This window comes from Bidens hawaiensis, unplaced genomic scaffold, assembly GCF_021521415.1.
Source record: "Bidens hawaiensis isolate Kalapana, Puna unplaced genomic scaffold, B.hawaiensis_p1.1 tig00003058_1, whole genome shotgun sequence".
Classification (NCBI taxonomy): Eukaryota; Viridiplantae; Streptophyta; class Magnoliopsida; order Asterales; family Asteraceae; genus Bidens; species Bidens hawaiensis.
The window spans coordinates 2,670,383-2,742,471 of NW_027491165.1; the positions used below are offsets into that span (position 1 = coordinate 2,670,383).

Sequence of the window (72,089 nt, forward strand, 5' to 3'; positions counted from 1 at the left end):
CTCCCCTCGTTTTAGTAACACGACCTCTTCTTTTATCTCACTCGATTCAGACGATTTATCCGAGTTTGACGAGACAGAACTTGTGACATTAGAACTTGTTTGACTCGCTTCACTCTCATTAACTTTAGTTTCTTTAGCAGAGACTTTGATTGGAACTGTCTGACTAATTTCAACATTCACGGATTGCTGATTACTAGGATTATATGTATAGTTATTATTGTATGGTGGTGGGCCTTTTGAGAATCCAATTCCCCCTTTGTTAACCGGGAAACTTTGAACACTTATAATATGATCTAGCATCGCAGAAGAATTTCTAAATTGTTCAATTTTCCTATTCAGTTCCACCACTTTTACCTGGTAATCAGCTATCTGTTTATCCTTTTCAGCGATTAGTTTGGTCTTTTCTTCTAACACTTCATAGCTAAGATCAATCACTTGTATTTTTTCAGCTAGGGTGGCTTTAAGACTTCTGATATCTTTTTCACTAGCTTTTGTTTTTACCGAGTAGCTATTTTCTTTAGTTTTAGAATAGTGATTGTCTTCTTTTAAATTTTTAAATTCAGTGTCCAAACTAACGAACTGATCAGTTAATGCTTTCAATTGATCCGATAGTTTTTCACATTGTTCACAATGAGATTCTGAACATACCTCTGAGAGTTGATCGTTCACTTCTGCCATGTATGCTTGAGCTTCCACCGTCTCTTTGTCACATTTTCCAGTTTCGATATTTACCAGATTTGCTGGTTCGATCACCTCCTCAACTTGTATATTCCAGTTATACCCACCGTTCTGCTGAGATACCATAGCCTTGTTTTCACTTCCACTTCCATTATGTTGAGCATACCTGTTCTGACTTCGTTCGACTCTCTCATTTGTACACTCTTTAGCAAAGTGACCATTTTGTTGACAGTTATAACAACGAACCTTTGACTTGTCAAACCCCGGTCTTTCTCCAACAAACTTTCTACCAGTTTTCTTCATAAATCTCTTTACCCTTCTTACTATCATAGCCATCTGCCACTGCAGATCCATTTCTTCCGGATCATCAGCGTCTATCTGATCATAGTCCTCATCCAAGGTTGCAGGGTCGACTATTTTTTTTGATGTAATTCTCATAAGAGGCAATAAAAGAGGCATAGAGAACAAACTGTTGTTCAGCTGATTTCACAATCATAGGCATCTGTGAGTAGTTCTTGCTAGAAGCATTGGTTGAGAAATTACCAGCTGTGGTTTGAGGTTTTGAGGAACTACTACCTCCTGCTACAAAACATACATCACAATCTATATTGACCACCACATGACCATCTTGACTGGAGTTTGGTTCTTCCCCTAAGTAGTAGGCAGTCGATTCTGTTTTCGAACTTGAGCTTGGAGAGCCTTTAGCACCATACATTCCCGGATCCTGAACCTGATCAGTAGGCGTCTCTTTTCGAACCATAGACAGAGACCACCCTCTGGTACTTCTTTGCTTCATCCTTCCACGCAGGAATATAGAAAATCTTTTTACCATTAAGTACCTGCAAATCAGCTTGAGACAAGAAGAGACGATGATCCCAATGCATCGAAAGATGCAGGTGGTGAGTTGCCAAGAACTGAACAAAATCTTGGGACTTCCACATCTCAGGGGGAGTCTGCTGGTCCATCAGGCAGTACAGGTGGTGAGACTGTGGTGGTTGTAGACGATGAGGATGAGTTGGGCAATGATGAGGACGAGTTAGTGATGTGTTGACGGTGAGCGAGATTGAGAAAATCGGGGAACAGATAGAGATTGAAAGTGAGTTAGAGGAAGGAGAGATAGTTGATGATGATGTTGAGCATGAAATTCCAAGTGTTGATGAAGTGAAGTTGGGTCAAGATGATAATGTGACAGGTGAATCTAAGTGGGAAGAGCAGCCAAGATGGAAGGAAGGTTGTGCTCAATGGTTTTTCAAGACAAAGAAGCCAGTGGTACCGACAATGTTCAAGAAAAGTTACAACATCAAGGGTTACGCTGAGTCAGAGAAAGGTATCATTTGCTGGTTATATGATGAACAGTTGAAGTTGTTTGTGATAAAGCGTTATGATGGGGTTAAGTATTTTTAGAAGGCATTGAGATCCCTGAACACCTTGCCTGAGTGTGAGGTAAAATATTTAGCGCGTTTGAGATTGATAAACAGAAGTTATGATAATTTTGCAAGATGGGTTAGAAAGATTGTGTGGAAGGAAAGTGTGAAAGAGAAAAGGTTTGAGAAGTTGAAGCCTCAGAAAGGGAAGTTGGTCGAAGAAAAGGAACGAGGCATGAGGGCTGATGGTAAGCCCTGGATGGTGATGAAATACAAGCCGATTCGATGTTTGAAAGAGGTTCCGATGAAGCTGATGCCCAAGGACGTGTTGAAGGATCTCAAGTGGTGGTATGTTGACTGCCAGACTGCTGAAGCCGTGATGGAGAATGAGGATGAACAGGAGATCCTGAGAGTGTATGACCCAATGCACTTGGTTAATTTGTCTCAAGCTGATTTACAGGTACTTAATGATAAAAAGATTTTCTATATTCCTGCGTGGAAGGATGAAGCAAAGAAGTACCAGAGGGTGGTCTCTGTTTGTATGAGACAGGGCATTCATACTTGAAGACGGTGGGTACGTGATTCTTGGATTACCAGACACGAGAAAGAAGATAGAGATATGAAGCTACTGCCAAGGGGGAGTCTGTTGGTGCATAATGTCAGTAGTTCAGTATCTCGTGTTAATTTATGTCTGGAATCGTCTACATTGTTCATTTGGTGTTGAACTTGTTCTATTATGTTCGCTATGTGTTTAGGCGGACTTAGGTTGAGTGAAGTTAGGACAACTTCGCCTAGTATGTTAGGCGAAGTTGTCGAGTTATATAAACTCTAACTTCGGCTCCTTTTTATAGAACTTTGGACGGCTGTGTTTGAGTGATTCTCTGAGTCACGTGTTTGGTTTTGGTTATTACCCTTTGCAATATAACTAGTATTCTCTTATATACTTGTGTGTTGCGTGTGATTTACGTGTTCATCATCTTAGCACTCGTATCGTATACGTAGGGGATTCCGCACCCTCGTGTTACGAGATACTCCTATGTAAATCCGGCTGGGAACCTGCAATTTTTTTGAAGAGAAAACTAGTTATATTGCAAAGGGTAATAACCAAAACCAAACACGTGACTCAGAGAATCACTCAAACACAGCCGTCAAAAGTTCTATAAAAGGGAGCCGAAGTTAGAGTTTATATAACTCGACAACTTCGCCTAACATACTAGGCGAAGTTTCCCTAACTTCGCTCAACCTAACTTCGCCTAAACACATAGCGAACATAATAGAACAAGTTCAACACCAAATGAACAATGTAAACGATTAAAGACACAAATAAACAAGAGATACTGAACTACTGACATTATGCACCAACAAACCGTTTTGTTTTCTCTTCTGTTCCAGGTAGCTTAGCCAAAGAAGCGAAGTTTTCAACTACAAATAAAAAAGAATCAAGTTTAGATCAGTCATCACGGATCATATCTTTTTTAAGTATTGAGGATCCTGCCCTTTTTGGCCCATTCTAAATGCAAATCGGTCATACCGGATATGGAGTCACGCTTGACCAAGAAAAACTGATTCCTCCAAAAGGAATCATTCAAGGTGACTTTCAGAATTGGATGGGGTTGTCAAGGTTTGGATTTCAATATGAATCGGGCAGGACCGTAGGCAGTGAGGGTGTAAAGGTGAGACAACTCTTGAAGACCGAAGTCAACTTTCTCCTCTTCAATGATTCTTTCTATAGTGCCGAGGACTTTCCACACCATAGGCATAGCCTGGATGTAAGATATGCCAGTGGAATCGATGAAGCTTTGTGTGAAGGGGGGGGGGGGGAACGGATAACGATAGCAAATGAGAAAAGGGCAAGATGGAATACACACCCAAGTTTGAGAATAAAGGTCGCATTGAACGCCGGAATCGTACGGTCGGAACACGGTCTCCTGTGGAAATATTGAACAGAACTCATCGATTTAGGGATCTGTGAACTTACAGATTTCGATGGATGGATTGGCTATAAGGTTTTGAGGTTGCATCTCCGTTAATTCGGATTCTTCGGAGGAATGATCGGACAGATTAGAGGGATGTGAAGAAGATGAAGCGACTGACATTATTATCAAAGCAAAGAAAATAAAGAGAGAAGAAAGGATACCTAATGATCCACCTGGATATGTGGTTATAAAAGAAATATAGGGACTGCATATATAGGCGGTTATGATTAATATCAAGGGCTGGATGGTAGAAATCTCTTGCAAACCGTCTAATCACCCAGTTTTCGCAGAAGATTCAAATTTCAAAATGCCAGCTGTAAAGCATAAACACCTGCCATTTTGAGGGCAATTGTTAGGACTGATATTTTCGATACTGAGGATATGTTATCCTTGAAGATGTGTCTGGATCAGTTATCCTCCTGAAGAGTCCAAAGCCATGTCAAAGATCAAGGATCCTCAGAAGTTGATATTATTAACAATTGCTTCATGTGTGTAGGTTAATATTCAACGGAAGTAACAACTCTATGACTGAGTCTCCCTTAAAGTTCGCTACTGGAAGCTCCCAGCACGTGGTCAATGAACGCTGGAGGAGTTATGGAAGAGTGGCGGATAGTTAGGAATTATTGTTAGTTGTAATTTCCTTTATAAACATTGAGATAACGATCGATTAGATCTCACTTGTATTCTCACACACACTAGAGCAGATCTCATATTTCTCTTTACACACTAGCATTCATTGTAACATCGATCGTAATCTCTAAACAGTTGTAAACTTTTTTGTGATTAATAAATTGGTTATCGACGAGTTATCATCACCCGGGGTTTTTTTCCTTTGATCTGAACAAGATCAAGGGGTTTTTCCTCGCAACAAATCACGGTTTTCATCTCCATTTTGTTCATATATTCATTGTTATCGTTTTAGCAGTAAACCTCACATAACAGATTTGGATACATTATCCTTAGCAGATTTTTGTCCAAAACAAGAATCAACTCTTGATGCAAAACAGCATTTGATGATGTGTTACTTAATTGGTCCATTTTAAAGTCCAAATAACAGTCCAATATTCAAATTATAATTTATAAGTCCAATTAGCCAAGGCCCAAAATAACTAAGCCCAAATTCAGATTGAGAATCCCGAGAACCCAAGATCAGAGAACACAATAATTAAACCCGAGAATCCTTGAGCCGAGAACACTGGATTAAGCCCGAGAACCTATGAGCAGAAGACACTGTAGCCGAGAACACACAATAAGTCGCGAGAACCCTGTATATTAGCTGAAAACGTATAATAGTTGCTGAGAACAATTGAATATGTCTGAAAACCCTTGTTTATTTCCTGAGAACAATGATTTGTTGCTGAGATCAAACAATTATCCTAAGAACAATCAAATGTTGCCGAGAAAGATTAAACCTTTGACTTGGTAAACTTGGTAAATGTATCAAATCCCGAGAATTCAGGGATTTGAATTTAAACCAAAGATTAATTCAATTTTATCCCAAAAATAGCTCCAAATAACCCCATGAACACGATGAACACACAGATCTTAATTTCCGGAAAGCTTTCAAATAACATCAACCAAGAACACGATTTTGAATCCTTGATATCACCAACACCAAGCCTAGAATAGGTCTATAAGCTCTGATACCAATTTTAAGTCCCAAAGCAGGATCTTTCAATGTGATATCAATAAACCTGTTCTTAGGCGGAAACTAACAACGAACTGATTCAAGAAAAAGATGAACAAAAGCAAATTAACACATGAATGACTTCAAAACATACGTTATATTCAACGTCGGGTGCTTAAGCCCTTCTAAGGATTACAAGTGGATAATAATAATATGAGAGCAAGTAATCCTACACCCCACACCGTTCCAATAATAATCGACCCATTTAACGACCTAATACAAACACTATGTATAGTAGCAAACACGCTAAGCCTAAGCCCATATAAATGGCTAACCGAAATCAAGTGATTTCGGTGTCACATGTTAGCCAAAACCCAAGCCTTCCAAGATTAAGTATAAACCATAAAATGTAGCCCAACACTAAGGACCATGGATACTTTACCCTAGTAATCTATTGTCTTATTACAAAACAACACGATTCAAAAACAGAAAAACACATAAAAGTGTGGGCTCATTCCTAGTCTCAACATCCTTCATCGCCCACCTTAGCAGCTCCTTCTTCAGCTGCAACTCCACCTTCACCTTTAAATCCAATCCCTTCAGCTGGAGCCACAGTGCTCTCACCAGCTTCATCCTCACTCCCTCCAAGTGCGACCAGTGTCTACTTCCACTTGTCCACCTCCATGTTGATGTGTCAAAAGCATGATCATCAGCTTCAGTAACCATCTTGATCCTTTCCTGCAACATGGATTTGGCCGCCCACAACTTGGCTTCATCTGTGGCCTGCTTCACCCCAACCTGAATCTGAGCCTCCACCGCAAACAGTGGATCCTTCAGTTGTTTCTTTTCCTTCATAAGCTTGGATACAACTTTGTCTTTGGCAGTAGTCATGGCCCGCATCCCTAAGATATTATCCTCCATCTCCTTGACAACCTTCTCATGATAGCTTCTAGAAGATTTCATGGCCAGTATATAAAGATAGAGTGAGATGAAGTTAAAATATCTTTAGAGAACAAATGGATTCAAGGAAACTTACCGTAGTCAGCATTTCATGAAGCTCCTCAAGCTCTGAAGGCTTCTTTCTCTTGGAGGCTCCAACCTTGGCACGAATAGTCACAAATCATGGTTCAGGGAGTGAAATAACGTTGGAAGTTTCCTTCTTTACGATGAAGCAGTCAATATCCTCCAAGGAAAACTGGGATCCATACTTGCTTGACTTCTGAGCACCTATAGAACATATGATAAACGATAAGTCTTATTTTATTGCTTTTTACTTATTAAAAAATATTAAAACAACTTACTTGACATTTCTCTTGATTCCAATTCTTGAGTAGATTATCGGGAAGTATCTTGAGCTTTAGCCTTGAAAGTCCTAACAACAGGATCCAGAGGCAAGAAGGTAGTCACTCTTACCTTGACACCAGGGAGATGGGAGAGAAGAGCAAAATTGTCCACTTCAAAAAGAAAAGAAACATATAAGAATAAGGATAAGTTATAATCAACAACTTATCAAAAGATCCAGGATCCTACCATTCCTAATCCACTTGAAGGGTAAACTATACCCACCAGGGATTGAGTCTCTCCTCACACAAAAGAACTAGTTCTTCCAAAAGGAACCATTCTGGTTGGTTTTGTATATAGGGACTGGCTGACAAGGCTTGAATTTTAAGACAAAGTGGCAGGAACCATGGGTTAGCAAAGAATACAGATACACAAGCTCTGAGAGATCAAACTTGTTTTGGACAAAAATCTGCAAAGGATCAAGTATCCAAATCTGTTATGTGAGGTAAGGTGCTAACTCGATAATGAAAAGTGTATAAGCGTAATATTGGTGAACACAAAGGTTTAATCACGAGGGAAAAAGCCCTTAACCAAGATAGTCTTACTTCGGTCAAAACTTATCAAGATAATCTTTGGTAAAATAACTTTGGTCAAGGATTAATAAGATAATCTTTGGTCGAATTGCTTTAGTCAATGATCAGCAAGGTAACCTTTAGTCGATAAGTATGTGATTATCGTGGTCTCCGGCACAAAAAACCCCCGAACGGTGAAAACTATCACCGTCGATTATATTGATAATAAAAGGTGGTTACAAGTATTGTGGAGTAAATGATAGAGATTACAAAGTAAGCTAGTGTGTAGAGAGAATGCTTGTTTCTGCTCTTAGTGTGTGTGATTATACATTTGTTTTCCTACTCGATCATAGCTCGTTTAAATAAAAATATCACTAATAATATTCCCTAATTATCCGGAAGTCTCCCACCTAGCCGCTCCACGACCTTTGACCACGTGCCAATAGCCATTCAGTAGCGAGAAAAGCGGGAGAATGAGTCTTATTGCCGTTATTGATATTTGCATGTTCATCTTCACATGAGTTCGTCCACTAACAGCCACATTGAACTATGATCCTAGATCCATGCTCCAGCTAGAGAATGTTGTGTGAGGATAATTGGTACAAGTACGTCTTAAAGTTGCTACACTTGTCTAACACATCACCATACTAAACGCAATCATTAGTAAACAAGTAATATCGAGGATCATCGATCCTTTGTATCCTGATATATATTTCAAGGATAAACTATCCATAAGATAGTCAAGGATAAAGGATCCTCAGTATAAAATTCATGGCCTAACAATTGCCCCCAAAATGGCGGGTGACAGTGGAATACAGCTGTCATTTTGAAATTCATATTCCTGCAAACAGAAGGTGATTAGACGCGTGTCAGGCGGTTTAATATCTACAAACCATAATTACATGCCGCCTATATTGTGATAATTATAATCTTCTTATAATCACAAATCTAGGCGTCTCTCAGGTATCCTTCTTTCATTTTGTTCATCTTTCTTCGATATGTCGACTGTTTCTACGTCTTCTTCCTCTTCTTTTTCCATCATGATGACCTCTACTCACAAAATATCCTTCAATAACATTCTTTCGAAATCTGTAAATTCACAGATTCGGAAATCAATGAAATCCGATCATACTTTCCAGCCTATGTAGTTTTCCGACCCTTCGATTCCGCAGCTCGTAGTGACAGCATTTCAAAAAATTGGGTTTTCTTTCCGGTTCAACCGTTTCTCATAGGTTATAAGTATCCTTTCCCCAATTTTACTCAAAGGTTCTTCAATTTTGCGGGAATTTTTTATATCCAGGCCACGCCAATGTTGTGGAGAGTCCTTATACCATAGAAAGGATAACCGTAGTGGAGGGAGTCGAGTTTGGCCTAGCAGAATTAGCATATCTGTACAATCTTGTTACCCACGGTTCCAAACGCTTCGTCTTTAAATCGAAACCTCACCAAGAAAATCCCATTTTCAAAGTCACCCTTAATAGTACCCTCTGGAAAAACCAATTTTTCTTCGTAAGACGAGATTCCATTCCGGGTGGAACTAATCTTCCCAAAAAGTGGATACCAAAGGGTAGGATCCAGTATCCTTAGGTAACCTCGACAGGATATTCTATTCTTCTGCTAATAACTTTTATTACTTGTGTAGTCGAAAATTTCAATTTGCTGGCTAATCTTCCGGGAGTTGAAGACAGAGTGAAGAGGTTTTTGTCACTGGATCTTGCAATCAGGACTTTTCAAGCAAAGTTTATGAAGCTTTTCAAAGATATAACTCAGAATCAATCATGTCAAGTAAGAACAATAACTCTTAGTATTAAAAAGTGTTAAGAGTTGAAAACTAATCTGTCATTTATTGTTTACAGGTGCTCCGAAATCAGGAAAATCTGCTTCCAAATTCTCCCTAAAGGATATCGATTGCATGCTTACCAAGAAAACGACCCCGAAATCAACCCCTACGTCCGAGCCTCGCCCGATCACAACTCGAACAAAGTCCGGATCCAAGAGAAAGAAGAGTTCAGATACAGAGAATCTTTTTGATGCCGAAAAGCAGATCCCGGACATGCTTTCTACTGTAAGGATCCTTATCTTTGTCAATTTCTATTATTCCAAGCATTTTCCCAAGTTTATTCTGCTTTCGTTCATAGGCAATCAATTCTGCCCGACACCACTATGAGAAAACTGTCGCAGAGCATGAAAAGACCCTCGCTGCGCTAAGATCAACGGCTGCTGCTAAGGAGAAGGCCCTCTCGAAGATGACCAAATGCATGACGAAATCAACCGGGCTACCGAAGAGGCGAAGTTATGGGCAGCCAAATCGGTTCTCGAGGCAAGATTCATATTGGTTACCGAAGCCAATGATCCATCCTTTGATAAGTCTTCATGGGAAATCAAAGAATTGAAGCAAGCCTTGATCGACTTGGGTGGAGGCGAGGATGAGACTGAAGCTATGATGGTTGAAGCGAGCGAAGCAGGAACAAGCGGTGTGAAGGGTTTGGATGAAGCTAAAGGTGGGAACGAGGCAACGGTGGAGGCGGAAGCAAACATATGAACGGGCGATGAAGGATACAAAAGACAAGGCCCAAGCCCGTTTTTATTTTGCTATTATGGTGTTTTTATCAACAAGTACCATGGTCTGTAATTAAAAATAGTATTTAGGATAAAGGATCCATGATCCTTAAGACAATCTGCAGGGGTGACAAAGGTGGAGGGATCCTCTGTTTGTGGGGATGAAGCCATTGTTTCCCCTGTTTTTAACTTTCCTCCACTTATGAACCATTAGTAACTTTTACTTAACCCGGATGGATGGTCCATCTTTTCGTATGGTGAAGTCCGGGTTAAGAATTTTGGATAAGTCCTTGGGGCTTATTTTAATTAATATAAAAATCTTTTAACTAATTACTTGTTATTTGTTTTCAAAAACTTGTTAGATATAACTTTAGCATTATTGATAGTTTGACAAATAATTTTGAGTAAAAGATTTTTAGGATAAAAGACCCTTAAGAAAATAACTTAGGATAAGATATCCTTAAATAATAAATATTAAGAAAAAAAATCTTAATTAGTTGATAAGATTTATATAAGAAAAGTCCCCAAAAAGGGCAAATTTTTGGATAAAGTATCCTGAAAATAGCTAAAGATTTTAGTAATCAAATAACTTTAAGCGAATAGCCTTTTAAACTGGAATACCCAAATTTAATGCAACAAATATCAAACATAAGTTAATTAACAAAGATCATACCAGAAGATCTAATTAGACCTAAGTTACCAGAAGTATTGAACTCTTAATGATCCTTAAAGGAATAGCTTTAGGATTCGGGATCCTTAGCTTCTCGATCTTCAGAAAGAACTAAGGAATTCCGCTGCAAATAATTCATATTATTAACTAGGATCAAACCCATTAAACTGGGGACAAGCCCAATAAATATTCTAGGGACAAGCCCGTGCAACTGGGGACAAGCCCGTGTAATCTGGGGACAAGCCCGTGCAACTGGGGACAAGCCCAACAAACTAGCGACAAGCCCATAAAATAAACTGGGGACAAGCCCAACAAACCGGGGACAAGCCCAAACTGGGGACTGGCCCAAAGATACGGATGTTAACTGGGGACTCACCTAAACCGGGATTTAGCCCAAACGTGAGATAACGTGAAAACGTTATAATCCGGTGGTATGGTACGTCTACCATAAATCGTAGGATCCTCCATATAGCCGAAGACAACGAAATTGTCAGCCACTAAACGTGTACTGGTCCCGCTGCCCCGAACTATACGTCGAATAGCGTGCGCAACTGGCGATTGTGAGAAAGGTGAAAACCTTTAAACCGTAGGGGATATGACCATCGGGGGTCATATCCAAACGTGGGCTAGGCCAAGAGAATTAAGATAATACCTCAAATGTAAAGGAGAGGTGGCCAACCTCTTGAACATCAAGTGAATCATTATAATCCTACATTGTTACTCAAAACTTGGAAAAAAATAAAATGTTAAGAATATATTATCCTTAAATTAATAACAAGAATATGAAATGAATAAGTGATCAGGTAGATATTACCAATTTTTGGATCCTTGATCCTTCTGAGGATACTTGATCCTGATTAGAAAAAGTATTTCTTGAGATGAATAGCATTCCATGCTCTAGGTAACATGTTGCCTTCCATAGTCAGTAGGTGATATGGCCAATTTCCGGCTTCTGACTCGATCCAGTAGGGGACTTCCAACTTAGGTGCTAGCTTTCCATCTGCTGGATTAGTTGTGTTTTGGAAAGCTTTCTCAAAACTAGATCTCCTTCTTGAAATATTCTAATCCTGGTATTCTTGTTGTATGCCCCAGCTACCCTTTGTTGATATGCCATCATTCTGATCTTAGCTGGGTCTCTGAGCTCATCAACAATATCCAGATCTTGGAGAAGGATTTCGATTTTGACTTGAGGAACACGGATGCTTGTTCTGGCAGTAGGAACCACCATCTCCGTAGGGATTACAGCTTCTGAGCCAAACACCAATGAGAAGGGTATTTGACCTGTTGCATTCTTTGGTGTTTTTCTATCAGCCCAAAGAACATATGGTAGCTCTTCGGCCCACTTGCCTTTCTTGGATCCTAGTTTCTTCTTCAAGTTGTAGATAATAATCTTGTTACTTGATTCTACTTGACCATTAGCTTGAGGATGAATTGGTGTGGAGGTAATCATCTTAATGCCCCAACTGTCACAAAAGTTAGTGGTTCTTTTCCCGATAAACTGGGAACCATTGTCACAAATAATTTCTGAAGGGATACCAAATCTAGTAATAATATTTCTTTTAATGAAGGATATCACCTCTTTTTCACGGACTTAAACAAAAGCTTATGCTTCTATCCATTTTGAAAAGTAATCAGTCATTGTAAGCATGAATACACTTCCTCCTGGTGCCGTAGGTAGTTTGCCTACAATATCCATGCCCCATTTCATGAAAGACCATAATGAGGATATAGGATACATAGGTTCTGCTGGTTGATGTAGGATATTTGCATGCCTTTGACAAGCATAGCCATTCTTCGAGTATTCCATGGCATCTCTCTTCATTGTTGGCCATAAGTATCATGTTCTTAGAATCCTAGAAAACAGGGCTCTACCTGCGATGTGATTACCACAATCACCTTCATGAAAATCTTTGAGCACCTCTTGGATTTCAGGATCCTCGATCACCTCAAGTATGGACCTGCAAGAGATTTCCTGTACAACATATCATCTAATAAAATGTATTGTGAAACCTTGAGTTCGAAGGATTTGGGATTCTTGGTAGTTGGAATCTCTCCTGTTTGAATGTACTTCTTGATCGGAAGGATCCATGATTCTCGGTTATTTAAGGATAATGGATCCCAGAGTACAATTTCTTTGTCATTTGTTACCTCCCCAACTTCTTGTTCTCCTATTGCTGGTGAGAGAACATGAATGATTGGAACCTTCGTGTCTTCTGGAATTTTCAGAGATGAGGCTAAATTTGCTAGAGCATCTGCCCCTTTATTTTCTTCCCTTGGTACCTGTACAATACTAAACAGTTCAAAGGATTTTGCTAGTTCCTTCACAACATCTAGATATTTGATTAGTTTTTCTCCTTTAACAGCATATGAGTCATTAAAGTGGTTAGCAGTTAATAATAAATCTATATATACTTGAAGATACCTGATCCTCATGCACTTAGGTAATTGCAAACCTGTGATCAAAGCCTCATACTCTGCCTCATTGTTCGTTGCTTGGAACTCACAGGCTATAGACTGATGTAATATGTCCCCCTGTGGCGATTTCAGTAGGATCCCTAATCCAGTTCCTCTTACATTGGAAGCGCCATCAGTGAAGAGTATCTAAGGATCCTTAGTCTCTTCTAGTTGTTGGACCTCCAAGTCAGCTTCTTTCTGCAATTCACTACTGAAATCAGCCACAAAGTCCGCGAGTGCTTGTGACTTGATGGTTGTTCTTGGCTCATATTGAATATCATATGCACTCAGTTTCACAGCCCACTTGGCTATTCTACCTGACAACTCTGGCTTTCTAAGGACATTCTTAACATGATAATTAGTTCTCAAAATAATAGTATGAGTTTCAAAGTAATGTCTCAATTTAGTAGAAGCCATAATAAGTGTAAGAATTAACTTTTCTAAATGAGAATACCTGGCTTCTGCATCTAGAAGACTTTTACTTACATAATAGACGAGGTGTTGTTCACCTTCGTGATCCTTCACAAGGACGGCACTTATGGCATTTCCTGAAACGGCTAGTATAGATACAAGATTCTCCATCCACAGGCTTCATCAAAGCCAGTGCTGAGGATAAGTAATCCTTCAAGGCTGTAAGCGTAGCCTCATGCTTTTCCGTCCACTCAAACTTCTTATTCTTCCTAAGGATGTCATAGAAGTCCTTGCACTTCTCGGAGGATCTTGAGATAAACCTATTGAGAGCGGCTATTCTTCCTGTGAGCCTTTGGACATCCTTTGCGTTTGCAGGATATTTCAAATTGAGGATGGCTTCAATCTTTTCGGGGCTTGCTTCAATTCCTCTTTTAGTCACCATATATCCCATAAACTTTCCAGCCTTAACACCAAAGTGGCATTTTGACGGATTCAATTTCATGTTATATAGGTCAAGGATATTGAATGCTTCTTCAAGGACTCTAAGGTGATCCTCAGCTTTCTTCGACTTTACCACCATATCGTCTATGTATACTTCCATAGTCTTGCCCAACTGATCCTTGAACATCATGCTGACTAGTCTTTGGTATGGTGCCCCTGCATTTCTTAGTCCAAACGGCATAGCAGTATAACAGTATATGCCGGTAGGAGTCATGAATGCTGTATCCTCTTGATCAGATGGTTCCATCTGAATTTGTTGAAATCCAGAGGAATCATCCATAAAGGTAAGCATTTCATGTACTGCCGTTACATCCACCATGGAATCTATATGTGGTAATGGGAAAGGATCCTTGGGGCATGCCTATCGGTAAAATCGACACACACCCTCCACTTTCCATTCTTTTTTGAAATGACGACCACATTAGCTAGCCATCTAGGATACTGAACCTCTCTGATCATACCGGCCTTAAGAATTTTTTCAACTTTCTCTTGTATGATCTTGTTCCTCTCAGGAGCGAATTTCCTTCGCTTCTGATGGACGGGTTTAATAGATAAATCAAGGCCGAGTTTATGAGTGATTACCTCTTTTGAAATACCTGTCATGTCAAAGTATTTGAAGGCAAAAGTAGATCTTCTTCGCCCTAAGAAGGATATCATATCCTCCTCAATCTTACTAGGTATACTGGATCCTAGGAATACCTTTACCTCTGGAATCTCGGGGTTCAATGATACTTCTTTGAGGTCTTTCTCTCGAGCTTCCAGCACGTCTCAAGGATGTTGCTGTAGTTGCTATGCTATAGTTTGCTTGGCTGTTGGCTTCATTGACGATGAATAATAGTTCCTAGCCTCCGCTTGGTCACCCACTATCTTTACAACTCCCCAAGGAGTAGGTAGCTTGATGCATTGGTGATAAGTTGAGGCTAAAGCCTTCATTCCATGGAGCCAGGGCCTACCTAAAATAACATTACAATAGGAAAGGTTATCTATAACACAAAATTTTTGGTATGAATTTAACCATTCGATATAAATTGGGAGGTTAATGCCCCCCAATGTCTTGTTAGTCTCGCCACTGAAACCGACCAGCACCGACGTTCTAGGAATGATTTCCGAATCTGGGATGTTCATCTTCTTGAGGACATCATGTTGGATAATGTTGACTGAGCTGCCACCGTCCACTAGGATCCTGCGTACACAATGGTTAGAGATAAATAAAGTAATAATCAAACCGTCATGGTGAGGATCCTGAATGTTCATCTTGTCTTCCTCATCGAAGAAGATTCTCTTGTCTGTTGTTAATGTGGTTGATACTATTGGACGATCCCCGTTATCCATCTGGATCTCTTTGGCAAGTCTTTTTGCTGCGAAGAAAGAAGTTCCACATATGTCTGAACCTCCAGAGATGAAATTGATTGCTTGCACATCCAGCTTGTCCTGATGAGGATCCTAGATCCTTGACTTGAAAAATATTCTCTGATCAGTCACTCGAGTAGTGGGGATCAGCGGTATTCTCTCATTATCCAACTCGAATTCTTCCTCGGGCCTTTCTTCTATGGCACAAGAATCTCTGAATAATTCGTAGTCTCTGGAGACAAAGTTGATCACATGAGCATCTGGCGGTGGTGGTGTTGCTTTCTGTAGAAGATCTTCAGGATCCTGGATCTTGGATTTCTTCCTTCCCAAGAGTTCTTTAAAGTGACCCTTGCTCAGGAGGTATCCAATTTCCTTCCTTAAGCCGATGCACTCGTCTGGCGCGTGGCCAAAATCTTCGTGGAAGGCTCACCACTTATACTTGTCCTTGAAGCCGACAACCTTCTCATTCTTTCGGGGCCATCTTGCTTTTTCTCCCAAATCCTTCATGGCACAGATCAATCCATGAGTATCCACAGAGAAACAATAGTCGAAGATACAACGATAGTCTTCATCGTCATCTCCTTCTTCAACTGCCTGTACGTTCTGATTGTTGAACTTGGCGTACGGCTTCGAATTGTTGTTCCTATTCCAGGATCCTTTATTGTTTTCGGGAGTTCCTTGTTTCGTATGTCCCCCGAGATGATCCTGGATCTTTTTATCTTACTCTAATCGGATGTATCTTAATGCCATGTTTCTGACTTCATATAATGTCCTGCACGGAGTCATCACTAAATCATCATAAAAAGGAGAGCTCTTTTGAATTCCCATCTTGAATGCTTCAACAGCAGTAGTCATATCAAGGTTTGGGATTTCTAGAGCTTCCTTGCCGAACCTGGTAACGAAATCCCTAAGGGATTCATCCCTAGGTTGAACAACACGATATAAATCACTGGTTAACCTCTCAAATTTCCGACTACAGGAAAATTGAGTGTTAAACAAATTAACTAAATGAGAGAAAGATGTAACCGAGAAAGGAGGGAGACTTAGCAGCCATTTTAGTGCAGCTCCCGTTAGTGTGGCTCCAAATTCTTTGCAAAGGCAAGCCTCCTTGAGTCTTTCAGGAATAGGATTAATTTCCATCCTTTCCCTATATTGGGCAGCATGTTCCTTAGGATCGGTGCTCCCATCATACGTCTTCATGTTGGGAGTTTGGAACTGCTTCGGGATTTCAGCATCACAAATGGGCGGAACGAATCTGGATAATATGTGGCTTCCCTCCGGTATCTCAGGAATTGGACGTATCTCTCCCGGGACACTGGATATCATATCCTTTAGCTTCTGTAACTCCTTGGTCATGGCCTGGTTGATACCTGAATCCTGCATGGGAACATGGTTAGTATCTAAAGATATAGGATCGTACCAATTACCTCTCTGCTGGGTGGAATTTGGTATTCCAGACGAGTATCTAGGATAAGAGGAGTCAGCAATCGGAGTGGGTCCTCCAGAAGCTATGGTCTGCATGGGGATTATGTCCCCATCATGGACTTCGGAGGATCGTTGATGTTGGGATCCAAAGGATCCTTGATCCTGAAAGAAGGATCCTTGATAAGGAATCCCGAAGGACCCTGGCAAAAGTATCCTTGATCCCCTTTGGAACAACGAGGAACTTTGTGTTGGTTGACCCATCGACCCATGGTTGAAGCTAGATGGTCCTCGCTGGAAGTCCGAGTATCCTTGAATCTGAGGACCCATGGATCCTTGTTGAAGGATGGGTGATCCTGACTGAAATAGTGAGGATCCTTGAGCCTGCTGACCCATGGACCCCTATTGAAGGATGGATGATCCTGGCTGAAACAGTGAGGATCCTTGAGCCTGCTGACCCATGGACCCCTGTTGAAGGATGGATGATCCTGGCTGAAACAGTGAGGATCCTTGAGCCTGTTGACCCATGGACCCCTGTTGAAGGATGGATGATCCTGGCTGAAACAGTGAGGATCCTTGAGCCTGCTGACCCATGGACCCCTGCTGAAGGATTGATGATCCTTGCTGAAACTGTGAGGATCCTTGAGCCTGCTGACCCATGGACCCCTGTTGAAGGATTGATGATCCTTACAAAAGCTGAGCCATGGATCCTGGAGAGGTGAAATCCAGCATCCTGGGCATCAGGGGAGTGAGATCCTCTGCTGGCCTCTTAGTCTTCTTAAGATCTTCTATCTCACGAAGGATCCTTTGGTTGGTCTTGTTCTGCTGCTCCATGTATGATTTAACCTTCGAAAACAAAGATGAAACATAACTGTTAGTGTTAACCATCGGGGCAGCAGCATCGGTTTTTGAGCTCTGGAAGACTGGTAGTTGCGTCTTGCTTCTAGCAGCAGCAGTTCGTTGTGCTTCCGTGATTGGCGGAGGCATTGGTGGCAAGGTCCTTGATGAGAGAGAAATCGATGATGGCATGGTTGATGATGCAGAGGTGGATTGAGAGGCCATTGAAAGTGATATGGGTATGAAAAATTGTAAATTGATAGGAATAATTCGGATTATAGCACCAATTGCCCCACGGTGGGCGCCAAATTGTTTTGGACAAAAATCTGCTAAGGATCAAGTATCCAAATCTGTTATGTGAGGTAAGGTGCTAACTCAATAATGACAAGTGTATAAGCGTAATATTGGTGAACACAAAGGTTTGATCACGAGGGAAAAAGCTCTTAACCAAGATAGTCTTACTTCAGTCAAAACTTCAAGGTAATCTTTGGTAAAATAACTTCGGTCAAGGATTAATAAGATAATCTTTGGTCGAATTACTTTAGTCAATGATCAACAAGGTAACCTTTGGTCAAGTATGTGATTATTGTGGTCTCCGGCACAAAAAACCCCCAGATGGTGAAAACTATCACCGTCGATTATATTGATAATAAAAGGTGGTTACAAGTATTATGGAGTAAATGATCGAGATTACAAAGTAAGCTAGTGTGTAGAGAGAAGGCTTGTTTCTGCTCTTAGTGTGTGTGATTATACATGTGTTATCCTACTCGATCATAGCTTGTTTAAATAAAAATATCACTAACAATATTCCCTAATTATCCGGAAGTCTCCCACCTAGCCGCTCCACGACCTTTGACCACGTGCTAATAGCCATCCAGTAGCGAGAAAGCGGGAGAATGAGTCTTATAGCCGTATTGATATTTGCACGTTCATCTTCACATGAGTTCGTCCATTAACAGCCACATTGAACTAGGATCCTAGATCCATGCTTCAGCTAGAGAATGCTCTGTGAGGATAATTGGTACAAGTACGTCTTAAAGTTGCTACACCTGTCTAACACATCACCATACTAAACGCAATCATTAGTAAACAAGTAATACCGAGGATCGTCGATCCTTTGTATCCTGATATATATTTCAAGGATAAACTATCCACAAGATAGTCAAGGATAAAGGATCCTCAGTATAAAATTCATGGCCTAACAAAACTCAAGACCTTCCTTTTCAATGATCTCCTCTATAGTAGACAACACTCTCTATAACATCGTCATAACTTGAATATATAGCTTATGCCGGTCAAGGTGAAGAAACTTTGAGTAAAGTACGGGAAGGGATATGAGTATCCGATAAGGAACGGACAAGACAGAAAGCAAACCCATGTCCGGGAATGAAAATCGCTCCTCTGTGAGGAATCGAAGGGACGAAAGACAGTGCCAGATGGTAATAGGGGAGTTAAAGTGTTAATTTTTGGATCTGTGAGCTTACAGATCTTGGAAGATGGATGAGTAAGAAAGTTTTGTGAATGCTATTCATCAGATTCCGATTTCTCGGAGGAAGGAATGTGTATCTCCGACATATTATAAAATCAATAGAAAGAGAAAGAGAAAAAGAAAGAGAAGAAAGGATACTTGATTTTTGTTCCGCTGATTTATGAAGAAAGAGTAATAAGAAGCGTCAGATATATAGTTGGAAGTGGAGTTACCAAGAAAACCCTATAGATATATAATAATTATCTTTGGCATGCCAAATCTTGCCTATTTTGCAGGGTTTGAATTTAAAGGAAAAATGACGGCTGTGATCTTATCACAACCACCATTTCGGAGGCAATTGTTAGGGCTCAGAAATTTGATGTTGTTGATATATTATTCTGGCATATGTTCTGGATCAGTTATCCTTAGCATATGTTCGAGATTTTGTCAGGATCAAGGATCCTCAGTACATATTACTATTTACTAATGATTGTTCTCTTTATTATTGATATTATAGCAGGTAAAACGGCTAATGACCAATTCTACCCTATTATTTCGCTGTCCAAGTCATTTAGCAATGTAGTCAAAGCGTCTAACAACTACATGGGAGAAGTGAGCTTGAATAGAGGTGAAAAATTAGGAGTTTAGTTATTTGTATTTTATCAATTTATTGAAGCTCTGACACTAATATAGGACACACAACGAATACTCACTTGTAACACTCACACTTAGCTTTCTCTTGTAATCGTTGCCTGATCTTCCACATTGTAAATGTTTACTTTGATTATTATTAGAAGTGGTGATAGAAGATCGTCATCACCTGGGGGTTTTTATGCCGGTGATCACTTACTGATCAAGGGCTTTTCCTCGTAACAAAATCCTTGTGTTCATTCCCATTTTTACTCGCATAATCACCATTGTTGTTCAAGAAACCTACCTCACAAAACTGATTTGGTTACATCATCCTTGAATCCAATTTTTGACCAAAACAATTATATAAAAACAGACAACTAGTTTGATTTATTTGTTTTTGGATTTATTTGTAACAAGTTGAGGAGATGCGTAGTTTATTAAGTTTAAATAAATAAATTAGATATTGTCATATTTAAATTGTATGATAATACCTTGTCAGCTGTGAGAAATCAGTTCGCGTCCCAATATTTCCACCTTAGGTTGGGGTGCGACATTATCTATTCTTGCATCTGGAGGAGGAGATGTCGATCTTTTGGCGTGCTAGTTATCCTCTTGTATTTTGTCCCTTTTCTTCCCAAAAGACCCTTTAAGTATCCTTTGCTCAAAAGGTGGCTGATTTCCTTTCTTAATGCGATACAATTTTCAGTTGTATGGCCAAAGTCTTTTGGTAAGAACACCACTTGGATTGATATTTCTAAGATGAAACATTGTCATTATTTCTTGGTCATCGAGCCTTATCACCAAGATCCTTCATAGCAAACATTAGTCCAAACATATCAACAGAAAAACAAAAATCACTGATTCTTGGATATTCTTCTTCCTCATTGTCTTCATCCTGCAAAAAGTTAATTTTATGATTGTTAGGTCATGTGTAAGGTCTCGATTTTTATGATGGCTGAGATGAAGGCTCTGATTTTAGGTTGGGACAATCATAGCTATATGCTGGTGCATTGGTCCTTTCTTGGATCCTTTGATCTTCTTCTAGCATGATGAACCGTAGAGCCCGATTACTAACTCCGTCTAAGTTTTTATAAGGATTCATAACAAGATCCTCATAGAATGAAGAACTACTCCTCAATCCCATCTTGAAAGCTTGGACTGTTGTAGCCATGTCTATGTTTGGGATATCCAATGCTTCCCTGCTGAACATGCCAACATGATCTTTAAGATATTCTTCAAGTTTTTGAGTGATCGTGTATAAATCATTAATTAGCTTCTCAAATGACATGCTACAAGAAAACTGGTTATTAAATAAGTTACTAAATGTGTGAAAGAAGTAATTGAATTAGGAGGGACAATAAATAGCCATTTTAAGGCTACTCATGTAAGAGTTGATCCAAAGCCTTTTCATAAGTAGGCTTCTTTTAGCTACATTGAGATGGGTATGATCTTCATCCTTTATTTGTATTGAGCCACATGTTCTTCGGTATCTGTCGTTCCATCATAGAGCCTCATGTTGGGAGTTTGTAAGTGTTTCGGGATTTCAGCATCACATATTGTTGAGGCGAACCTCGAAACCTTCGTACTTGCACCAATCACTTCCGATATAGGTTGAATTATGTCGGGTATGCTAGAATCATGTTCTTCAACTTTTGTAACTCCCTAGACATTGTAGTATTCATCCCTGTATCATGGCATATCCAACTTTGTTAGATATTAAAATATGATTCTGAATGATGTTATCGGTATTAGGATCCTTATGCGATAATTCTAGGATCCTTTCAAGGAGATCCTTGTTGCTGTGATCTTGGCATGTAATTCATAATTATGAACTTCAGGCAGAGGATCCATAGGAATGACATCATCAATTCTTTTTCCCTAAGATCCTAATGTGCTGAAATTTTCATTGCTTTTGCTCTTGATCCTGAGGCTTCAAAGTTCATCATCCTAGGCTGCGAGATAACTATCGGCTCCATTGCTTTGGTCTTCTCTAATTTCAACTTTTGTATCTCTTCCAAGAATGTTTTGTTGGTTTGTTGTTGCTCAGCCATTTGCTTTCGGATTTGGTTGAACAAAGAAAGTATGTCGTTGTTTGAAACCATGATAGGATCCTCAGCCCGAGAAAATGGTGAATAAGGCAAGCTAGAGGATGTATTCTTTGCAGAGTTATCCGACCTTGGAGGTGGTGACATAATGGTAAAGACTGGTTCAGACCCACACTCGTAGATTGAGTTGATAGATGAGTCGACTTGCTTGGAGACGATGATTCATTCAATTGAGATGCCATTGGTGATGATTAAAGGGTAGTGAATGATCATGAAAACTAAAATTGGAATGTGTCAAGCACCACTTGCCCCACGGTGGGCGCCAAATTGTTTTGGTAAAAAAATACATAAGGATAATCAAGTAACAACTTTGTATGTGAGGTAGGATGCTTGAATATGTAACTGAAATAGAAAGTAAATGTTGCACGTGACATAACGATTTAGCGAGGAAAAACCTTTGATCCTTAGAGGATCTCCGGTAAAAAATCTAGAGAGGGGAAAACTATCCCGCTGCCTCAATTATATTAATTAAAAATGATTATTACAAGTGTTGGATGTGCTTGATCGCAACTATGCGTATAAGAGAGTGTAGTACGGTGTGTGCAATGTGTCTTATGCGGTCTAAACAACTTCTAATATATAGTTACATGAGTTTCAAGTAACAATAATGAGCATTAATTGTCATGGCGATGATTCTGGAGCGGTAACGGATTGAATATCTTTGTCATAAACATAATGTAACAGCCCCCAACGTCTCTAATCTTCAATGTTTGACCAAGTGTTCAGCCGAGCATTAATTGAGACTGTTGCTTGCAAAATTAATTCAAGGGTGAAAGGATAATGATAGTAAACAACAATACTTAATGAGGTTTCTGTCTGTCTGTGATCCTTATGTATTGCGAGAATTCTCTTTATAATTATGCCTTCCAAGATTCTTGAAATTTCAATCCACAACAGATATTGTGATCCAAATGACTAGTCCGTAATTAAAATCGTATTTAACCCTTTCTTCAAATCCCCAATTTGTGTTCCACATAAAGAAAATTATCATATGTTCAAATGTGTGGATATAATTTAGTAACTTTTAATATGTTTATATTTGGTTTGACTCCGGAGAGTCATTGCATATTATTAAGATATTGTAGGCTAGATCATCTGTGATTAAGTTATGGCATTGTAGGCCATCAAATGCAAGTCCGGTGGTCAATCAAATCGGACGTACGCAAAATGAAGAACAAATGCAATTCACTGTTTGTCTTTCCAAACTCCAAAATAACTTCATTTCATAACTCCCATCATTACAATATGTTTTTCTTTGCAGACTTGTACTGATGGTCAAAAAGAAAACAGTTTACATAATGAAGAAGTAGGCAAAACAAGGTAATAAATATACAAATTATTTATAGTTATGAATACGACAAATATTGTCAAATGATTATTTAACCACAATCAACTAGACATTGTCGTCACCTCTGGTTGAAGTCGGCTTTTCAACATTCTTGTATGTATGAAGCATGAAGTTACAAGCTCCCACAGCCTCTCCAACGGTCAGATATATCCATTCTTGCCCGATAACGTCTATCAACTTTCCTTTGTTCATCTTCTTTATCACCTCTCCTCCCGGGTTCGCAAAAACCAACTATAAATAAGCACAAAACTTGGATTCAGTCATGTATCCCTCAAGTTTAAATAATAAAATTTAGAGAAAAATAATATATACCTTTAGCCCTCTTCTTTCCATAAGCTTTTTAACCTCTCCAAGCATTGTAATCCCGCTTGTGTCAATGTTTCCAACCGCTAAACCATCGAATAATCCATAATCGTTATTATTTAACATTTTATAGTTTTATTGTCAAAATATGTACACATAATCTGTGATTAACATTTGATTACTTACCACTTAAGGAAAGAATGACATATTGCAAGCTATCTTCCTCTGAAGACTTCAACCTATCTTCCTCTTCATCAACCCATCTTGAAATCCTAATTTCAAACGAAAATTTAAATATAAAGCTTGTAAATAAAGATGTATTTTCCGACCAAATGTCGATTACTTGTACCTTTCTCTCAAGTAGCTTGAGTTAGCAAAGTAAATTGGTGCATCAATTTGAAGGATCAAGATTCCGGGAATTGTTTTCACATTTTGGTATTGATCCATGCTTCTATAAATCGTGGAATCGGGTATGTGACCTAGTGTTGATGTTCTTGGCCTTGCAACGAATAAGAGTACCCTAAGTAGTGACAGTGCAACCTACATTTGTCCCATTTCAACTAGATTATAGTGTGAAAAATTAAAAAGAATTTAATGAAAAATTTATAATGTAAAGTACTATACCGCGATAACCAATCCAATCTCAACACTCGCGAAGACAACACCGAAGTATGCACTCATGCATACAACAAAGTCAAATTTGTCTAGACTCCATAGATGGATAGCTTCTTCATAATTAATAAGGCCGAGCATAGCTGAGATAATAATGGAAGACAACACAACAAGGGGCGTGTAATAAAACAATGGTGTTAGGAACAACAATTTTATCATCACTGCAATCGCCATTACAATGTTTGATACCCCGGTTTTACATCCGGCGTTAAAGTTCACAGCAGAACGCGAGAATGGCCCTAAAATAAAAAATACACGAAGAAAAATGAATTAGAAACTAATGCAAAGTATTTGTATAAAAGGATATAATGATTATTCTACACACCGGTGGTGAGGTAGCAAGAAGTGCATGAACCGGCAATGTTCATCATGCCAAAGGCAATCATCTCTTTGTTGCCATCAATGTTGTGGTTTTTGAACATGACAAAGCTTCTTCCAACCGCAATTCCTTCCTGTTTAAATTACATTATTATTACCACTGTCACAAACATGCTTTGATGACTTGTACATTTTTGTAGGGCATTTCGGTTATCAAGATTTTGTTCAAACAATAGTCTCTAGAAGTGCATTTTCTTCGGAGTTTTGAAAAGAAATTGCAAGTGGAAAGAAACAAACCGAGCGTACAAATGGTAAAGGAGAAGGTACAAGTGACTTACAGCGAGGGCAATGACACCTGTGACGATACCAGTTTTTATCGCCGAAGATAAGTATTGTGATCCAAACGACAAGTCTGTTATTGTAATAGGATTTAAACCTTTCTATAGTTCCCCAATCTGTATTGCACATAAAGAAAATTGTTATACTTTGTAAGTTCACTATAAATAAATAACGAAACTAGTCGGATCTCTTGTCTTATTTCGTGTCAAGTGTGTCATGGATTTTTGTTGTGCTGACTAGTATTAAGTTTTTATTACATGTGGAAATAAAGATACGATATGTATCAAACATGTTTCAAAGAAACTAACCACTTGAACGCCATGTTTTTCGGCAAGAGTGAGATAAACAAGAATGCTTCCTAAGATCACCGATGTCAACGGAGCCATTGCAGATATCCAAAATAGCTTCGGTTGTTTTGTGCTCTGTTTCATATTAATATTCATTTTAATAATAGTAAATTAGTAACACTAACAGTATCTTCTGATCATATCACATGTTTATAATTTTATAATCATGTTCACAAATAACTGATTATTTTATTAAGGGTTTTTCTTTATTCTTTTTTTAAATTGACATTTTTAAAGGAGATTAAAAGGCGTTACTTAGTTGGTCGTTAAAAAAAGTTTGAAAAAAAAACAAACAAATTAACACTTACAACATATCTAGCGACCATGAGATAGGAATAGGAAGCAAATACCCAAAACTGCACTCTCCCACCTCCACTGCAATTACATATGCTACTTATAAATTATCAAAATAAGAACAATATATATATATGTTAAAAGTTTAATTACTCTTTAGTAAAACAGGAACGAAAATAATAATAATAATTTATGTAAAGAAAGTTTTCAAGAACCTCGTGCGTTTGAGAGAAGACAGATCGCAAAACGGAGACGAGATCTGTGCCATGAGTGAAGTGTTCGAGACCCAGTATTCCTTTTAGCTGCTGTAAGCAAACCACCGTCGCAGCGCCACCCATAAACCCTACGATGGTCGCATGTGACAAGAAATCAACAATAAACCCGAGCCTGATGCATGGATTAAAATAGCAATTATGTTAGTTAACCTCTTTCTAAAGCCCCCAATATTCATGGATTAGCATACCATTTTATATTCTTTATTCTGCCTTTCTATAAATAATATTATCTAGTCATCCAATAATATATTTTTTAAAATAATACATACGCATATTCATATATGTCAAGAGGTTTATAAGAATAACCCACTTCTTTGACGTTAAACAAAATAAATCGTTGTTTAAGAAAATATAAACATATTTTATTTATTATAAAATTTATACATTTGTAAGTCATGTGTAGACTATAGATTAGTATATTATTATTACACCGTTAAAATTTAAAAAAAAAACTATCAATAAATCAATTATATAGTTATTTGTATTGAAAAAATACCCAAAATACAAAAAAAGCATGAATAATTTTTAGAAACTAATTGATTTAAATGTGTTGTTTTTATTTTCTAATAATTTAGTGTTATCTTCTATACGATACATATTGATGTCATTTATGCTAAATTGAGATTAATAAATATGTATTAAAGTTGTGCATAGATTAACCTCAAGATTCCAAGTGAAGCTTGAATCACTCCAGCGAAGAAGGTGGCCGTGAAAGCTAACTGAAGATACAACTTCGGGTTTTCATTAGCATTCACCACCGCCCCTAACATGGAACCTGTCAGCAGCGAAGCCACCGCCACCGTCCCAACCGCCAAATCCTTCGAACTTCCCATCATAGCATACACCAATGGCGGAATAAAACTCGAATCTGCCAAAAACCCAAAAACATATATTTATATAAAAAAAAAACACCTTTTCAACTTGTTGTTCCTCGTACTATATCTAATATCATGAGTTGGTTACATCAACATAAAGAACTTACATAGTCCGAGAATCGGGGGGAGGTTAGCCAGTTTAGCATAACTGATTCCTTGAGGAATTGCTAAACTTGAAATGGTGATACCCGCAATAACATTGGATTTAAAGAAACTTAAATTATAACTCGACGCCCAGTCGAAAATGGGGAAGATGTATTGAACTCCAAGGATGAATTTACGTGACGGTGGTTGGTTTTTGAACTGCCTGAGTGGATCATCAGGGAACAGTGTTTCTTTCACAGTGTTTTTTAATGATTTTATGAACGGTTGAGGCGGCGGGATGGCGACTTTGTGTGGTTGCTGGTTGAGTTTGGAGCTGTATTATCCGGTGCCCATTTTTCAGGTGGTGGAAGATGGTTAAGGTTGGAGGTTGAAGATGAAGGTGAAGATGAGTTGGTTTATATAGTGGCTTTTGAGTGGGGGAGTGGAACCACTAGTGTGACAATAATGTTAGGATTGGACACGTTGTAAATGTTATGTGGTGGCTTACAACTTAGAATCTTCAATCATCCTTCCTGTATCCGACTTAATTATCAGTAAAATACGTACATGAGTCTATAAATTCTTTTTTTTTTTTTTTTTTTTTTTTAGAAAGGAGTATATTTGACACCCGTTTAGAGGTTCTCTTAGGGATGATTTTTTAACGAATGTCTATATGTATATCTATACCATATAATATAAAAGTGAAGGGCAAATTAAGACTGTAATTTTAAAGGTTTTACAAATTTTCAAGTATATTGTATAAGTTTAAAGAAGGATAAAGTATTCTTTCTAACATAAAAACTCACATGCATTTTATATTTTTTTCAAAAATATCTACAAGATTTACCCTTAACTTTAATTAACTTTTGTAAAATCAAAGAATAGTTATAACTTTGATCCTTCATCTTTTATCCATATATTCTTTATATTTTCACTTTAACCCAAATATCCTTGTGATTTTTAAACGGTCATAACGTTTTCGCACGTTAATATATTTTTTTTAAAATTGCACAATAAAAACGACTATTTAATTCTCTTTAATTTGAGTATGATGTTGTCATAGTTTTTTTTTTCAGTTAAAAATAACAGTTTACGTACTTGTGTTTGTGGTTCGGTTTTGATGATTTTAAATTAAACTGTGAGCTAAGCTGTTTGTAACGCTTTTGTCGCCGAAAATTAAAACCGGACCGTTGAAAATTTAAACCCAACAAAACCAAACTATTAGCAATGGTTAGGTTCCGGTTTCGTTTGTACTTCGATACTATATTGAGTTTAAAATAAGAATTATTAATCTATCTATACCTACGGAACAGTGCCCTTTAAGTAAGCAAAATACGAATATTCTAAGATCTTGGTTTATGTGATTGAATTTTTTATAATTTTATTTACATCTCATTTATATTTAATTGTTGTAATTGGAGAGTTTTGTTTTACACGGAAACGAAGATCTTCGAGAACTAATATTAGATACAACTTTATTTGATTTTTTTAACCTAAAATCTTTCTATCTTAACCTTACACTTGCAAATATTTGAATCCTCAACCTCACTTTTAGATGAGCACTTGAATGCTTGCTCACGTACTTTATCTTGTAAATAGAACCTAAAAATGCTGAAATTGCATTAAAAGAGAGTAGTTAAGTTGCGGAAATGTATGAGGAGTTAAGGTAGTTTAAGAATTTAAAAGTATGTGAATTGGTTGACCTAGGTGTTTAGAAAAATAAGATGAACAAGGTATTGTTTTTAGAAATAAAGCAAGATTAGTTGGTTAAGGATTCTCTAAAGACAAAAAAACAATGAATTATGAAGAAGTGTTTGCACTGATTGCACGCTTAAAGCTATTAGAATATTTTTAGCTTATGCTACATCTAGATTATTTAAAGTCTATCAGCTAGGTGTTAAGTCAGCATTCTTATATGGAAAGGTTGTTAAATAGGTATATATATGCCAACAATTAGGCTTTCAAAATCCTAATTATCCTGACCGAGTTTATTGTTTGATAAGGCCCATTATGGTCTTAATCAAGCACCACGGGTTTGTTATGAAACATTATCACATCTTCTTAAGAACAAATTTACAAGAGGTGCTATTGAGAGGATGTTGTTTTGAGGAATAGATCTATTACTAGTTTATGTATACGTAGATGATGTTATCTTCGGATCGACAAATAACTCGATATCTAAGGAGTTTGAGCTCGTTATGTAATCCATATTTTAAATGAGTCTAATGGGGCAATTAAGCCTCTTTATTGGGTTACAAGTGTTACAACGGAAAGATGAGATTTTTATCAATATATCAAAATACGTGAAGGATGTGCTTACCCGATTCAAGTTTATTGATTAAAAGGGTGCATCAACCCTGGTTAACACCCATGACAAGCTGAGTGTAAATGAAAATGGTGCATCGGTAGATCAACATGCATATAGAGCCATGGTTACTGCATATCATGTTTTATGTCTGTCTATGTGCTAGATATCATGCTAATCCAATATTGTCTCATCTGGCTGCACATGAAATAATCCTTTGATATTTTAAGGGTAAACCGAACTTAGGTTTATTTCCTAAGGACTTATAGTCTGATTTATTTTCTTATACAAACAATGACTATAGAGAATTCAACCTGAACAAGAAGTCAACCACTGGTAGACGCTCCTGAACAAGAAGTCAACCACTGGTAGACGCTAATTTCTATGCAACAGACTGGTGTCATGGTAGTGTAAGAAGCAAACAATTGTTTCCATATCCACTACCAATACAGAATATGTGGCTGCTTCTGGCTATTGTGCCCAAATTCTATGAATCCAAAACCATATGCTATATTATAGTTTGAATTTCCTGAAAACCCGGATCTTTATAGACAACAAAACTACTATACTTAATTGCTTATAGTTAAAAATGTTATATATCATTTAGAAACTAAACATATTAAATTAGACATCATTTAATTTGTGTCTGTTACGAGAAAAACTTAATTGAGATGAGAAAGATTACACAGTAGAAAACTTGTTAGTCCTTTCGCTATGGCGTTTGATTCTACAAGTTTTAAGTATTTGCTTAAATAAGGTATGATCAGCCATGAATGATATATTTTTGTGCTTAATAATACTTCATGGAAGTATTTCAAAATTTTTGTTGCTTAGATATATACATGGTTGTAAAAATCCTTGATAATCACTAGTTGGTACCCCTCAAATAGTAATCTATAAACCATTATTTGGTCAAAGTTTGTCTAAATTGAAAATTTTATACATCAAAGTTTGTATATATATGTTATTTTTTAAATTAAAAATAAATTCTAATATGATTAACCCCGGTTAATGGCTATTTCCCTAACGCCTAGCAAGTTTTACAACACTAGATATATTGTATTTTCATTTTACATTTTCTTATGCTATTTTCGGTTAACTAAAATTTAGTTTGATTATTGTTTTAATAAGAACCGACTCGATCTACCAAATCAGACAAAAACATATTATCTTATAGTGATAGGCAACCAACCTAGCTCAAAAACTTTTGTTCCGCATGAAAAGATTTTCTAAGTCCACCACTTAGTGTATCAGATATGCCGCTCACTATCAAAATATGATGTATTTCTTTAGTTATGAAAAATCTTTCTTTAATATATATATATATATATATATATATATATATATATATATATAATTTGGTTCAAAAGGAAACTCCAAAAAAGTGAGGAACACCCTTATCAACCCTTGATCATTTCCCTATATCATTATGTTACACCATCAATCACTTGCATCATATCATTTTTGTAAGAGAAAAAACATCACTCCAAAAATAATCAAAAATATAATTAAAAAAACTATAAAACAAAAAAAAAACGAAAAAAATAAAAAAAAAACAGTAAGAAAACATAAATGTTTATCTAGCATTCTCTAGTTCAAAATTAAAAAAAAAAATTTGATTTAGTCTTCGGGTTTAGTTTAGTTTTTATGAGGGTTAGCTTTTTTTAGCATGGGGGATAACACTTTTCGTTAACATTTTACACGTAAACAACAAAGCTCATTAATATTTTACATGTAAAACAAAAGTTCTTTATTATTTTACATGTAAAATAACACTTTTCATTAACATTTTACATGCAAAACAACAAATATCATTAACATTTTACATGTAAAATAATAGTTTTTTAAGATTCTACATGTAAACATTAATATTTTACATGTAAAATAACACTTTTAATTAACATTTATAAATTAACAATTTTCGTAACATTTTTTACATAAAACTACAAATCTCATTAACATTTTACAAGTAAAAACAACATTTTTTTTAAGATTTTATTAATATTTTACATTTAAAATAACATTTTTCATTAATATTTTACACACAAAACAACAAACCTTATTAACATTTTGCATGTAAAACAATAGTTCTTTAAGATTTTACATGTAAAAAAATAATATTTGGCATCCATATATATATATGGATGAGATCTAGAGATAACTCTTTTTAAAAAGAGAATTAGAGAATTATTAAAGACTTATTTTTAACTTTTTTTAAAAATAATATTTTACGATTTTTTTCTTTCCTCATTCTAATAAATTTTTTATTTTTATTTTTATTTTTTATTTTTTTTTGATGACATAAACATATTTTATGAAACTTATATTTCATGTATTAAATATAAAGATCCAATTATAATAGAGAGATAGATAAGTGGGCAACAAACTGTTCTGCCACCCTCTTTTGAATGGCAAACCCGATCCTAATAAAAACAAAGTTATAGTTATTTGGCGTCGATAAGTTATTGTGCACGAACCGTTGAATTCTTTTAAGAAACATAATAGCTTCGGGGCCAAGGGACCCAAATGTATCAAAAGCAAAATGAATGAAGACGTGTTGATTCTCAACACATGCTTTGTCATGCTTAACAATTTTTCCTGACACCGCCTTCAACATAGCCTGATAACAACAAACCTGGTATCCCTAAGCCCAACAAGGGGGATACTATTGTAAGGAACAAGGGGGATACTCTAGTAAGGTCAATACAAGCGTGCTTCTCCCCTGCCCATCCAAACACAATAATGTCTGCTGGCCGAAGAGTAGACCTCCCTTCAAAAGGATCTGACAAGAAATTCACGGGAGCTTCTTTGTTAGCCGAGACATTTCTGACCAAAGACATTTCTGACCAAATCATGTATATATTTAGAACCTGGAAGCTCCTTGCAATGAACGATATGTTCGCCAAAATTATCCAACCAAACTTTACGGCACACCAGACATGGCTCATCAACTAGGAATAGTGGGATCATTAAACGTTATTTAAGAATGGCTTGGTGTTCCACTGCCGACATGTTCAAGAAATCTTGAGTATATGGAGCATGAAGGAATTCTGACACCGATCTCTGGTGAGTTGCTAAGTTAAACTCCTCTCCCAAACTTTGGACGATTTTACTATAAAGGGCCTCGCCAAAACATGTTGGGCTTTGGGGGTGGGGGGGTGGGGGTGTCCTTATTTGTGAACCCGCCAAGATAAAGATCGGGAAGGGAACTATGAAAACAATCCAACGCACACCCATAATCCGAATCCAAACCATCTATACCATAATCCCAGAAAATGTGGTCCTGTAACTTCCAAGATTGTGCTCTCGATGATAGGAAAGCATATGTGGAAACATCTTCAGCTGAATATAAACCTAAGCCCCCAAACGAATTGGGAGAGAGGCTAGCTCCATTGAAAATCCCCAAAAAGTTGACCCACACATACCACAATATCCCCGATCACCTCCTGGAGCCCGTTGTCAAAAATAGAGACGACATCCTTAACAAACATAGGATGGCATGTTCGGAGACCGAATAACAATTTAGCAAACCCCATACAGGAGCGAAGCAAGAAGAGCTCATATTGAGGGTCACGTAGATGAGTAAGACATCTCATTAGGTCTACTACGTTTGAAGCTTTATTAAAGGCCAAGCTACTAATAAAACCGGCGTCCTGACTAACTGCACCACCAAGGAGTTTCATACATAGCTTCGGCCTCCCAATCTCACTAGGAATTAAACCTAATTTTGTTTTTACCCCATTGGAAGACGACTAGAAAACTTCTGTTTTTTTTTTAATATTGTGCTCGAGCCCCAAATATGGCCCCTCAGACTCAATAATATCTAAGGCTTTAGCCACTTCAATTACATCTCCTATAATCGTGCCATCATCTAAGTATCATGCATGGAAAAGTAGCTTGCAACAATCTCGTACTCGATGAATAAGGGGGTGTAAAGCTAATGCAAATAGGAGGGTTCCCAAGGGATCCCCTGTTTAACACCAGTAGTTGATGAAATACAATCGTTCCCCACATATAACCTAGCCGGTTTCCCGTATAGAAAATTGACCCATAGGGAGATAGATGTGCATCAAGCACCAACCTCCTGCAAGAAGGTCGTCCTATCCACAAAATTGAAGGCATTAGAAAAATCGACTGTAAGCAAGAATAGCAGCCCATCAGAATGGAACATATTTAGAAACCTATTTGCGCTATTAGTCACCACCTTCGCCACGCTCGGGATCCCCACCCCGAATTGAAATTCGCCAAGGTATTTTGCCATTTCTTTCCCAACACTCGTCATGGCCACCTTAGATACAAGCCTTCTCCAAATAGTTCCTACAACAATGGGCATAACCCCATTGTCGGGCTTAAGCAGCGGGGTTAAAGGGGAAGAAGCCACAAACTCTGCCAAAGAACCGGTCATCTACCCCCAACCACAAATTAACCACACCCGTAATAGCCTTAATTAATCGCACAATTGTCATTGATCATTCCCCACATAGAGAATTGTAAGGTCCCGATCCCGGTGCCCTCCTTTAGCGTCAAATTTACTCATAAACACAGTTCTTACAAATTGGAGTTAATTTAAACTTTTCGCGGAAACGTTATCTTCAACTATTCGTTACAAAACATTTAATCTTTTCTTTAAAACCATAACATAAAACATCATATTTAAAAAATCAATTCTTCCATCTTCAGATGCCAACCGTTCAATCCATGCCATGTGTCGTCCTCATACTAGCTCTTTCAACATGTTCACCTGCGTGCATACTAAAATTCAGCTACGCTAAGTGAGTTCTAGTTAATCAAGCAAATTACCATACAACCATTACATGCATTATATACGTATCCGAAGACATATAGCTCGCTATCTATCCTGCTCAACTTACCGCTTGACCACTTAACTGTCACCTACATCTTAGCCACTTGTTTACGGGAGTACGTAGAGGCTTACCCTCCCACGTTCTCTCGTTGTGCCACTTTAATAACGGAGGCAAGTAGAGGCTTGTCCTCTCATGTTCTCTCGTTATGCCACTTTAATAACGAAGGCACGTATAGGCTTACCCTACCACGCACTATCGTCATGCCACTAACACCCTTAGAACATTCCAGCGCCACACCAGAACATTCCCTGATGTGACTCAACCTCCGGCGCCGTCTTTCTGGCGTCGTCGTCTCTGGAAAAACGGGATCTCGCTGGAAAAGCGAGATCTCGCTTGTTTCACCACCGTTTTCACTGTTTTTCATCCTGTTCGATCCAGATCTGAGCTAGGGTGATCCCTAAGCTCATCTTTTGACCGGTTTTTACCCGATTCCACCCGGATCTCGTGACTTTAACGGTTTAAGTTGTCGGCTCATCATTCCGCGACTAGATCTAGCGGGTTTTGGGTCCATACAATATCATACTTTAACGGTTTAAGTGTGTGTTTTGGGTGGTGTATGGAATGAGTGAAAATGAAAGGATTATGGATTAATTAAGGTTTATATATCTTGGGTCATGGGCTTAAGCCCATGGTCTTTCTTACTAACCCAAGTCCATAGCTCACTTTTATTTTTATATTATCATTATTCCACTAACTCGATTAATTCACCCGACGTAAATAATACATTAAATATTATTCCAGAAATTTCGGGATGTTACAAGAATCAATGATATGTCGGGCCCTCGGTCCATCTCTCCTACAAGATGTCCCTTTGGGGAAAGATTTAATACACTCCATAACACTTTCGATATCCACAACCAAAAGGGGCTTCGAGAGTAAGGCCCCGAGCAAAATAGGTGGGGGCAAGATGGGATGCTTATTCAGCAATGTTTTCATAGTAGCATCACAAAGCGGAGCAACACTCGAAGCACACAAAAATTTAACCGCGGGCGTGAGGTGCCCATATGCAACTTTCTAAATACACTGCTTAACATTGAGGCCCTCCTTAGAATAGTCACCCTCAAAGGAGGCCCCGTCGGGCCGCAGGCTCAAGGCTGTTGGTTGGTTAAAAAGCGATGAGATTAGTTCAACACACCCACTTTGATCCCCCCAAGTTTCCAAGGCACGCTGAATAGACATGCATTGTGCAGACTTTCTATTCCCAAACCTACGTTCTTGTTACCATTCGACCATATTCGTTTTTTGTTTCGTTCTGGATACACAATATGTCTATAATACTCAATATGTCCACACATATATGATATATATGTCTGGAGCATATTTGTGCAGTGCTGGGAGGATACTCTCTTCAAATTGAACCAAATTTTTTGTTAATTTGAATGAAATATTCATTTTTTTTAAAGAACAAGAAGTGGCCCCCCTTCTAATCTAATAATCTAATTTTTCAATTTTTTTCATATATTTAATTTGATTTTGGGGAATTATATTGGGGACTTCTGTTTAATGTGAATGTGTCTCACAACCAAAAATAATTCAGAGGGTCACTTCGGTTTTGGATATGGACAATAGGTTCAAGAGATACGAGAATTAAGGATACCCACCAGAAAGACTAATCCAATCCATAATGTTGTACCTGAAAATACAACATTTTTGTTACTTGACAAACCATCAGGAGAAGAAAATACAACGGGCATGCTAATCAATAAGATTGATGAAGTAGCAATTAATGCAAAAACAACCAATTGAAAAGCAAGAGTCATGCTTTTAATCCTACCAAACTACTCTACCCCGCGTCGAAGAGAAGAACTGAAAACAAATATACAAGCAAGGATTGAATGTGCCTCTCTACCATATATGTACAAATAGAATAGTCTATTTATACAGAATGGTAAAGAGGTCGTCTATGATCATTGATCATAGAAATGAAATAAAGATAGATTTTAATCCTTACCAACTCGATCTTGTTAGGGAAATCGGATTTGCAGTCCCCCGCCTTACCACTCAGCCAGTGGCGAAGGTTGGACTGAGGCACCGAGGAGGGCCGAACTCAAAATGTATACAAAATTTTACAAACTAAGGGGGGCCAGACTCAAATTTTTGACCGAAACACGCTAAACTTACACTACGTATAAAAATTTTCTACCGAAAACGGGTAAAATTACACTACTACGCACAAAAAACATGGGGGTCGGGGCCACCACCCGCCTCAATGAAGCTTCGCCTGTAACATCCTACTTTTGATGAGAATTAATAAAATAAATTTCGTTTATCTTATAATGTGTCGTGTGTCGATTTAAATAAATAATCTAATAGAAGGTGGGATTGGACTTTAGAAGATGAAATAAGAAATGGAATGGGCCTTAGGTCCATGGGCTTAAGGGAGTATAAATATCCCTTAAACCCTAAACCTTTCCATTTCTATACATCTCTACACCATAGCCTACACCTTGGAAAACACACACAAACCCGAACCAAGAACCGAAGGCGAGAAACCGAGCTTGTTGGTGCTGGAACGTCGTGACGGACCAAAACAACATCAAAGACCAGCTCGTGTTCGTAGTTCGACTCGTCTAAGGTATGTTTATGAGTAGAAATCATTCGTTTAGGTCTGGTTTCATTTAAACAATCATAGATCTGTTTTAGTATGGCAAAAATGAATCCAACGAAGCTAAACATACTGAAATGGATTACAGTTTGATAGGTTAATTGTTAGTATGAAGAACCCATAACATATATTCCCAAATCGCACCCTTAAACATGATTATTTGGACGAACAAAGGTTTAGGATTTGTAGGCGCTGTAATTCCGAATCCAATGATACCAAAATCGTGATGTTTCGTTAAGAAACGGAGATTTAATTGCAGATCTAAGATTGGTTGACCAGTTCATGTTCTTGATAAGGTCAAAGTCTGGATAAGAACAGGGGTGATTCGCTATAATTGATCAGTTCGTTACCCGTTCATAACGAATGGGACTAATTCGTGTGATTTAATAACGAATGAACCTTTAATTCATTATCTGCCCATTCGTTATATCAAGATAACGAATCAGGTCACGTTAGATAACGAATTAGACTAGTGAACAAGGATAACGAATCAAGTGATTCGTTATTTACTGAATTCGTCATGATAAGGTAGCGAACCAGAGGACGAATCTGGTGATAAAAAGTAACGAATTAAACTAACGAATCACGCATGAATGATAATGAATTAGCCAGTAAATTTGGCTTAATTCGTTGTCCAGCTTGACCCCAGCCAGGGGCTCTGCCCCTTGGACCCTGCTAGGGGCGGCAGCCATGGGCGCTGCCCCCGGACCCCCGTTCATTGTGGGTTACATAAAGATAGAAATACAATACGAGTAGTAATAGTTAATTGATACGTGTAATTGTTATACAGTTAGTCGTGCACAGCTCAAGAAAGGAATAACTATAAACGGTAAACGTAACCGCATTTAGGTGAGTTTCTAGCCCCATTTCCTTGTTATGTTTTCGGGGTTGTGTGCATACTCGATGTGATAGTTAATACACTTATCTTAACTGGTAAGTGTATGCCTTGTATGGTTTATATGTTATGTATGTATATCTTAAATGTGAACGAAAGCTTGTTGGTAAGTGAACGATCTTCGGATATTGCACAACTGTGAAGGGAGGTAGTTATATAATAGATGAATGTGTATGATAAATATATGTACGATATATAAATATGTATGAATGATTAAAGAAAGCATGTATGTTATGGGTATGTAAAGACAGTATGCACGAAGATGAAGAAAGAGGGATTAGACCCTAATAATATCTGAGATAGAGAAGAAGGGATCAGACCCTAATAATATATGAGATAGAGAAGTAAAAAGGGATCAGACCCTAATAATATCTGAGATAAACAAGAAAGGGATCAGACCCTAATAATATCTGAGATAGACAAAGGAAAGAGGGATCGGACCTTAATAATATCCGAGATAGAAAAGGACAGTAATTTATATAGTATGAACGTATGTATGAACTTATGTAATGGAAGTAAAATAGTAAAGTAATGATTATTTGTCTTTGGATGCATAATTGAAGGTAAGTGTATGTATGATTTAATGTGTGATTAACTAGAACTCACTCAGCGTAGCTGACTTTTAGTATGCACGCATGCTAATCGACTGAGACAGCTGGCTTGAGGGAGACACATGGCAATGCTGAAGAGGCTGACATCTGAACTTTGTCGTGATGTTTTGATACTATGTTTTATGATATGTTTTAATAAGACAAGTTATGGATGTTTGTAATGGATGGTTGACAATTTATATTATTCCGCAAAGATTTAATTAACTCTGATATTTAGAATTGCGTTTATGAGTAAATCCAACGTCAAAAGTGAGGCACCAGTAACGGGGCCTTACATCGCCAGTGCACTCGCCATGCCGCCAAAATGATACACCATAGGAGAAATTTTTACCACTTTTTGTTGAATTACTCAATTTTAGTTTATTGTACTTGCATCCCCTTTTGAATCCTTTTTCTAACTAAACTTATCAAAATTAGAAAATAAACCCCCTTTCCCCTTTTGATTGTCCCTTCGATTGATTGTATAGTATCTCAAAACACACAATGTCAAAAAACTTCCCCTCACTTTTCTATTGAAAAATTAAATGTATATTTTCACTCAAAAAAACCAAAATTTATGACAATCGGGATATTCGTTGACTGAGAAATCATCAATGATTCTTGGATTTGAATCTAAAATTTGGTTTGCCAAACGACATAAGAAAATACAAATTGATACATACTTGATTTATCCTTTTCTTGATTTATTCTTTGGAATCAAAAATCCTTCTCAATTTCCATTATAAAAACAATGATAAGTATATGTAAACCCCAGATGGGAAATTGCTAAAAGGCCTGAAAACCTGTAATGTGCAACATGGTAATATCAAAAGTTTAACCCATGCCTCAACGGACTCCGACATTGAGGCCACCTTATATAAAGTAACATTTAAGGTCCTGGCAAATGCCATGCAACAACTATGAGGGATGCTTTTAACTGTCTTTAACGAAAGGGCGAAAATACGATCAAGGAGGGCCACGTCCATAATAATCTCACATGCAGCAACTACATTAACTACAAGTTGCAGTTTAGGGATTCCCACAAGGAAGTTTTCCACTCCTCCTCCTTGAACTTTATTACCTTGTCAACATGGTGGCAGAACCGACTGAGCGCACGTAAAGACAAGCACTCCCCGCACAACCATTTATTTGCCGCCTTCAAGGCGTAAGCCACCGCAACAAAAAGCTCCCCATTCGCGGATATAGCATCTCGCATAGCCCATTTTCGTTCATCCGAACCTAGATGAAGCTTGTTAATATGCCTCATCAACCTTGAGATTCCCTTGGACCCGACCAACCCATCCAGGCAACAATGGAAATCCCTAAAAGGGCAAGGCCAAAACTAGGCCTCACTCACACACCCACAAAAGAAAACGCCAATAAACAAAACTCGAGTTGAGTTTGAGGAGAGAACACCCAAACGTAAGAGGAAAGAGGAGAGCAACCACCCATTTCCCTCCCCTCCTCAAACACAAAAACTATGATTATTTCATTGAGGAATTTTGTCGAACACCTGGTGGGCAAACTATTTTCTTCAAAAATTTTAGTTGATGATGATTCCTTTTGAATGTATCAGCTAATGAAAAGACCCAGATTTAAACTTTCTCCATGTTAATGAATATACTTTAAAACCCCACTTGGTAAGTATGTTGTTCTAAAGCAAAGGCTTCGATTGAAATAAGAAGAAGTTGGGGTTTAAGATTATGAATCAATGGTAAATAGCAGATAACGTGCGATTGATCATACAGTGGATTATTAGCGTGTCTTTGAATCTGTCTATATACTTACTACCTAAACATTGAGATTATCACCTAAAAATTGAGATTATCCATTAATATTGTTCCTAAAAAACAAAAAAAAAATGTAGATGTAATGCATATGTATATTAATGTTTATTGCATATATAAAATAGTTTTTTATTGCATATAATATAACACAAATGCATTATAAAATACTCACTATTGAATATATGCAAATACAACACTAATAATTGTATGCAAAACACACTATCGCATATATGTAATACAACACTAATGCACATATGCACTACATCGGATTTTTTGTATTTTTGTATATAATATAACACTATTACAAATATATAATACAAAAAATTGTATATATGTTATTTAACACTATTTCAGATATCAAAATGCACACTATTGCACATACTCATTCTAAAAAAGTTGTTGTATTGCTTATATGCATTACAACAAGTTTTTTTTAATTGTTTTTTATTTTTATATTATTTTGTGGTGAAGAATAACAATATATAAGAATGATTAAAAAAATTAAAAATATATTTTTTTAATTAAGTTAAAAATATATTAGTTCTCTAAAATCACAAAAACTTCTTTTATTATGGATCTACTACCAGAAATTCAATGCGTAATATCAGCATTCAATGTGTATTCCTGAATAATCTCATTTTTCAATTATTGAATCATTTCATTTTACCAAGTTCAATGTTAGCGAGATTAGTCAACATTTTTATGTTTTGATGCAACAGCAAGATTTTTTTTGTAACAAGTAGTTTTGTTGGTTGGATAATTGGTCAAGATAAAGACTGAATTAACGACATAAAGAATACTTAAAGATACAAAAAGTAATAAATTAATAAAAAGATTGATACATAAGGAAAAGAAAAGAACAAATAAGAAGAAATGCGTCCATCCCCTACCGATTTAATAACCTCTGCTACAAAGAAACTCATAAAACCAACTCCGTTTGGAATTCCATCAATTATTCGTCTATCAAAAAAATGAGTGAATTCGTCCAATTTTCTCATCCCTGCAGTCAAGAATGTTCCATAAAAAGTATCTATGTAACCCCGATTATATGACCAATCATATATAGCATTTTTCATTTTGTCAGAAGAAATTCGCTTAGGACCCATTTTAACAAATGAATTAATTAAGTCCAAATTTTGAAAAGATGAATAAACAGGTTTATATAAAAAGAATACTATAAATATTCCCAAAGAGGCTATACTGACTGAAAAAACTGCATCTTTACAAAATTCATACCAATCTATTGAATTGTTTGAATTTTTATGTAAAAGATTTATAGACGGAGTTAACCATTTGGATAATATATCCACATCTTGGTTGAAAGGAATTCCTAAGAATCCAACAAACAAAGTAAATAGAATTAATATAAGTATTGGGAATAACATCGTATTATCCGATTCATAAGGATAAAAAGAAGTCTTGATATTGCCAAAATTCGAAATAGAAAGAAAGGGTTGGATCAGATTTCTTACACTTTCATCCATTTTATATGCTTTATTTGAAAAAAAAGAAGGACGTCCATTCTTCTTCATTTTTACTAATTTTACCAAACGAAATTTTTTGTTACTTATTTTTGAACCTTCTTTACCCCATAGAGATATTGAATCCAAGGGTGTATTCCTTTTTCCACTGTAATTTTGAAAATGAACGTTTAAATGTCCTTCAAAAGTAAGTAAATAAATCCGACACATATAAAATGTGGTTAATCCCGCCGTGGACCAAGCTATTATTGCAAAAATAGGTGAATACAACCAACTATCATTAAGAATTTCATCTTTGGACCAAAAACAAGCAAGGGGTGGAATACCACAAAGAGAAAGTGTACCTAATAAAAAAGAATTTTTAGTAATTGGTACATGTTTTGTTAAACCTCCCATAAGCACCATATTCTGACTTTTTTTTGGACAATATCCAACAAGAGTTTCCATTGAGTGAATAACGGATCCCGATTGTAACATCCCGAAATTTAACCCGGTGACCAAAAATCTATCTTTTGTAAATAAATGATATTTTCATTATTTTAAAAAGATTTCAGATATTTTATTCAAAGTTATTTCATAAAAGTTTATAGAAAAATGTTTCGTTTTACAAAATTTATGGACTCGGCTAATCTCGACCCGTAGGTAGCCAACCCGCGCCTAACCAAACCCGTAGTATATAAACGAAAGTTCTTGACACTTCCACCATTTTCACCCAACTCTTTCACTTGCACCCACCCAAACTCTCTCATTTCTAGAGAGAGAAGCTAGAGAGAGAAAGTCCTCAAATCACAAATCCGAGCCCGGAATCTTGTTCCTAATCGTTTTTGGTAAGTCCCTTTCGAAAATCATCCGTTTTCATAACCATTTTCGGCCTCAAATCGAGCAAAAACTCCCATTTTCGTAACTTGAGTTTTCGGGTCAAAAACCGACTTGTTTTGGTGTCAAAATGCAAGCTTTTGTGTTTAAAAGTACTAAAAATCGATACCCCTTTCAATCCCGAGCATTTCCATGTCAAAAACTTCGATTTTGGGTCAAAAATCTGGAAAATCTGGAAAACCCGTAGGTTTCTCCGTCGCCCAGCTTGAAGGAGTCGAATCAGACTCATTCGATCGAACCAGTCGATCGAACCAGTTCATTCGATCGAAGGAGTCGATCGAACCAGTCCAGTCAACCGAATAGGAAAGCAACCGAATGGTCTCCAACTCATTCGATCGAATGAGCTTCGTATTCGATCGAACGAGTGTCTATTCGATCGAACAAGTTCCATGTCCGACCGAACGAGTTTTCCCAAACTGGTTCGACCGAATGTGTTTCTGGTTCGATCGAGTGTGCCTCAGATTCGATCGAATGTGTGTCTATTCGATCGAATGTGTGCCTATTCGACCGAACGTGTTCCTATTCGATCGAATGTATTCTAATTCGATCGAATGTATTCTTATTCGATCGAATCAAGCCAGAACCAAGCTGTTTTCATCTTTAAAAACCCAGTTTTTGCTCGAGGTCGCGTAAACTCGTTTTCTTAGACTTATAGCACGTTGTTAACCTTATACGTATGTCCAACTCTAGGCTAAGGAGATCTTCTGTAGCACCATCCTAACCCGAGATCAAGGTGAGTTCATAAACCCCTTTTCAACTGTTTTTACTTTATCAAACCACGGGGTGGAAATATGCAAAACACTTTACTTCAAACCTTTATACACTGTTTTACTCTGCTTTTACTCGCTTTCACTTATAACTTAACGTAATGTAAACACCATCACAATTACTTTACTTACTCTATAAATTTGTATCACTTTATGAACTGTTACACTATGAACCATTGTACTATGAACCATTGTACTATGAACCGTTGCACTATGAACTATATGCTCTATGAACTGTTGCTCTATGAACCACGGTCACTATCTCGACTGCTTTGGGTACTGCGGCACCCATGTAAGTCTCGCACACTCGACTGCTTTGGATACTGCGGCATCCATGTAAGTCTCGCATACTCGACGGCCTTGGATTCTGTGTGAATCCATGTAAGTCTCGCCTCACACTCGCGTGACCTCTATGTGTACTATGTGTTATTACTTGCTCTTTGGTCTATCTGTTATGTGCATTTATCTCAAGAATTGTGAACTATTGTATTGCCTTATACACGTTGTAACTCAATGATCCACGTACACGCTTTTCACACACTATTATGAACTGTACCGAACCATGTATTATACACTACGCTTTTACTTATGAACTGTCTTCTCACTTTGAAACTCATAAAACAATAAGCACAGCAAAATATGTTGTAGGAGTGGTGGGTTAGCCGCTGGTACACCCTATATATAAACCCCAACAACCTATTTTGGTGCGCTTGTTCTCTTTCAAACTATTTTTCTAATAGCCGGGATCATACCCAAACATGGTAGAACAAGTTGTAGGAGTGGTGGGTTAGCCGCTGGTACACCCTATATATAAACCCCTACAACTTGGTCTAACATGCTTGTGTATGAAGCCTTTTCCTTTTACAACAAACTTATGTTCTCACTCAACTATTTTTGTAGTTGACGCTTTCTTGCATATTTTTCAGGTAATGCTAATAGATGAAGAACAGGGATTTCTAGATGGCCTTAGGAGATGACTGAAGGCGTAGTACTAGACTTAGTATCTGTTGGACTATTGTGGTTTTATTTGTATCTTTTGAACAATGTAACTTGATTATCTATGTATGCATTTCATTTAGACTCTTAACCTGTGTTATGGCTTATTCAATCTGAGACTTCGTCCACGCCCTTGGCATTCCGCCTCTGGCCGGGGTGTGACAGATTGGTATCAGAGCCCAAGGTTATAGAGAATTAGGTATGACCTAGACTATAACTTAGGGACCATACTCTGGATAGTATCATGCATCACTTGCACATATCACACTCGCATACTTGTTAACTGTTTACGTACTACTTGCTTACTTACCAAATATTTACGTGTTACTTGCTTACCTGTTTATCTGTTTAATTAACGCTTGTCTCTCCACCCTGATCTATGTTCGAGCATGATGCCACATATCACTATATCGCCTCTTGTATCACACCTACACATTGTTCGCTTATCTTGTGATCGCCTTACTCTATTGCTATATCCTCGATGTATCTCCTTTGCACTTGTCTCTCATTTTGTCTATTCCCAGAATGCCTCCCCGACGCGCTGATAACTCTGACTCTGCCGAGCTAGCCAACATTATCGCACAACAGATAGCTGCTGTTCTTCCTGGAATGGTGACTCAAATCGCTCAGACCATGCGAGAGGGAGTTCAACCCGCTGCAAACCAAGACCTGAACCCGAACGTTAATGCAACCGATCGACACTACAAGGCCTTCCAAAGTGCCCGACCGACGAACTTCGAAGGATTCGAAGGCGCTGCTGGTCTTCTTCAATGGTTCGAAAAGATGGAAGTTACGTTCGATATCGTTGCTTGCCCGGAAAATCTGCAAGTCCGTTTTGCTGCAAGTATGTTTCTCAAGCGCGCCCTGAACTGGTGGAACAACGAAGTCAGAACTCGTGGCCGTGAAGCTGCCAACGCTTTGTCCTGGACCGAATTCAGGGAAGTCGTCACTCGAGAGTTCGTACCCCGTAGCGAGCAGCAGAAGCTTGAAGCCGAGTTTTGGGAACATAAGATGGAAGGAGCTGATTACCAAGAATACACTGAGCGTTACCACGAGCTCGCCCTTTTGGTACCACATATGGTTACTCCCGCAGAACGTGCTGTTGAAGCTTACCTCCGTGGCCTTCCCGATTGCATGCGCGCTATCCTCATCGCAGCTGATCCCCAGACGGTCCAAGCCGCTGTTCACCTCACCGCTCTTGTGGCCCAAAGCCTAATCAAAGCCGGTCAACTATCTGACGAGCCGAATCGCAAGAAGCAGAAGGTCCTTGCCGCCACCACTACTGCCACTCAAGCTGTTCCCTTGAACGCAGTTGCTCCTGATGCCTCCAACAGACCCCGAGCGGGATACGCCGGTGCCCATCCCAAATGCCACACGTGCCAACGACATCACCCCCAGGGAGTCCAATGCTACAGATGCACCAATTGTGGACGACTCGGCCACCTAGCTAATACCTGCAGATCTGCACCTGACGTCGCCAACAACGCCGCCCCCAACGCGAGAGCATGTTACGAGTGTGGAGCCACCGATCACCTCAGAAATCGCTGCCCCCGCATCACCGTCGAGATTCCTCCTGCAACAGGACGCGTTTACAGGATCGGAGCCGCCGCAGCCCAGCTAGATCAAGACGCCGCTCCAGGTATGTTCTTTTCCTTTCCTTTCGTCACGATTCTAACCCTTTTCTCCTTACTCTCTTCTTACGACTTTAACCCTCGCCGGAACTGCTCGCCTTTAACCTCTACACGCCCGCACGACTAGTTCAACTCGAATTCTTGACAACACCACTTATGATCAACACACTTTCCACTATTATTATCACTATTACACTTTGTACACTAAGCACTATTACACGAACCACGCACAAACGCAATGCTCTTGTATCCCTTACGCAACGACCAACGAACAAATGTGTTTCACGACCGATTGAACTATTTACGCATTTATACATTTGCTACTTATGTGATTGCCTGATTATGTGATTATGTGTAGAGTTTTCCCTTAAGCACTTACGCGATGGGGTGACAATTGCAAGGACGACGCAAGGTGAAATAACAATTATAGTCCGGAATATAATTGTTAAGTCACAGGTGCGTACGTATGCAAATGTTCCATCATGGTACTATGAGTCCTGAGCCCAATATTCGTGGAGTAAGGGCTACTCAAAGAATGTCGGAGGGGTGGTGGGTTAGCCGCTGGTACACCCTATATATAAACCTCTTCGGCAGGGCGTGTGTAGTTCTGAAGCGGGTATTGGAGGTAGGGACTTGTGGTAGTAAAGTGTGTCGCAAGTCTTGAACCCAATGGCAGTTGAGAGAGTATTCAAGGAAAGTTGTAGGAGTGGTGGGTTAGCCGATGGTACACCCTATATATAAACTCCTACAACTGGAATTGAATATGATCGAATACGAAAAATTGGAATTTAGGGCTTGTGAGGGGATAGGAGTGTCACTGTGAGCCCTAGTCCAAGATCAGCGGAAAGGAGCATTCGGGTAAAGTTGAAGGGGTGGTGGGTTAGCCGCTGGTACACCCTATATATAAACCCCTTCAGCAGTACATGAATGCGCCCGAAGCAAGTCTTGGGTGAATGCTCATAGCTTTGTGTTTGAATGAACTAAGTTGCTCTAATCACTAGAATCGCGAATGAACTATTTGTGCTCATGAACTCACTATTAGAACCACTATGCGCAATTTGTTTTCTCTCTTGGATTGATTACTCTATCTCGAACTAAGTTATCTCATGCTCAAAATTTCATAATATTTAAAAGTTAATATAGGCCATTTGGACGTTATGCAAGGAAAGGGAAATTCTCAAATTACGATGAGGGAGTGGTGGGTTAGCCGATGGTACCCCCTATATATAAGCCCCCCTCCTCGTTAATTTGCGAATCCCTGGAAGTGCACATAAAACGAATAACCTGTATTGATTTGGTAGAATCTATTTCATAAGTTGGACCGTGTGCTTGAATTTCGGGACGAAATTCCCTAAAGTAGGGGAGACTGTAACATCCCGAAATTTAACCCGGTGACCAAAAATCTATCTTTTGTAAATAAATGATATTTTCATTATTTTAAAAAGATTTCAGATATTTTATTCAAAGTTATTTCATAAAAGTTTATAGAAAAATGTTTCGTTTTACAAAATTTATGGACTCGGCTAATCTCGACCCGTAGGTAGCCAACCCGCGCCTAACCAAACCCGTAGTATATAAACGAAAGTTCTTGACACTTCCACCATTTTCACCCAACTCTTTCACTTGCACCCACCCAAACTCTCTCATTTCTAGAGAGAGAAGCTAGAGAGAGAAAGTCCTCAAATCACAAATCCGAGCCCGGAATCTTGTTCCTAATCGTTTTTGGTAAGTCCCTTTCGAAAATCATCCGTTTTCATAACCATTTTCGGCCTCAAATCGAGCAAAAACTCCCATTTTCGTAACTTGAGTTTTCGGGTCAAAAACCGACTTGTTTTGGTGTCAAAATGCAAGCTTTTGTGTTTAAAAGTACTAAAAATCGATACCCCTTTCAATCCCGAGCATTTCCATGTCAAAAACTTCGATTTTGGGTCAAAAATCTGGAAAATCTGGAAAACCCGTAGGTTTCTCCGTCGCCCAGCTTGAAGGAGTCGAATCAGACTCATTCGATCGAACCAGTCGATCGAACCAGTTCATTCGATCGAAGGAGTCGATCGAACCAGTCCAGTCAACCGAATAGGAAAGCAACCGAATGGTCTCCAACTCATTCGATCGAATGAGCTTCGTATTCGATCGAACGAGTGTCTATTCGATCGAACAAGTTCCATGTCCGACCGAACGAGTTTTCCCAAACTGGTTCGACCGAATGTGTTTCTGGTTCGATCGAGTGTGCCTCAGATTCGATCGAATGTGTGTCTATTCGATCGAATGTGTGCCTATTCGACCGAACGTGTTCCTATTCGATCGAATGTATTCTAATTCGATCGAATGTATTCTTATTCGATCGAATCAAGCCAGAACCAAGCTGTTTTCATCTTTAAAAACCCAGTTTTTGCTCGAGGTCGCGTAAACTCGTTTTCTTAGACTTATAGCACGTTGTTAACCTTATACGTATGTCCAACTCTAGGCTAAGGAGATCTTCTGTAGCACCATCCTAACCCGAGATCAAGGTGAGTTCATAAACCCCTTTTCAACTGTTTTTACTTTATCAAACCACGGGGTGGAAATATGCAAAACACTTTACTTCAAACCTTTATACACTGTTTTACTCTGCTTTTACTCGCTTTCACTTATAACTTAACGTAATGTAAACACCATCACAATTACTTTACTTACTCTATAAATTTGTATCACTTTATGAACTGTTACACTATGAACCATTGTACTATGAACCATTGTACTATGAACCGTTGCACTATGAACTATATGCTCTATGAACTGTTGCTCTATGAACCACGGTCACTATCTCGACTGCTTTGGGTACTGCGGCACCCATGTAAGTCTCGCACACTCGACTGCTTTGGATACTGCGGCATCCATGTAAGTCTCGCATACTCGACGGCCTTGGATTCTGTGTGAATCCATGTAAGTCTCGCCTCACACTCGCGTGACCTCTATGTGTACTATGTGTTATTACTTGCTCTTTGGTCTATCTGTTATGTGCATTTATCTCAAGAATTGTGAACTATTGTATTGCCTTATACACGTTGTAACTCAATGATCCACGTACACGCTTTTCACACACTATTATGAACTGTACCGAACCATGTATTATACACTACGCTTTTACTTATGAACTGTCTTCTCACTTTGAAACTCATAAAACAATAAGCACAGCAAAATATGTTGTAGGAGTGGTGGGTTAGCCGCTGGTACACCCTATATATAAACCCCAACAACCTATTTTGGTGCGCTTGTTCTCTTTCAAACTATTTTTCTAATAGCCGGGATCATACCCAAACATGGTAGAACAAGTTGTAGGAGTGGTGGGTTAGCCGCTGGTACACCCTATATATAAACCCCTACAACTTGGTCTAACATGCTTGTGTATGAAGCCTTTTCCTTTTACAACAAACTTATGTTCTCACTCAACTATTTTTGTAGTTGACGCTTTCTTGCATATTTTTCAGGTAATGCTAATAGATGAAGAACAGGGATTTCTAGATGGCCTTAGGAGATGACTGAAGGCGTAGTACTAGACTTAGTATCTGTTGGACTATTGTGGTTTTATTTGTATCTTTTGAACAATGTAACTTGATTATCTATGTATGCATTTCATTTAGACTCTTAACCTGTGTTATGGCTTATTCAATCTGAGACTTCGTCCACGCCCTTGGCATTCCGCCTCTGGCCGGGGTGTGACACCGATCCTAAAAACAATAATGCTTTAGAGTAAGCATGTGTAATCAAATGAAATAAAGCACTGTGATAAGGCCCCATACCTAAAGCTAACATCATATAACCCAATTGAGACATTGTGGAATAGGCTAAACCCCTCTTAATGTCTTTTTGAGCAAGAGCTAAAGTAGCTCCGAAAAAAACTGTTATTATCCCTATCAAAGAGATAAAATTCATTATGTGGGGTATGACTATGAAAAGAGGCATAAGTCGAGCTACAAGAAAAATTCCCGCAGCTACCATCGTTGCAGTATGTATAAGGGCTGAAATAGGAGTCGGCCCTTCCATTGCATCAGGTAACCATACATGAAGGGGAAATTGTGCAGATTTAGCAATCGCACCGGCAAATAATAGAACAGCGCACAAAGTAACAAACACAAAATTGACTTCACTATTAGAAATCAAGTTATTGAATATTTGGAATAAATCACGAAATTTGAAACTCCCCGTTCTCTCACTAAGGGGGAGTTCTCTCTTGATCCTTTCCATAAATATATATATACATATATATATATATATATATGATTGATTTCTTTTGAGAACCACTTTGAGTTTTAAGAACTCGAAAAAACTTAACGTAAAATTTTTTTATTTTTCGAAATTTTTTTTACACATGTGTAATACGTAAGCGTAAGTAATGTACGAAAAATTACAGTATTTTTTTACACAACGAATTGACTTTTTACACATGTGTAACTAACGTTTAAACTTGTGAAATTATCAAAAATACTTATTCTCTCTCTTGCTTCATTTTTTAATTAAATTTAATCTCAGCCACATATTTCATATCATTTAATTAAATGTGTGGTTCAAAGTTGAGTTCTTAAAGTTCTTAAAACTCACCATTGTTCTCAAAATAATCCTCCCCTATATATATATATATATATATATATATATATATATATATATATATATAGAGAGAGAGAGAGAGAGAGAGAGAGAGAGAGAGAGAGAGAGAACCCTTTCTTAGGGAGAAAACTAGAGAACTAATAATAAAGTATTTTAATTTTTTTTTCTTTCATTCTTCTTATATGTTGTTATTATTCACCACAAAAAAATATAAATTAAAAAAGAAATATACCAAAATTAAAAAAAACTCGTTGTAATTCATATATGCAACACATCAACTTTTTTATAATGCATATGTGTAATAGTGTGCATTTTGATATTTAAAATAGTGTTGAATAACATATATACAATTGTTTGTATTGTATATTTTCAATATTGTTATATTATATACAAAACATAAAAAAATAGATATAGTGCATATGCGTATTAGTGTTGTATTACATATATGCTATAATGTGTTTTACATACAATTATTAGTGTTGTATTTTCAAATATTTAATAGTTTGTATTAGATATTTGTTTTGTATTATATGAAATAAAACACTATTTTATATATGCAATACACATTAATGCAAATATGTATTAAATAGATAGTTTTTTTTTAATTTATTTAGAAACAATATCATCTTATTAGAAGGAGGAAAGAAAAATAATCACAAAATATTATTTAAAAATAATAATAATAATAATTCTTTAGTAATTCTGTAGTTATCTTATTTAAAGGAGTTCTCTCTGGATCACACTATATATATATATTGTAACCATAAGTGTGTATTAGTTCTCCATGAAAATATTTTTTTTATAAAATAATTATTCCAATCCAACACGAGAAGGTAGAACACTTATGTACATTCAACAACTATCATATTTAATTAAAAGGATTTCTAATATTTTAAAATTGATATTACTTTACTCCAAAAGTAGTGGCATGATTTAATTTTTTCTTCTTTTAATATCTGCTAACTACCACTTGCCTACAATTACCTTGCATATCAAATTTGGCAAATTATAGTTCACCACATCTTTACTAAGCGTAAAGATTCTTCCTACCTGTTCCCCTAAAGTTAACCCACTTTGTTTAATAATATATTTTTATTAGTGTTCTTGGCCCAGCCAGTCAGACCGATCCGATTAGGACTCAGTCCCTATATCGGCCTGGTCTGCGTATTTGGGCCGTTTTCTAAAAACCCGGTCGGGTTTTGTGGGTGGCGGTCGGCCTGAACCCGATGATCCAGCGTGTGAACCGGTAAAACCCATTTTTTCGTTAAATCCAAAATGAGTTGTGCATGCCGGGATTCGAACTTGAGTTATTTCTGAGATAGAAGCTTTAATAATTATAATTACCTCATGAGCCAATCAACCAAGCTCCATTGATGTCTTTATTAATCAAACATAAATCATATATATTTAATAAACAATGTATAACAGACATTAAAGTTTGTTATTATTTTTTTGGTTATTATTATTTTTATATGTATATGAATTATATATATGTATATATATAAGTTATTTATAACGTCATCCAGACCAAACACCGCTCCTACCTCGCCGCTCGGTCCGAATTTTGACCCGGTAAGGCGTCCGAGTCAACGTCTGGGCCGGATCTGAAAACCTCGATTTTTATGTGTCTTGCATATATGTTTATACTTTATACACTGCTTAATCTACGAAATACTAAACAGTTTTTCCAATCATTTTTCCTTCTTACAATATGAAATACTTAATAGTTTTTTCAGTTTTATCTTACTAGTGTAATTATCTTGGTGAGTGGAACAATGTCATACCAAGGAAGGTAGGGATGCTAGCTTGGAGGGAAGTGATAGAACGGATACTGGTTTCAGTCGCCTTGGCGAGGCACAATGTAGTAGTTGAATCAGGTTAGTGCCCGGAATGTAGGGAAGCGAAAGAAACTGCGAAACATTTGTTGGTATCTTGCAGGTTTTCTCAATTGGTATGACATGGTGTCTAAAGTTGGTGCGAGGTTCCGACTTTTTTTCTTCTTTTTCTACACACGGTATCTTGGAGTTACACAAGCACTACAAATTATCAACTTGAAAAGCAAAAGTTTTCAATGCGGTTTGTTTGGTGTCTTTGGAAGACAAGGAATGAAGTCGTTTTTGAGGGGAAACCGACACATATTAGGAATGTTTTGGGTGAAATCAAGGCATTTAGATTTTTATGGATTAGTAATAGATGGAGGAATTCAAATATTACTTGGGAAAAATGTAGATCATTTGATGTTTAATTGTATTATTTGTGGTAAAACTGTGAGGTTGAGGGTGGTTGTTTTGTTTTGGCGTTGAACTTCTGCTAAACTAGTAACCTGCTGGTTTGGAATTTTTATATTAAATCACTAGGTTGATCGTTTAAAAAAATGTAATTACTTCATTTATTATATAGAAGTGTTAAAGGATTATCATATTTATTTGTTGAAAGATAATTATATATGAAACACGTACAAAGGTAATATTTAAGACAGCATTACAAATATTTTTATATATATTTAGATTCAATTTTTCTTCTTATCATTTATCTTCAAAATTGATTTTTTTTTCCTTCACATTTATAAATGCTACATCGTTTGTTCTTTGATCCTAATTCAGTTAGTTTTTCTCGTCAAGTCTGAATATGTGCAAGCCACTTGAGAGTAACTTTGTAATTTCACATATTTATTTAATAATAAATAAAAATAAATGTATTTTAAAATATAAAGTAAGAACTCTCTTAATTCGACCATACTTCAACCATCACCACCACCACCATCACCACTTCCATATTTCTTCTCTCTTAGAGGGGCCGAAGCACTAGTGTGGATAAGGTTCATGGGTAGTTTACCACATGGCAAACCCACCCCTAACTATATGGGTAGTTTGCTAATTACAATTTGTGGAAAAGGTTTACCGTGTGGTTATATGATTGTTGTAGACTTTTGAAGAAATTAAAATACCAATTAATAATCAATTTATTACATATATTACAAAAAAGGTTTTAGGGTACTTATGAGGTACTTGAGGGTAGAAATGAAATAACGATGTATGATTGTCCGGTAAATGAGTAGTACCCATGAGTGCCCATTCCCCTCTTAAAAAATCCAAAACCACCGCCACCTACTACCCCACCTTTTTCCGAACTGCCCATCACCACATGATGCCAACCGCCCTCTTCACATCTTACCATCATCACAAAACCCTAGCCGGCCACCATCATCCACCATCGCCACAACCTACCACCACCGCCATAACTCGCCACCACCGCCAGCCGACCACCACCCTACACCTTCTCTCTACTTCGATTACATTCATAAAATAAACCCTCTTCTCCCTATAATGCACGCCATGATCATTGTCCCCGGAGCCAAATTCCACTAGAACAAGGTCGTTAAACTCACTGGAGCACTCTTCTTCATAACCTTTAACAGCTCCAAATGACTAGATCTTTGTTCTCTCCATCTTTCAGTTTCAATTTTACAAATTTTGAGACCTAATTGAGGTTTAATTTCAGACAAACTGGTTGTTGAACCCTATCCGTCATCCATTCTCCAACCTCAAATACATCATTAGCGACCAAAATTAACTTATCATGTTTAGTTGAATTCTTTTGAAAACATGACAAACTGTCACTTAGTGTTGAAAATGTTTATGGCATGCTTGTAATAAGATTTAGGGGGTGTTTTTGGGTGAGATTTTAAAACCTGCTTATTTGATTGTTTGATTTTTGAATACCAAAAGTTATTCGGCAAAACTCCTCTAAAAGTTTCAAATTGGAGCTTTTCAAAAGAGCTTTTACTTTTCAAAAAGCAAATAAACAAGTTTTAGAAGCTTACCCAAACACCCCCTTACTCATAGTGTTTTGACTTCTTCATTACCTTTAGGTCTTCTTTTTCTGAACAGTTGTCTAATGTAAAAGAAATATATGAACATGCCAATATGAAATTAAACCAAAAATTAACCCATGGTAAGCTAGGTACATTATAGAAAAAAACCAAAATTTTAAGGAAAAGAAAGGTTATAGCATCCTACAAACCGAAACAACGAGTTCTATGAACTTGCCTACATTAAAAGCAATTTAAGAGTAACCACATCCTTGTCAGCAGAAGGAAGCCATGTTGGAACTGTGTTCACATGGACAACTTAGAAAAATATCACATTATAGGTTTGGATGGCGGAGAAAACCTTTTGAAGGACAATGAGTCCATAAAATGGGTTATTGTAAGACCCTTGGCTAATAACACATCGTCCATGGAAATAACATAATATTAGTTTATAAGGAATCCTACGTCTCAAAAATTACTAAATCCTTTTGTATATAACAATAATGGATGAGAGGAGAACCTCATAATTAAGCATGCTCTTGCAGGAATAGTACTAGTATGAGTTACCTCGTGCGATGTCTCCATAAGATCTATTGGGAAAGTAATGGTTTAAACTTTAATTAACCTTAATGATTTGATAATGGCTTTATTAAGCCAATGTGACATAAAATAGTATTTTTTTCATCATTGATGCTATATGTCACACGCATGCTCGTTAACACTTGATTTATCAACATTAGTCACAATTAAGAAAGTTGAAACACTTAATGAAGACTACATACTTAAGATCAATTATGGAAAAGTTACAAGTGTAATTCACAATATGAAGATTTTCCACATCAACATTGAACTTGGAGGAATTACAAGTCCAAAACTATTAAAGATAATCTTATAAAAAGTAGTTTTATAGGATTTGGAAAAGTTTGAAAAGTCCTACAATTTTCACAATGACCTCATTATATAAAAAACATAAATAACAATATTCCCAATAAACCCGGTAACCCTAGCCGCTGAGATCACTCAACGACTCAGCCTTCTTCCCACGTGCTTTTTAGCTTGTATCTCCAAGCTTTCAGGTTGAACTAGACAATTAGCTGTTGTAGATATTTATCCCTTGCACAACCTACAAGCATAACTCAAATAATAATTAAGTAAAGTCGGTTACCTCAGGATCCTTATAATTTTGAATTTTAAATGTAGGATGTGACTTGATTAGACGCGGTGCAACTTCCAAGATATGCTAAACGCCTTTCTTTTAATCCTTAGGAGGCCCCTATAATTACTTCCGGAGCTTCTTATATTCCCATATCTCTCTCAGTTACATGCAACTCCTCTTTCTTTTTCTTTCTAGGGTTCCCTTCATCTCTTTCCTCATTTATCTTATAATGACTAAGAAAAGTTTAAGGCTTAGCATAAATGCTCATTTCGACTTCAAATTTCAGCAAATCCTTGCCGACCCTGACCTCGAGACCTGTACCTTTACCAACCTCGAGCTATCACACCTCTAATCTAGTAATGCCTTCCCTGAATGAGCCAAATTCCATATTTTTGACAAGTCCATGCATTCTGATTGCGTTTCCAAGAAGTGGGTTCTCTTTTGGCTTACCCATTCACCATCGGTTTGACCTTTCTTTTTCCCGACTTCTTCGCTAGTTTCTTCAAGGTCACTGGCATTAGCTATATTCAAGCTATGCCCATGTTGTGGAGGATCCTTTATATGCTTAACAAGATTATCACCACTCATAACATCAATATGAAAATCTCTGACCTTGTCGTTGTTTATAACATCAGAATCCATGGGTACAGCCGTTTCGTTCTCTAGTTGATTTCTAGCCAATTTCCCTTGATCTTAGAAACAAAGAAAAATGATGGACAGTGGTATAGGAGATTCTTCTTTGTCCAAATGGATTCTATTCCCGGAGGCAAAGACTCCCCTATCAATGGGTTAAGAGGGGTAGTAATAATACTTAGGATTTTATTAAATAAACAAAAAAAATTAATACTGATCTCGTGACCCCTACATCGGTCGCTATAAACAAGATTCCCGCGATCATGCGGATTACCAAGCAGGATTGTTCTTTTAAAGTCGAAGTCCTTCTTTCTTCAGATTCCAAGCACTCAGCTATGTTCGATATGTCAGGTGATACAACTATCTTCCTTTTCTTTGCATTTTAGAGTTCTACTTATCAGAATACTGACTTATAGTGCAACAGGCAAAGGGATGAGACTTGATGATCTTGAAAGCATCATCATGAAGAAAGTAACTGTTGCTGCTTAAGTCTCTAAGCCACCTCCTCTTTCCTTTCAAACCAGGGCTTCCACTTCGTGAAATAAGAAACTTAGCGAAGCTTCCGAGCCAATCTTCGAGGCACTTACCTTTGAGAACGCCAAGTCACGCCTCCTCCAGGTAGGAATCCTGCAATATTTTTCATATGGTAGTAGTTTGTTATTGATGATACCTCGGTCGATGCAGGATCTCTGCCATTTAATCAAGATCCACCAGGCTGTCCTTTAAGAGAATGAAGGTCAAAAGGAGACAGTAGCCGACATGTCTCGCCTTGCCAAAGACAAAGCTGCCGACATGAAGAAGCAATCCCAGGAACTTGAGCCCATGAAGGAAGATCATGAGAGGCTCAAGGCTTTAATAGATGCCGACATGGAGAGCTTCAATAGGAATCTCCAAATGAATGCTTCGTTGTCCATTATCCGGGCCAAGATGAAGCTGATGAAGAAAGCCCTTGCTCATGCCTTTGACAAGGTGAAGGAAGGAGACGAAGGTGATGTGCAAGTGGACGCTGTTGAGGATCCTAAGGCAAGGCGACGAATGATGATAAAGCAAGGCCTGAGGACCCTTGTTTTGTGTTTGGGTTTTTCGATATTGTTATAAAACTATTTACTTATGTTTTTGGTGATGATGTTTAAAACAATTTGCTATTTCGAAAAATAGATAATCAAGGCGGAGGGACCCTGAGTTTCAGAACGAAGCCTTTGATTATTAGTTTAAGAAAACTGTTTAGATATTCCTGATGGAGGGAGTTTCGGGACGAAGTCAGGTATATCCTTTTGTTTAATATAATGATAATGTTTTGCCTTATCTATGTCTATTTCATTTTATACCAAAAAGATAATAAAAACCTTACTAGATATTTTATTGGATAAAATCATAAGTTTGAAATTGATTCATCACCACATACTTAGGAAAAGCGAACGAATGATCAAACCTGGTAAGGGTTAGATTTGCAGGTGTTAGGGATCACTAAATTTGAACTGATCATCATAATTCTCTACCTAGGTTGATCTTCAAAATCTTGCAATATAGGTTTAGACAATAACTGAGATGGTGAGGTGATCCTGAGGATCCTAGGGAGAATCCCAACGTATATTTAATCACAAAGATCCTGGGAAAATCCCAAAAGTAATTTCTTTTTTTGAGTTAACACCTAAGTGTTTAATACTTGGGACAAGCCAATCGTAAGTGACATGAATATGCCAAACCCTTGAGTAAATACTTAGGACAAGCCACGGTAGGATAACATATTCATGTTATTCTATTCATAATATACTTGAGAATCCACCATGCAACCAACAATAACGAAATTGTCTTCCACCATTAAGATGAACTAGTCCCACCATCTTGAATACGTGCACTCCTGGCGAGGTGTTTAAACCCAATTGTTAATAAAATGTGAAAACCTTTAAACCTTTGAAGGGATTTATACCTTAAACTTAGAGAGGTGGACAAAACCTTAGGAATGCATTTACTTCTTAGTCGGATCCCAATTATGGAAAAACACTTGAACCTGTGATGGTGGGCTAACACCCCTTCGATGCTTAAGTCAGTAATAGGTCTTGAAATAATAATATATTAAATAATTGAAATAGTAAAGTCAGAAGATGTACCATATCAAGTTAGAAGTAAAATTCTAACTTACATGAATTAGAGCTTAAGGTGAACAACATTCTAGGATCTTGGCAGGATCCTGCCACCATAGCAGACAACTGATATGCTTCCGTCCCTACTTCAGCTTCGATCTTGTATGGTCCTTCCCACTTGGGGTGCTAACTTCCCATCCTTGGGATTAGTTGCATTCTGAAATGCTTTCCTTAACACTTGATCTCCCACTTGAAATCTTTTTACCCTGACGTTTTTGTTGTAAGAATTGGGGATCAATCCTTTACTGATATGGTGCCATACAGATTCTTGCAGAATCCTAGAGTTCATCCACCACATCAAGATCATCAGCAAGATCCTGACCATTGGTTTCAGGATTCCGGAGGCAAGATCTCGCGGTAGGGATCACCACCTCAGTTGGAATCACTGCTTTGGTCCCAAATACCAAAGAGAAAGGAGTCTATCCTATTGCACTCTTTTATGTAGTTCGATATGCCCATAACACAAACAATAGTTCTTCAACCCATATACCTTTCTTTATCCCTAGCTTCTTCTTCAAGTTGTTTACGATGATCCTGTTTGTAGATTCTGCTTGTCCATTGGCTTGAGGGTGTACTAGAGTGGAAGTAATCATCTTGATACCCCATGCAGCACAAAAGTTAGTGGTTCTTTTGCCAATGAATTGAGACCCCTTGTTGCAGATGATCTCGACAGGGATTCGGAAACGTGTCAAGATCTTTCTCTTGATAAAGGATATTACTTCTTGTTCTCTATCTTGGGCAAACGCTTATGCTTCAATCCATTTGGATAAGTATATGTCATTGATAAGATGAAGATATTTCCTCCCAGTGCCTTTTTGGTAGTTTGCCCACAATATCCATTCCCCAGTTCATGAAGGGCCAATGAGATATGATTTGGTGAATAGGTTCAGGCGGTTGATGAAGAATGGTGCCATGTCTTTGACAGGCATCGCAATTTTAAGCATAGACCATTCCGTCATTCCTCGTGGTTGATTAATAGTAACCAGTCCTAAGGACTTTGAAGAATAATAATTGACCCCTAGTGTGATTTGCCTAGTCACCTTCATGGGTGTCTTTTAGAACTTCCTATACTTCAGGATCCTCCAGACATCTTAAGTATGAAACTGTAACATAATTTTTATATAGGATATCGTTTAAGAATACAGATTATGGAGAATACCTTCATGTGAAATGCTTTAGGATTCTCATTCTTAGGGATCTCGTTGTGTTGCAAATATCTATTACTAAATTGAATCCAGGATTCCTGATTACCTTGAGGATCCTGATAAACTAAATCTTCAGAGTCCGCTACTTCATTGACTTAGGAATCTTTTATTTCTGTCAGAATCCTAAAGGCTCTTCAGGATCCGTGGTTCCGTTGTATAGCTTCAAGCTTGGAGTCTGGAATCGCTTCGGAATCTCAATATCACATATGGGGGGTGTAAATCTTGAGATCCTTTGCCTGCTTGGAGCCACTTCCGGAATCGGCTTGACTATTCCAGGTATGCTAGAGATTAATTCCTTTAACTTTTGAAATTCCTTCTGAATAGCCGGACTAATACCAGAATCCTTCACAACATCATGGTTAGTTTTAGGTATAATATTATTGAAATTACCGGAATCGTAGTCGGGGATCCCAAGATAACTCCAAATCTCGAGTAGTAGTGATACTGGTAGACTGGACGGGGTCACTTGTTCTAGCTGCATTCTGCATGGGGTGGAAATAAGCATATCGATTCCCTTGGAACCCTAACACATCAAAGTTCAGGTTCCTAGGTAGCAGTGGTGTCACACCCCAACCTACGGCGGACATGCCGGGGCGCGACAATATTGCATTATAGCTCAGAATACACTATGTAAAATACACGTGTCCATATCTAAATTATTCATTCATATATCAATTTCAAAAGCACAAACATTGCCTCAAAAGTACAGTTACAAATAAATATTCAAATCCTAAATAACTAAAAACAAATGTGTTCTTCATTCATAAAGCAAACTAAGGTATCATATAAAATTCAATACTTGATTCATTCAATAAACCTACCCGCGTTATGCGTGAAATTATATATACTTGTCAACAAAAAGCTGAGAAAGTAAATCACAGTTTTGTGTATATAATATTTAAAAAGACAATTCCATGCGATAATTGTAAATCACTACAACTAGTATAACAATAAGTAAAAGTTGTCTTTTCACCCGAATCATATTAAGAACGAGTTATTTTGACGGCGTATGATCATACTATTGAGGATGAGGATGAGGATGAGGATGAGATACCAACCACCACAACAAAAGTAAACACATAGTCACATTCACATGTATCAACTAATCGAGCAATTTCAATGAACACATATATTAGAATCATAGTGAAAATCTATAATAAGTTTGATTGTGAACGCATAACGCCCCCAAAAATGTAAAATGGTAAAAAAGGGGGATGTGAATTTTCTTACATTAACAAGTGGATTAAGTTATGATGAGATAATAAAAAAGAACTAGGATTAAAATGGTCAAGCTCCTCGAGATTCGCCGACAAATATTCCTAGTTGTTAATGACAACATGAATTAAATATAATCATAACGAACTACTAAGATTTATGACGTGTTTTGAGATTTGATATGGTTGTGTAACATTAAAATATTATTAGATACTTTTTCGTTAATTATAAGGGTTATTATAATATATATTAATGTTATTGTCGTTGTTAATATTATTATTGTTATTATTATTATTATTTATGTTGATTTTTATAGATAAAATAATATATTAACGGAAAGATATGCGATAAATTAGTTTGGGCGTTAATAAGATAACAATACGTCTCATTTAAGTGATTGGTAAAAAGAAATTATTGTAATTATATTTGTTAAATGTTCGACATATATATATATATATATATATATATATATATATATATATATTCATATATATATATGTATATTACAAGATTAATAAAAGTCCAAAGACACGAAAACATTAAATCTGAGGTTTGTTTTATGAAGAGAATGCATATTTAAGTATATATAAATGTGTTATAATCTAAATATGAGATTAAAAGCAAAAAAAAAATAATTAAATAATAACAATTAAAAAACGCAAAAAACGGGTCTAGGGGGTTCGAACCCGCTCCCTGGACCGTTTCAGAGTCTTAACTGAACACGCACCAGCCTGATGCTTTAAGTCGTGAAAGATATGATATGTAAAATATTTGAACAGGCACTAAGAAGATCCCCTAATTCAAATATAAACCCTAGAATTTGAAATCCGTTTAATTGATCCATATTGTTTACAATTGATCTAGGGTTATCTTTTGGTGATTATAAACGACCTAACTACATAATTTTAATTACCGAAATTGATGATTGATTAATGGAGATCGATGAACTAGGGTTTGCGGCTCAAGTTGAGATTGATGGGGGTCTGACGGCTTCAGATGCTGGAATTGCGTTATGTTTTATTGTTGTGATAATGAGAGGAAGGTGTGACGTCGTTTAATTGAATTATAAACGAGTTTATATAGTGTTAGAGGAACAATTAGGCCACGGTTTGTTATTAACGAATTAGTTGTCGATTTGTTAATGTTTTCCATGTATAGAGTGTCGGTAGAACGCGATTCAGGTATGCTAAAGATTTGATTACGTCAATTATGTGATTTGGTCCGTAAATTTTGGTTCAAGAAATGGGGGGGGGGGGTATCTGGCCGTCGGTGATGGTGGTGAGGGGAAAGAGGGAAAACAAATATTTTGTTATTTTGCAAGTTGGTCCTTGATCAATGGTGTTAGATGTAAAAGTGGATGGTTTGTTAGTTTAAGGTCGATTTTGTAAATATTTCATAGTTAATACTGAATAAAAGAAATAAAATAACCAAATACTAATAAATACGGGATTTTTTTATTGATAAAATACCCGAATATGAACCCGGGTAAGGTAATTGATTACAAATGCAAGAAAACGAAAACCCGAAATGTTACAAGTGGAGTGAAGAATTCCTCCGCTGGCTTCTTCCCGTATGCCTGAATATACCGGAGCTCCTTTAAGACGGATCTGTTGGTTCGCTTATGAGTTTCCAATGTGCTCCTTAATCTAAAACATCAAAAATATTATCGTTATACATAAGGACCTGTCACACACCAACCTAAGGCGGAAATGCCCGGGCGTGAGCTGGTTGCTCACAGTCCTCAAGGTACTATCATGAAATAATTTAAAATGACAATATCTATTAAATTTAATTCATTATTCAAATAAATCAAATGCAAGTACATAATTCATATAAACAAAATAACTCAAAATCTAAATTTAACTAAGTCTTGATAATCTCTTCTCTAACGCCGCAAATCCTAAGTTCTCCACCAAATCTTGCAACTAGTTCAAATGATAACCTACATATGCGCATAAAATAGAAATACTTTTGTCAACACGAGGTTGAGTGAGTAAAACATCAGTTTAAGACACTACAATAATAATTTATAAGAGAAAACGTAAACGGTTCCTGTGAGATTAACAATTGAGCCATAGCGCATAAACAGTTCAACCAAATAATAAAGATAGGGCTAGTCGTTGCCATACGAATGGACAATGGTTACCAATGATAGGGCTAAACTGTTGTCATACGAATGGACATTGGTTACCAAAGATAGTCGTATGATCATACTATTAATGACGGACCTCTTCGAATTCGGTAAAATAAAGCAAGTAAGAAAATAGCAAGTTAGGCTAAACTGATATACACACAAGTATTAATAGTTGCAATTTTGAATACTTGGTAATAGAGAAATACTGTAAATACGCATATGTTATCAAAAGGTTTAAAATAAGTAAATAGGGGAGTGATTACACACCTTAGTAAATAAGTCAAGGTTGGAAAATGATAAGAAAACAAATATTGTGAGTCAAGCTAGTCGAGATGTATCAACGGGAAAACCCCTAAGTACTAGTAATCAAATAATACCACGAGTTAATTAACGGACAAAATATATTAATAATGATTTAAGATTGACCGGGTATTTGAGACTTTTAAAATAATTTATTTTAAAGACTATTTTTATAAAGATTATTTGAATATAATTAACTATAACATAATAAATCTTTTTAATTATAAGCATTATTTTATTTAAGGTTGTAATAACCAATATAAAGATTTGTTTATATAAAAATAACACATTTGCATTATTATTAATAAAGATTTCCTTTTTAAGTTAATATTGTAAATAAATAATTAATAGATAATAAACCATTTATATAAAAAAACATCTTTTATCAAATACTTAATAATATATATATATATATATATATATATATATATATATATATATATATTAATTATGTTACTTCACAATATTATATTATGTATTTTAATTTGAAACCATGTTAAAATCTTTATTATAAAACCTTTAACAATTTTTATAACTAATATATATATATACACACACACTAGCTATGTGCCCACGCGATGCGGCGGGGTTGCACGCAAACATGTCATCGGTTGCATAGCCGGTGTTAGAGTTTTTGTATGTGCGCGACTTAACAATAGTACGCGCGTAACCCAATGATTGTATGCTCGTATTGTGGCATTGGAATCTTAACCGGTGTTAGTAAGCACGTCACACAACGACTATGCACGCTCAGTCAGGTGTTGGTGCGCACGTAACGCTACATTGAACTCGTCTTGACCCGCAACCCGTTTCGCTTGACAATGTTCTAACCGAAATTTGTTATGACTTTCCCCTTTCAAGCCAAACCCGTCCCGACCGAAACCAAATTAACCTTTTTGTATCGACTCATTCCAATCTTAACCTTTTAGACCTACGGACTGAAAGGTCGAAACCGCCTGATTCGTTTGTCGGTCTTTATTGGTAATCACGAACACGTTAAGTTTTTAAAATGAAAACAGTATAGCAATACCATACTTAAATTAAAGAGAATAAAATACTCGTTTTTTTGGTATATTTTTTTAAAAAATATTAGCGTGTGAAAAAGTTATAAACGTTTAAACGCCGTCGGGGTAGTTGGTTTAAAATAAGGGGTATATATGTGACTATTATATAAATTAACAAATGTGATTAAAGTTAAAGGACCAAACTTTTAATTATTTTTTAATAAATTAAAAATAAACCATAACATGTTTTTGGTTATGCTAAAAGACAAAATTGTCAAAATACAAAATTGCCCATAAAATATCTTAATCATATGCATTATAGTTTGTAATAAAAGCAACAAGTTTGGTACATGTTAAAAAATAAGAGGTCCCTCACTCATGCTTTATATATATAGTATAGATATTATATATATATACACATATATATGGTTTTAATCAAGGTTCGGAAAAACAATGAGTTAATATGTCAGTTTTAAGAAAAATATAAATCAATTCTAAGTTTATAATATAATTTAATTGATTAAATATGTTAATATAATGGTTTAAATGTATAAAAAGTGATTTAAAATCTAAATTACTAAAAAATCCTACAAAAACGGGTTGGGGGAAATCGAACCTGCACCCTAGCGATTCCTGAGTTTTAAACTTGTTGCACCAGCCATCTGGGCTGGTGGCTAACTGAAGCATAATATGAAAATGAACACTTAATTACCCTCTGACAAAAATTCCCAATTTTGTTAAGAACCGTATAAATCTTAATCGGCCAAATTACTAATCGATTGGCCGATTAACCATAGGGGTTTTGTATAGCTATTCACGAAGAATTCATACATATAAAAAATTACCCTTAACGTTGATAATATGATGGTTAATTACGAGCTAACTAGGACGGTAATAATGAGGGTCAAAATAGCAATCGGCAGATAAGTTTTATATAATTGGTTAAGGAGGTTTTGATTGCGACGTAATAAGGATGGTGTCTGTAGTTTTAATCGAGTTATGAAGATCGTTATAATGTATAATCGTTATCGAGTGGTGTCGGCCAAGCAAAATAAGCAATACGTATATGTTTTGTTTGAATTAACATAATTAAGAACGTCGGTGTGCCGATTAAGGAAGGAATAACACATATTTAATTCAATACGATGTTAATTACGAGAATTGAGGTCCAAGCTGCGAATTTATGTATACGTGTATTATAATCGGGTCTTGGGTAAACGGGTGGATCTTGGGTAAACGGGTTTAACGATTAAAATAATAATTTTATATATAATTTGCACTTTAGTCCCTGTAATATGAGAAGGGAAACAAAATAAGGTAAAAGTTTAGTTAGGGTTAAAGTTGAAATATTCAGAAAGTTATTTTATATATTAAACAAATAATTATAAACTAATAAATATTCGATAAACGTGATATTTTTTATTGATAAAATAACCCGAACATAAAATCGAGTCGGGTACGGTTAATAAAATAATAATTTAAAATCCGAGTTGTTACAGGACCAGCCTCGTGCTGGGAGACCTATATCTTTGGATGGATATGCTGGCAGAATGCTTTGTTGCGTGGGGAAGCATGTTGCTTAATCCTCCGGTTTCTAAGATGCTAACACCGGTAATAGTTGTCTTCCTCTTGACAACAAGTGGAGGAGGAAGTGGTTGAGAAACTCCGGAAACCACAATTGACATGGAGAATGAAGCAGCTTTTGATTGAGAGACCATTATTTAGTTTAACTTTGCCATGTAATGGTGTAGAACAAATTTGAATATGGATTGAGGATAATAAACACCAACTGCCCTACGGTGGGCACCAAAGCCATAAAAACGCCAAAACAATAATTTTTGAGTATAAAAACTATTTTGGTAAAAAATTACTAAAGCAATAATTTTGGAAATTAGTCAAGTGAGGTAGGGTGTTTCTTTAACAATGAGCTAGGTGATATAGTAGACAAATGCGGTAAAATTAAATTGAACACGACGATATAGCGAGGAAAAGCCTAAGATCTTCACCAGGATCTTCGGAAAAAACCTCGAGAGAGGAAAACTATCCCTTGCCTCAATATATTAATAATAAAAACAGTGGTTACAGCTCAAGAGCTTGTTGTGAACGAAGACTAGAGTACAAGTGTAGTGTAGAGAGTGAGTGTAAAGTGTCTTACAACGTTCACAATGGTCTCAATATATAGAAAAAGTAAATAACAATATTCCCTATAAACCCGGGAACCCTAGCCTCCGAGATCACTCAACAACTCAGCCTTTTTCCCACGTGCATTTTATCTTCTATCTCCGAGCTTCCAGGTTGAACTAGTCAATTAGCCATTTTAGATATTTAGCCCTTGCGTAACCTACAAGCATAACTCAGGATCTTGAATTCAGCTGGGAATCCAAGCTATCAAGATACTCGTCAGGATCACTCCTAGACTAAAATGAACCCTAATACTTGGGTTATGTTGCAAAGTCAAAAGATAATAAAAAATACTCTTCATAACATGTGAGTAATTTTAGTTTCAAGACTAAATAACTTACATAACAAATATTGTATAAAATAGGAGAATCTTATAAATTTTTTTGGTGTTTTATAAGTAGTATAATAATAATGAACTAAATTAACTTGAAACTAACACTAAGTAATACTCTAGACTCTCTAAAATTCGACTAAATTACTAATCGACAAGTGAACCGATCGACCCTAGTAAAGCTAAGTAAATTCCGATATTGAACCTATGAGACTCTCTAAATTGCCTAAACTAGCTAATTAAAGTCGAAAAAACGACAAGGCTATTTATTTTTATAATTATTTAAGGTGGTTTTAAATTACTAATATTTAACTAATAAATTAACCGAATTTAGAAAAGACAAGTAAATAAAACAAAAGACAATTTAATTCGATTAACTCAAATGATTATGAAAGACCACCTAGGCTTGAATCCCGTAAGTTACATTTATCAGTTAATAAGGAAATACTTGTTATGGAACTTGGATCATAAAATAGACACTTAAGAGAAAACCTGAACAAGACCCCTGACCCTTTTCAAGAAGACACCTATGGGTTTCATGAGTTTTTAGACACGCTAGTTTTATATATTAGACTCCCTTACGGTTACCTAATTAATTATGAACGAGTACCTTTTTAATGAAATCCTATTTTCCAGCGCGGAAATCAAAGGTATTTAACAAATTCAATAGACTCGATAGACAATGTTAAACAATCAGACCTAGACGGACTCCTTACGAAGAACCAAATCTAGCAATCTTAATCAACACAAACCTATAAGATAATCTATCATCTCACAACTTTCTAGATTAGCAACAAACTTTTATTCTTTTGATTAATATTATTGTTCCTATGATCTTATTCGAATTCAATCATAAACTAAACACAATAGATCACCTACAAAATCCTATTCTATGAAGCAATCACCAAGGATAACGTGGAACGATAAGACTCATCAATTAAAACCAAGCACACATATGGATCAATTAAATAATTAACTCTAAACTATTTACTGATTCATAAACACGTAACAAAAAGAAAATCCCAAATAAAATCCAACTTCAACAAAGGTTCATCATAAAGCCCATGTAGTATATAATGTTTATCCTAACATCTTTAAATCAAACAAAACACAAATAGAAATCATGGGAGAAACAATAAAAATTAGAAACCGAAAGATTAAAGATGATAAAACCCGTTAGTCTTCGATCTCCCTTGAATTAGCACTTCACCGGATGAATTCTAGCCTCAAAAAGCTCCAAAACTTTCAAGACTGACTTGAATTTTAGACTTAAACAGCTTCTGGTTTGTATGATTACGTTTAGGGTTAAGTTAAGGATTTTTAGATAGTGATTTAGGCTTCATACCCCGTCCACAAGTCAGAATCTTCTAGAAAAAGGGCCCGTCACACCACTCGACCATGAGGCCTTACAAGGACGCGTAGCGCAACCACACCAACTTCTTCTCCGCGACACACGACCATGAGGATCTTCCTTGTCGCACGGCGTGTCCAGCTCTACCTTCTCTGGTTCTTTTCCGGTTTAACTGGTTCTTCTACTCGTTCATTCAACTTCAACACGGATTCGTCCCCGCTCTTCGTTTTAACTTATTTAAGCTCCTTTTTGACTGTTTATCACACCTGATACTTACAAAACTCCATTTGGTTAATGATATACCAATTTTAAGTGAAAAAGAACAACAAATTATCATATATAGCATAAAATTATCATGGGAAAACATATATAAATAACTGTATATCAATCTTCTACTTGAGGAAAGCCTTCAATTCAAACCAACTTAGAAAGCTTAGCATTGATGAAAATGGTGAAGACAACATATGGATGGCATGTGTAAGAGCATGTTTTAGATAAACAATAAAGTGTTTAATCCATTTTGGTGCAAAATTTGGTTGGATAAGCTCAAGGTAAAAAAGAAACGACTGGGACATGTTAATGGGTCAAAAACACTTTATCGGAGAAATAGAAAGGTGATAAACACCTCCTAGAGCATTCAAAACACAAATGTCACACCCCAACTTAGGACTAGGAGTGTAATCAATAGTTGGTACATTGATATAATGCTAAATATTTATGTTTCCCATGTATATTTTATTTAATATTTTAATAGTGTTTGTTTGTTTTCAGTCAAGATTTTTATACTACTAACATTATTTTGTTTGGTAGGCTCCGGAATTTGATCGTGATCAAAAAGGGCAAAAAACGAGTCAAAAAGAGCCAAAACGAGGATCCGGATGGCATTAGGAACGAATCGAAAGGAGAACCGGTCTGACCAAGTCGGTCTAACTGGCCTCCCTCCCCCTATGCACTGCACCGCACGACCATAGAGCACACGCGCGCGCCTAGGTTTGATCATAAACTTAGTCTATTAAGTAAGTTATGTCTATTTAGCTATCTTTGATTTCCGCGCTGTAAGGTAGGATTTCACCATAAAGATAAATAAAAATAAACAATTAAATAATTGTAAGGAAGTTTGATATTTAAAACTAGTGCGTCTTAAAACTTTTTAGAAACTCGTAGGGGTCTTCTTGAAGGTTCGAGGGTCCTATTCGGGTTTTCTGTCAAGGGTTTATCTTATGATCCCAGTTCCATAACTTAAGTTTCAAAGTTAGTTAATAGTCATAACTTAGGGGATTCTAGCCTAGGTATTTACTTCCATTATCAGAATTAATCATAAGTAATTTATTAGTTTATTATATTTTAAGAAATTAGGATTTGATCTCATTAATATAGTAATTAATTAGGGTTAAGTAATCATTAGAGTTTATTATATTTAATTAATTAGGGTCTAGTTTTTTAGTTTAATATTATTTAGTTTAAAACCCCCCCCCCCCCAAACAATATTGATAAATAGTCATGTCTTTTAGTTGAGTCTAATTTTCTAGTTACGAAATTTAAAGAGTCTCGTGGGTTCGATATCCGGACTTACTTAGCTATACTAGAGTTGACCGGTACACTTTCCGGTTAGTAGTTTAAGAGTCTAGAGTATTACTTATTGTCTAGTTTTAGTGTATTTTTATTTGACTATTTTTAGCACATCAAGTTTTTGGTGTTGTTGCAGGGAACACTTGGCGATTGCGTTACTAGATTTGATTAGACTTTTACTTGCTACATACATGTTATTTGTTTTATTTTCAGGGAAGAAAAATGTTTAATATGGGAATGTTTGATGGGAAACACACATTTTTCCTTGCTAGTTTCTATGTCGTTTTGTGCTTAAACGTTAATGAATATCATTTGTTTTTGCATAAATTTACATGATTGTGTATGTGATATTTTCATGTTGAAGAGAGCGAAAAAACGAGTTTAAGGAAGAATAAATCAGCTCAAACGGGATTAAGATGAAGTCGGTATTCACGTTTGAAGATAAGAGAGGCAGAAAATGAAAAACCAGCCAAGTGACCTCGCCACGCCGCGCGGCCACCTAGGCCTTGGTGGTCACGTAGCACGGCACCCTACGGCTGCCCAGACCTTTGACTTCCGTTGACCACGACTATTTTGTCTTTTATGAGCTTATTTTGGATCTAGTTTGGCTTGTTAATCAAGTTTAAGTAATCTATTTAAACCCTAAAACCCTATCGACGAAAAATAAATCATTCCAAACGAAATAAAAAGGAGGAGCTTCCGTATCGGAGTTTCATCAACCGGTTGTCGGCTTTGCTTGTTTTAACATTTGTGAGTTTTAGACTTTGAAACAAGTTCCAATCATTCTATAATGGATATTTTGAGCTTAATTATGATTATTATCTGCTGTTCACTCATTATGGTTGGCTAAACTTGTTTGAATCGCTTAGGTTTGATGTCAAATGGTTTGAATTAACTAGTTTATGGTGCTTAACAAGTGGTTGATTGTTTTTCTATTGTAAATTTCATATTTTGTCATATTTTTCCGTGTATACCCGTTTCCATAGACGTATCTCAGGTTGCATGTGCCCCATGTGGTTAATTATTGCATGAATTAATTTAGTGTAGGCGTTAATTGCATGTTTCGGTTAATACTTTATGTGTTGATGAATTGGTAGGCATGCCATTAGGGTTTGTGTTTCTTGGATCATTAAAGTCAGTGAGTTCACCACCTTTGAGTTGAATCAAGACCTTAGGTGTCGGGTTATCTTGCTAGTTAGTTGATCGGGTTAGTCGTTGCGAGACCACATGCAGTTTTCCATTGCCAACTAGATTAAGTTTGTAAGTTGAGTTATTTTGTCCTTAGTATTGAATTACCCCTCTTCTCCTAGGTTTGTAATAGATCGAGCCTTAGTAAGATATGTAACTTAGACTTGGACCAAGATGAGTTATTAGGGTACGCAGATAAACAATCACGAATTAAAAGCTATCTAGACGTTGTTACGATTTTCTGGTAAAACCGACCGTAGGAACCCAGTTGCCTTGACCTCATCTATGTTAGCCCATCTTTAGAACCATGGTTTCAACCACATGTTAGCACCCGTGTCATCTTATAGCTGTTAAGTAATCCTACCTAGGTGATTCGTTTTCCTATTGTCATTAGTTCCCTTAAGTTTCACCGTTAGTTTAGTTAATTTAGTTAAGATTTGTTAGTTTAAATAAATAAGTGAAACAAATATATTATTTAGGCAGGACTTATATTAGGGTTATTTATTTGAGCCGTTCTCACGTGTCTTTGTGTTTGACATCCGGACTTCTATAAGACTGTGCTATTACGTGACCGGTAAACATGCCGTTTGTGTGAAGCTTAGTTATGATTGTTTGGTTTTATAAATATAAGACTTAGTGTTGAATTGCGAATAATTAGTTATTAATATTTATATAGAGCTTTTCTCACATCAGTATGCAAGCCCAAAACGTAAAACATTTAAAAATGGGCATCATGAAACTCACCTGATATGGATCACAAAAAAAACACAGTTGGATCCTATAGCTAATCACTCACAATTCACAAGCCTGTCAAGTTAAAGCACACACCAATCACTAACTAGACCGCAACGAGTCGCTCAATCTACGAGACTTCCTAACGTGATTGGATTGACCCATAGCCTCACCCAATATTCATATTCATATACATCAGCACCCCCCCCCCAAAGTCCTTAAATTACCCAAAACTCCCCTTCCAATGTAATCACCACCAACGGTTCCCAAACTATGCCCGTCTTACGTTAATTATGTAGAATTCGCGCGTTAACGAAGCGATTAACCAACCACCAACCAAACCAGCCCCATTTTGATAAAATTTGCATTATTACAGCTTACCCATCAATATTTAACCACCCAAGTTGATGGGGTTTGCAATCTCATCATTTACCACATTAATTAACAATTAATTGATTTTACGCGCTCTTACAAACCGATTAAGGAATCACCAACCAAATCAGCCCCAATAACAAAAAAAAAAAAAATATTCTACTGCTCTTACACTAACATAAGACTCCACAAACTTATCGCGTTGGCAAGTCCTTCAAATAATACCTGAATGACAACAATTAACGATTTCAACACTCAAGAACCCTAGAAATCGATTCTAGCAATTGACCTATCAAAACAACTTCAATGGTCATAAAAATTTAGTATGATATTAGACATACCTGGGAATCTTTTGACACCAAAAGCCCCAATTGTTTACCTCGGGAAGCATGCCAATTGATATCAATCCGAATCTGTCCCTAGTTCAAGAAACAGATTAATTGACCATTGTAACGACATAGATTATACGATTATAGATTATTTGAGTGTTGTACACACCTTGAACGACTTCTAGGAGCTTGGAATTGATTTATTTCGATAAAAAAACGAAGTGTTTGGTGGCTGGGAATGTAGCGATCGGCTACTAGGGTTAGGGAAGAAAGGATTGTGTTATAATAT

At 36.9% G+C, this 72,089-nt stretch overlaps 1 pseudogene across 1 annotated transcript; it reads right to left on the minus strand.

Moving 5' to 3' along the window:
- Nucleotides 1-23,267: 23,267 nt before the first annotated feature.
- Nucleotides 23,268-33,473, minus strand: LOC143622184 (sulfate transporter 3.1-like; annotated as a pseudogene). The gene is made up of 13 exons (XR_013151650.1): nucleotides 33,250-33,473; nucleotides 26,787-27,097; nucleotides 26,465-26,672; nucleotides 25,745-25,916; nucleotides 25,544-25,610; nucleotides 25,197-25,310; nucleotides 24,888-25,004; nucleotides 24,557-24,683; nucleotides 24,184-24,470; nucleotides 23,909-24,099; nucleotides 23,746-23,831; nucleotides 23,569-23,645; nucleotides 23,268-23,487 (listed from the first exon to the last, which is right to left on the minus strand). The product of XR_013151650.1 is annotated as a sulfate transporter 3.1-like (transcript).
- Between the last annotated feature and the right edge of the window lie 38,616 nt (nucleotides 33,474-72,089).